Below are 72,089 nucleotides of genomic sequence, written 5' to 3'. Positions count from 1 at the left end.
GAGTATGGGGATAGATAGATAGATAGATAGATAGATAGATAGATAGATAGATAGATAGATAGATGTAATTACACATAGTATGGACAGATAGATAAATAGATGTTCATTTACGGGGACCATTAGATAATTCCACATAGAACAGACAGATGGATAGATTCACAGACACACAGCCAGAGAGCTAGAGAGGCAGATAATTGCACAGAGAACGGACGGATGGACAGATGGATATTAGCTGTCCCGTATCGGGCTGCCAGGTGCTGTGCTGGCTTTCTGCTCAGTCCTGGTGCTATGGGGAGGGGCACCATGCGGGGTGAGCGCTCAGTGCTGTTATTGCTAATAACCCCGGGGTGTACTGAGCCGCATCTCCTCCTTCCTCTGGGCTGTTGTTGTTTCAGACCCATCTGTAGCCCAAGGAACATTCTCCCCCTGGCCCCTTGGACAGGGGCGTCTGCAGAGCCACCGGGATCAGACACAGGGGGCCCAGTCCTGGCCCCACTGCAGGCAATGGCCAAACTCCCATGGACACCAATGGAGCAGGAGGACACGCGTGTATTCCCATGGGGGAAGGATCCCTAGCTCACAGACCCGTCAATGTTCGGGGTTATTCTGACAGGTTGTTCCTCCTGGACTATCCCTCTGCCCGTCCATGGGTCTGGGCCCCTCTGAGACTTGGGGACCCTTCTTATCTCCCCACCGCTAAGTGTCAGGGAAGATCGGGTTCCTTCAGCCATGTCGGTGCCCGAACCGAGACTGTGACGCACAGCTCTAAGTCTACCCCATGGGGGTAACTGCATCTGGTGGGATGGAGCCATCGGGCAGAAGGAAAGAGGGCTAGGGAAGGGGAGTTTGGAGAGACCTGCTCCTTGGTATCATGGCCGGAGCATGTGTGTGTGTGTGTGTGTCCTCATGCAGGAGCCCTCCTGCGCCTGGCGGTGGGTGGGGTGGGATGGAGCTGTGGGGCACAGAGAGTGGGGATCAAAGCTGCAGCTCAGTGTCGTGGGGAGTGAGGGGGTCAGCACAGAGCCCAGGGAGCTGTGAGTGGGACCCCCAGGAGGGGGGAGCCAGGATCTGAGCCCCAAGGGGTGCTGCCGGACCCTCTCTGTGTGGGACGGGGAAATAAATATGGTGAGAGCGAGGCACCAACAGGACAGGGAAGGGCAGCAGGTCACACAGAGAGATGGCAGTGCCCAGTGACTGCCACCTGGTCTAACCACTAGCCCCAACTCAGAGGGGTAGCCATGTTAGTCTGGATCTGTAAAAGCGGCAAAGAGTCCTGTGGCACCTTATAGACAAACAGTCTGTTAGTCTATAAGGTGCCACAGGACTCTTAGCCCCAACTCACCTCTCAGTGCTGGGGATGAACCCAGGAGTCCTGGATCCCAGATGCCCTGCTCTAACCACTAGTCCCTGATCCCCTCCCAGAGCTGGGAGTAGAACCCAGGAGTCCGGGCCCCCAGGCCCTCCCCGCTTTAACCCCTAAACCCCACTGCCCTCTCCAATAGCAATGGAACCCAGGAGTCTTGAATCCAAACCATGTAGAGAAATGACAACCCAGTTCCCTCCTCCCTTACTGCTCCCATCCAATTTAAAATCCAAATAATCAAAACTAGGAGAAAATCCTGCATTAAACACACTAGCATAGCTGGGGAAATTCCCCGCACCCCACAGTGATGGGTTCAGGCTCTGTGCACACTCAGGGACGTGCCAGATAAATCAGGCCACATCTTCAATCTTTCCTCCCCAGTCACAATGGCTGGAAACTGCTTTGTATATGAAAATGAGCTGAAATTCTGCTACAGTGATGTGTCCCTGTCGTCTGTAGTCCCCAGATCATGATCTAGGCCTGGCTGGATAGCAGGCCACGTCCCATGGGTTTTCATTGACACTATCACAGCCGACGGCAGATGTCATGGGGGAAGCAGGAATTCCCCACTCATTGCCTTACACGTGCCAGGGACCAATCTCATAGTATCTCAATTCCGAATGCTGCTCTGGTGCCTTGTGAAAACCCGCCGGGTGGCTCTGCCCCTTCCACTCAGTCCTCGGAGTCCAGTTCGCATGCTGGGCTTAGCAGATCCCATGCTCTGGCTGGGATGATTTAACTGGGAATTGGTCCTGCTTCGAGCAGGGGGTTGGACTAGATGACCTTCTGGAGTCCCTTCCAACCCTGATATTCTATGATTCTATGATTCTATGATTCTCTGATCGCTCCAGTGCCGGGCCCCAAACCGTGGGTGAGGATCAGAGTCAGTGGCTGGGAGTTCCAAGGAAGTCTCTGGGAGTTGGGACCCCAAAACCCATTGGAATTCAAAGGCATTTGGGCACCTCCATTCCTACAAATCCTAGGCCCATGGAGAACCCACAGAAAAAGGGGCAAAGGGCTCCCAAGTCCTGGGAAAGATAAGACGCACGGCCGCTTGGGCTAGATTTCCCAGGGTATCTGGAAACAAGGATCCCATGGAAATGTGATGCTGGCCCAGGCGTGCTGACAGCAAAGGGCCATGGCCCTGCCAAGCAAAGGAGACAAGCCCCGTGTCATAAATATAAAGGGAAGGATAAATACCTTTTAAATCCCTCCTGGACAGAGGAAAAACCCTTTTCACCTCTAAAGGGTTAAGAAGCTAGGATAACCTCCCTGACACCTGACCAAAATGATCAATGAGGAGACAAGATACTTTCAAAAGCTCGGGGGAGGGAGAAACAAAGGGTCTGGGTCTGTCTGTGTGATGTTTTTGCCGGGGACAGAACAGGAATGGAGTCTTAGAACTTAGTAAGTCATCTAGCTAGAGATGCCTTAGATTCTGATTTCTTCAAATAGCTGAGAAAATAAGCTGTGCTGGAGGGAATGGATATTCCTGTTTTTGTGTCTTTTTCTAACTTAAGGTTTTGCCTAGAGGGATTCTCTATGTTTTGAATCTAATTACCCTGTAAGGTATTTACCATCCTGATTTTACAGAGGTGATTCTTCTTACTTTTTTTCTTCTATTAAAATTCTTCTTTTAAGAAACTGAATGCTTTTTCATTGTTCTTAAGATCCAAGGGTTTGGGTCTGTGGTCACTTATGCCAATTGGTGAGGATTTTTATCAAACCTTCCCCAGGAAAAGGGGGTTAAGATTTGGGAGGATTTTGGGGGGAAAGACGTTTCCAAACAGACTTGTTCCCAGTAACCGGTTTTAGATGTTGGGTGGTGGCAGCGAAAGTCCAAGGGCAAAAGGTAAAATAGTTGTACCTTGGGGAAGTTTTAACCTAAGCTGGTAAAAGTAAGCTTAGGAGGTTTTCATGCAGGTCCCCACATCTGTACCCTAGAGTTCAGAGTGGGGAAAGGAACCTGCTGGAAACCCCGTCATGAGAGAGCAGCTGTCCACTGAGTATCGCCTGCAGTTGCTGTGGTATCTCGGGTGGTCCCAGTTCTGCCTTCTGGCCCTCTCCTGATTTCAGTTCCCGGAAGAAAACAGGGTCTAATTGTAGTGCTGGGGGGTCTCCTCGGCCCTGCTCCGGAGAAACAGGTGTCCGGCGGGAAGTCCCCGCGCATCATAACAACACCGAGAGGGGCAGAAAATAAGCTGAGGGCTGAATGAGGAGAGGAGAAAAACACACAGAAGACAAACACCAGGTGGGCCTTGGAGTGCTTGGTTGTTCAGCCAAGCGAACAGATCTCAGGGCTAACAAGTGCATTGCAGGGTGGGGCTGGCTGGGCCGGGCGGGTCAACACCATGTCTCTGCTCTTGCCCATGGCCTGTCAGGGACTGTCCTGCCTTGGGACTCACGGGCCTCGGATGGAAATCTACAGCCTGGTTTGCTTGGGACTGGGATTGGTTTGAAAATATGTAGCGGTATTTAGTCCTGGCCCTGCTGCCCGCAGTGCCCATTATACAGTACAGCCGCCCCTTACCCTCCCCCACCCTCTGCTGCCCCTGGTGCCCCTTATACAGTATAGCCGCCCCTTCCCCGCCCCCACCCTCTGCTGCCCCTGGTGCCCATTATACAGTATAGCCGCCCCTTCCCCGCCCCCATCCTCTGCTGCCCCCTAGTGCCCATTATACAGTACAGCCGCCCCTTCTCGCCCCCACCCTCTGCTGCCCTCTAGTGCCCATTATACAGTACAGCCGCCCCTTCCCACCCCCACCCTCTGCTGCCCTCTAGTGCCCATTATACAGTACAGCCGCCCCTTCCCCACCCCCCACTCTCTGCTGCCCCCTGGTGCCCATTATACTGTATAGCTGCCCCTTCCCCGCCCCCACCCTTTGCTGCCCCTAGTGCCCATTATACAGTATAGCCGCCCCTTCCCTGCCCCTACCCTCTGCTGCCCCTCGTGCTCATTATACAGTATAGCCGCCCCTTCCCCGCCCCCACCCTCTGCTGCCCCCTGGTGCCCATTATACAGTACAACCACCCCTTCCCCACCCCCACTCTCTGCTGCCCCTAGTGCCCATTGTTAAGTATATATATCTCTGAAGGAGATGTTTTGGCACCATCTAGCTGCACAAAATACACCAGAACATTTTACCCAGCATAGAGCAGTATATTGGTGGATTGACAGAAAGAGAAAGGGAGATATCACAGACGGATTGATAGAGAGATTTAGATGTGGAGATATCACAGATTGTAGGATCAGTAGATAACTAGAGATTTTGAATATAGAAAGGCTGAAGAAAATACATAGATAGATAGTCTGATAGTCTATCTGATGTATCTATCTGATACATAGATAGATAGATAGTCCACTCAGTCTGTTTATCAGGGCTGCCTATTCAAATCTGGCCACCGGTGGGAAAGGAGGAGGCTCCCTATTGGCTCAGCCACTTCCCTGGTGCAACAGCCAAACCAATGGGTATCAGGGCATGGGTGGGACATTTGCCATCGGGTGAATCTTGGGTGAAATTGCAACCAAGAGTCTGGGGAGCAATAATCACCTGGGGTATCCACCTCAGTTGAGGACTTGGGACTTAGGAGATCCTCGAGGTTCTGCACTGGGATCTGGTGCGTGGCATAGGAGGAATGGGCATCATAGATGACTTGTTGTGAAATTAGGTACTGGTTAGAGAAGGGGTGGCTTTGGGTGATTAAAGAATGGTAGGGGTCTAGAAGCAGAACTCCTGGGTTCTACTCCAATGCAGCCTTGAGCAAGTCTAGTAACTTCTTTTGTGTCTCTTTCCCCAATGGTAAAGTGTTTGTGTTCTTTGTGCAACAAATTGTATAAAACTCCTTTGACAAATTCTTGAGCTCCTGTGTCTCAACGGAGCTTTAGTTGACTCCAGCTGGGGATCTGCCTACTGACTCCAATGGAGCTACGACCAGTTGTCACCAGCCGACGATCTGGTGCTTTATGTATTACTATAAATGATCATTACCATAGCTATTATGAAGTCCTTTGAGACAATAAGACATCTTGGGATTCAGATTTCCCTGCTCACATAGATTCATCAGTCTAAGGGGAGACGGGATCATTAGATCATCCAGTTGGACCCGCTCTATAGCACGGGCTGGCAAATTTCACCCATTTCCCTGTGTACTGAGCCCGATAACAATAACTCACGCATGCTCCAGAAAGGCAGCCAGCCTGAATTCGGAGTCATTTGTGCTAGATACATTGAAGCAATAGCCTACAGTTTGAGCTCTCCACATTTTTCAGTCTCAAACAGGAGAGGGTTTCCTAGGCATTGTCCCCTGGGATAAGCCAGATTAATGTGAATGTCACTTCTACTAAGCGAGGGTAACATTCTATCCCCTTGGTAGCAGTAGCTGAATTTGGATCCCAGGTGCAACCTTTGTGGACTTGTGAGCTTTTGAGATTTTTGCCTCGGGAACTTTTCTGGCTCTGTGACACTGATAACCTTAGCCACCCCTATTCATACCAATAAATGAAAGTAAATCCTTGTCTATGAGTCTTATCATTCTAATATATACTTGTAAGATTATAATAAACAATGCTTAGCAACACACCACCCTTGAGAGCAGAAATCTCTCTTAATGACCAGTAAGTTTCAAAATTATTACTCACTAATAATTAACGACCGGCTGATAATTACTAACTGCACATTATAAATGATTAGGGTGGATAAGTTTCAGAGTAACAGCCATGTTAGTCTGTATTCACAAAAAGAAAAGGAGTACTTGTGGCACCTTAGAGACTAACCAATTTATTTCAGCATGAGCTTTCGTGAGCTACAGCTCACTTCATCGGATGCATACCGTGGAAAAGTTACTATAAAGGATACGCCCTGAATCTGGAATTAACTCTGCATCCTACACAAAAGATATGTTGCAATCATATTATTCAGCCTGAATACCAATTGTTCTGGATTAATGATTAATGACCATCCATCCGTTATCAAATAATGAACACATATCAGTTATCAATTGATTTGTTGCCATTTCTTATAATTTATTAATCAGGAGCTAGTAGTTAATGGTTAACATTCATAACTAGACATTATTAATAACAGATCATTAATAAAACAACATTAATAGAGATCTGTGACTCTGCGGGGAACAGTTGTCCCACTTGGTGGATGGGGAATATAAATGTTAAAAGTTCATTTTTTCTGAGCTTTTGCTCTATGTAAATTATCATAGTTGGTGACTGCTTTTTATTAATTTGGTAACAATTTTTCATCTGGAAAGCATTTGATTTTCCAAATAAATAGTACAATTTGGATGCTGTAAAAATAAAATCTCTATTCTCATATAATCCCAACTGGTATGAATGAAAATTAGACAGAGCTAGCTTTGAAATAATAACAATGGAGTCATTTTTGCTCTCACAAGAGAAGTTATTAATTATTATTATTAATTGCACAAATACTAATTTCTATATTCTTTGTCATCTGATGTTATAGTTTGTAAAGATCAAATAATAAGGATAAACATGCATTTATGCAGAAATCTAAGCAGTGATAGTGAGATCTAAATTGTACTAGTTTAAATTTGTTTTAATATGTTTATTTATTTAATAAAATGCTGTTATTAAGATATCTCAGCACCTATTAATTCAGATAATTCATGTTTATTGACATAGAGATTTACATTCAGTGAGATTGCTATGCCAACCTAATTCTTGATTTATATTTATGAAGAGATCCAGGTTTATTTCTAATGAGCTATAAAATGAGAATACTGTTAATCAATGGGTATAAACAGATGAAGGCAACATTAGATTGGTCTGTAAATATACTAGCATTACCAATATGTGTTTATAACAGAACACACAGGTTATTAGAACATAAGAATGGCCATACTGGGTCAGACCAAAGGGCCAGGTAGACCAGTATCCTGTCTTCTGACAGTGGCCAATGCCAGCTGTCCCAGAGGGAATGAACAGAACAGGTAATCATCAAGTGATCCATCCCCCATTGCCCATTCCCAGCTTCTGGCAAACAGAGGCTAGGGACACCTCTCTGTCCATCCTGACTAATAGCCATTGTTGGACCTATCTTCCATGAATTTATCTAGTTCTTTTTTGAACCCTGCTATTGTCTTGGCCTTCCCAACATCCTCTGGCAAGGAGTTCCACAGGTTAACTGTGCATTGTTGAAGAAATACTTCCTTTTGTTTGTTTTAAACCTGCTGCCTATTAATTTCATTTGGTGACCCTTAGTTCTTGTGTACAGAAAAGGAGTAAATAACACTTCCTTACTTAGTTTCTCCACACCAGTCATGATTGTATAAACCTCTATCATATCTCTTTAGTTGTCTCTTTTCCAAGCTGAAAAGAGCCAACCACATATAGCTGGGGCTAGGAAGAAGAAGGAGGAGGAGGAGGAGGAGGAGGTTACTGCTGGGATATGTAAGGGTTAACTAACAGATATGAAAAACCGCTGGTGTGCTGGCATGGTATCAGGGAGTAGGCAAAGGCATGCACTATTCTCCTTCGCTTAGTAGATAAAGCGTTACCCCTTTCCCCTCCCTTCTCCTTCTTAAGTATTGATAAGTGTTGCAGCTGCATAAGAAATGTGGGGATCTAAAGAAGTGTTATCTCCTCCTCCCTTCCTTTCCCAGCTACATAAGCGAGCCCTGGGTCATGATGGCTCCTTCCTCCCTCACCTGAAAACTGCAAATTAAGGGAATTTTTAGCAACAAATCACTGCAAAGAAATGTATTTTCAAGGGAAAGATGTGTGTATAATATGTGTAATGCTGTAATCAGTCAATAGGGGTGGGTATAATCATAGTATAGGAGTTTCTATTACTTAATAAGGGTTTTTGGTGTGTTGTAATGGATGTAGGCGTTTACATTCTGTGACAAAGTTCCTCCTCTACCTTGGTGGGTCTTGCGCTTATTGGCCGATTTGCTCGCCTTGGAGCGTCATGGCAGCCCTCAGTTTGGCCATTTTCGTGAACCCACAGTCCAGGTAAACTCCTCCTGTGCCTGGCCAGGAGTTGGGAGATTTGGGGGGAACCTGGGCCCGCCCTCTACTCTGGGTTCCAGCCCAGGGCCCTGTAGAATGCAGCTGTCTAGAGTGCCTCCTGGAACAGCTGTGCGACAGCTACAACTCCCTGGGCTACTTCCCCATGGCCTCCTCCCAACATCTTCTGTATCCCCGCAGGACCCTCCTCCTGGTGTCTGATAATGCTTGTACTCCTCAGTCCTCCAACAGTCCGCTTTCTCACCCTCAGCTCCTAGCGCCTCTTGCTCCCAGCTCATTACACATGCACCACAAACTGAAGTGAGCTCCTTTTTAAACCCAGTGCCCTGATTAGCCTGCCTTAATTTATTCTAGCAGCTCTTGATTGGCTGCAGGTGTTCTAATCAGCCTGTCTGTCTTAATTATCTCCAGAAGGTTCCTGATTGTTCTAGAACCTTCCCTGTTATCTTACCCAGGGAAAAGGGACCTACTTAACCTGGGGCTAATATATCTGCCTTCTATTACTCTCCTGTAACCATCTGGCCCGACCCTGTCACAATACTAACTTAAATAAAAAGAGTATGCTGTAACTAATCCAGTGCTTACTGGACAATTGGGTCCAGGGGAACAAGTATAGCAATAAAGAAGCCTGTACTCATATCCTCCTCTGGGTCAACCTGCTCCGTTTTTCTTCTAACAGTTACTAAAGATTTGTATTTAATCATTCCTCTTCTTATCAATAATAAATGCTTATAAAGATCTGCATCATTAGATTTCTTTTCAGCATTATGTTTGGTCTTAATTAATGTGTACAAGCAGTATAAAATCAGAATAGATTGCCTTAAACACCCTGATTGCTCTTAATAGGTGTTTGTGAACTGAATGAAATGCTCTTTGACTGATAACATGATTGCTTCTAATAAACACTTGGAAACTCATTGAAGTGTTGTCAGACTGCTTCATAAACACATTGATTGCTTTAAATAAATGTATATAAACAGTTTGAAATAACATTAGATTGAGGTCTAAACAATGCATTTGCTATTAATAAATATTATAAGGAATTGGAACAGTATTTGAATGATTTATAAATATTATTGTAATTGAAACATGATTGCAAAAGATTAACATTATTATATTGATTTTATAGTCATGATTGTTAATACATATTTTCAAATATATTGGTATTCAATTAGGTTACTTTATACATATGGTTATTATTCATGAATATTTATTTACAAGTTCTGTATATTTTTATTGCTGAGGTCCCTTTAAATATATGTAACTTTTTTATTATTTGGAGTTGAGTACACACATTTAAAAATTATTATACAGCTCTCTGCATCAAAATAAAGCTCTAAACGAAACCAACAGGAGTAGGGTCAAAACTAATAAAAAGCGACATGGGATTTCAATTAATTGTATTAGCACCAGGAACTTTCCAAGGTCAGTATTCCTTCAGATACTACAATATAAGAGTAAGATGATGGACAGGTAGATAAAGTATGTATGAGAGAGGGAGAGATATGTGTGAACTGGATAAATAATTAAGTTCAGATAGGAGAGAGAGAGAGATAACACCACATAGATCAATAGGTAGGTGGATGGATACAGCGGGAGAGAGAGAGAGCGACAGAAGGAGGGATACCTGCAATAGCGAAAGATAAATAAGTAGGTATGGGGCAGATAGAGAGACAGAGGGTTGTGTAAGGGAGGGATAGACAGATGGCTACAGGACAGACAGCGAGATAGAGAGATTGTAGTGTTGTTGTTCCAGTGTGGGCTCCAGGAGGGTAGAGAGACAAGCTGGGTGTGGTGATATCTTTTATTGGACCAACTTATGTGTCTCTCTCACCAACAGGTGTTGGTCCTAGAAAAGTTATCACCTCGCCAACCGCGTCACTCGGACAGATGCAGGGAGCTGTGGCCCAGGGAAGCTTATGCTCAAATAGATGTGGGAGTCTCTAAGGTGCCGCAAGTCCTCCTGGTCTCTTTGCGGACACAGACTAACACGGCTGCCCCTCTGGAGCTCAGACAGAGGGAATTGCACAAGCGGCAGATGGATGAGAGTTTGAAAGAAATCAATATGAGCCGCCTCTCTTCCTTCCTTTGGGCTGGAAATTGGAACCACAGGAAGAAAGACGCCCTCCCCTGCGGGGGGATGGCCCGATCTGTGGTTCCCAGCCCACAGGCCAGGCCGGTTTCGGGACCGGTTGCAAAGTGGACCGGTCACCCGTCGCTCTGTGTGGAAGCAGCTGAGGTCTTTTTCTCAGTACTTTATTGCCCTCTAGTGGCGGTTCGAGGAGCTGCCAATCACGGCTTTTTCCTTCTGGTCGAACAGAACCAGCTCCTTTCTTGGTTTGAAATGCTTGATTTATGCTAGACTCAGGGTACAAACTTCAGGACTAGGAGCGTTTAGAAGACCCAGGGGATATTTTGGAACCCATCTGAAAAAAATCAGCTCCCAGCTCTAATAATAATACAATGATTAATTGTACAATAATACAATTTATTTATGTACTGCAGAATTGAAATTAAAATAGCCAATAGGGAGAGAGCAATAGCAGTTCGAGTGGAGGCTGTGAGCCAGGACTCCTGGGTTCTGGGAGGGGAGTGGGGTCTAGTAGTTGAAGCATGATGGGGCTGGAAGCCGGGACTCCAGGATTCTAATCCGAGCTTTGTCACAGACCCTCTGTGTGATGTTTTGATAGCTCTGTCCCCTCTCTTTGCCTTAGTTTCCCCATTTATAAAGGAGCTAATGACACTTCCTTACCTCCTGGAGGGTTTTAAATGCTCAGTATATCAGTATCCATGAAGTGCTTTGTGATCTTTTGCTGATAAATCCCGTGGAAGCATTTTGTCATGATATCAAATTGGCCATATGCCTGCAATAAACAATCCATGCTGGCTACAGAAGCTGAATAGAAAAGGAGTATCATAGAATCATAGAATATCAGGGTTGGAAGGGACCCCAGAAGGTCATCTAGTCCAACCCCCCGCTCGAAGCAGGACCAATTCCCAGTTAAATCATCCCAGCCAGGGCTTTGTCAAGCCTGACCTTAAAAACCTCTAAGGAAGGAGATTCTACCACCTCCCTAGGTAACGCATTCCAGTGTTTCACCACCCTCATAGTGAAAAAGTTTTTCCTAATATCCAATCTAAACCTCCCCCACTGCAACTTGAGACCATTACTCCTCGTTCTGTCATCTGCTACCATTGAGAACAGTCTAGAGCTATCCTCTTTGGAACCCCCTTTCAGGTAGTTGAAAGCAGCTATCAAATCCCCCCTCATTCTTCTCTTCTGCAGACTAAACAATCCCAGTTCCCTCAGCCTCTCCTCATAAGTCATGTGTTCTAGACCCCTAATCATTTTTGTTGCCCTTCGCTGGACTCTCTCCAATTTATCCACATCCTTCTTGAAGTGTGGGGCCCAAAACTGGACACAGTACTCCAGATGAGGCCTCACCAATGTCGAATAGTACTTGTGGCACCTTAGAGACTAACCAATTTATTTGAGCATAAGCTTTCGTGAGCTACAGCTCACTTCATCGGATCCATACTAGCTCAAATAGCTCATGCTCAAATAAATTGGTTAGTCTCTAAGGTGCCACAAGTACTCCTTTTCTATTTGTGAATACAGACTAACACGGCTGTTACTCTGAAACCTGTACAGAAGCTGAGTTAGCCATACAGAATTTATTTGAGCTAAGCCAGAATTTGTTTGTATCCCATGAACCTGCCAGCCAAACTCTGTTTGGTCCTCAGCAAGCAGTGCCGCATTTAGACAAATCTTTTCCTCCTTCAGGTGACTATGGCTGAGTGGGTGGAGCAAATAGAAATATCCCCACAAATGGACTAAGAGCGAAACATGGTATTCAAGGGCACGGACGTTCTGAGGAGTCTACATGTGGTAGGAACTCCAGAAAAACATAGTTAGTCCTTGACATATGCCCTCTATGCCACATTACCTGCTGTGTGTTGCCATGAGTAGTCAAGGTAACATAAACCTTATTACTATTAACTGATATGTGCCAATAAATAACCATCCCAGAGCTGGCTTAGCTCTGGAATGACAGCAGAGGTATGCCATAAATCCTACAGGTCATCTCCATGGATACTATAGAGTTACTCTGTAAATACTACCCAATTATTTCATAGCAATGAGGAAAGTACAGGAGGGTTGCTCTTCAGATATGCTGTAACTGCTACAGTGCTATTACACAGATACTATGGAGTTACTCCATCTATAGTGTATAGTTACTCAGCAAATACTGAAGAGTTACACCAAAGTAAATGAGACCAGAACCTGAGTTTACTCATAGAAAACAATATTACAGACCGTACACTTACAAAATTAGTAAGGAATTACTTGGTAGATACTACAGAAATACTGCACTCTTAGGCACAGAGCTTCAAATAACTCTAGGCTCCTTACTGCTGTTGAAATCAATGGGAGCTGGGACCTAAATAGCTTTGAGGAGCTGGGCTACACTGTATATATCCTGCAAAATTAGTACAGAATTGCTCCAGAGGTTCTTCAGAATGACTCAATAGTTTGTACAAAATTATTATAAAGTTACTCCATAGATACTAGTTATTTACTCCACAGTAACTTTATCACTACTACAAATTTACTCCTTAGATAGTACAAATATGCAATGGTGTAACTGAGGTAAGACTCTGGCCATGCATGTAAAACATTCCCAAAGCCTGCAATTTTCTGTCATTACTTGGTCAGTTTCCTTCCCCAAGACCCACATCTGCTAACCATCTTCCTCATGCCCAACTTCACCTCCTTATTCCTGAAGGTGTAGATCATGGGTTTGGTGAGGGGTAAGACAACGGTGTGCAGCACAGCTAACACCTTCTCCAGAGGGATGGTGCTGAAGGGACGGCAGTAGATGTAGATGGCTGGCACGAACATGACGAAGACGACGATGATGTGGGTGACGCAGGTGGAGGCCACTTTGCTCTGGCCCCGGGGAGAGTGTGCCCAGAGCTTGAGGAGGGAGTAGGAGACCAGGAGGAGAAGGAAGCACAGGAGTATGACCAGCCCATTGTTGGAGAAGGTCAGGATCTCCACCAGGGCAGCATCGGGGGGGTGACAGAATAGTAGCAGATGTCCATGAAGGCCAGGTTGGCCAACAGGAAGTACATGGGGGAGCCCAGGTGGGGGTCACCCCAGACGTGAGGAAGATGAGGATGTTGCCCTGGAGGATGACAATGTAGAGAGCAGGAAGAGGAAGAAGAGGATGAGCTGGACTTTGTGGGCAGGGGACAAGGCCAGGAGGATGAATGTGGTCACCACCGTCCAGTTCTCTTGCCCCATTGCGCTGGACACACACATGCAAAAGGAGCAAAGATGCAGCTCCCCAGTGTAAGGGTAGCCCTGTAGTGAGACCACTAGCCTAGGTTGTGGGTTCAACTCCCTATTCTACCACAGACTTGCTGTGTCTTCTTGGGGCCGGAACACCAAAGGGGTTTAGGCACATAAGCAAGGTACGCCCAATGGGAATTAGGTGCCTGAACTGCTTCTGAAAAATCCCATTGCATCGAATGCCTCTAACTACCTTTGGAAATCTGGACCACAGAGTCTCAGCCATTGAACAGAGGCAGCTTGTCAGGAAGGGAAAGTATGAGCTGAGTTGGAGAGGGGAACCCGGGGTCACACCCGTGGGTATACGTGGGTGGAGGGGTGTGTGGGGCAGAGGGAATCAAGTGGCAGCTAGCCAGGGCCCCACTTCGGTGCTCCCATGCTTATCTCCTTCTCTGCCATCATGTCCCCTTGGCTGGTCCCATGTCCTGGCTGCACCTGATGCTCTGGCAGAGAGGAGCCGGAATAACATCAGGGCTCAGAGAGGGAGAACATCTCCATGCGACTGACAGGGCGCTGAGCTCTCCACGCAGCCCCTCTGCCCATGCGTGGTCCTGAGAGGACTCAGCAAAGCCACAGACAGGCCAGGTGTGCATCTAGGTGGGCAGAGGACTGCTGGTCAGGACTGAGGCATGAGCAGAGCTGTGGGTGGGGGAGCGCAGGGCTGGGCTAGGAAGGGGCTGCGGGTTGGGAGTGAGGGGCACCGGCAGAGCCAGGGGACACAGAGCAGCTGTGCTGTAATGGCCGGTGGGCAGGGGGCTGGCGCAGGAGGCTCTTACATTGGGATGTGGATGTATGGGAGTTTTGGGCGGAGGAAGGAGAAGCAGCTGGATTCCAGGCTGCGGTAGGGGCCATGCAGGGGGCACTGGCGAATTCGTGCCTAGCCATGCCCGGTCAGTGCATCTTTGCATCGGAACAACAGGCCCATTAGGATCCTGTGGGCTGGTACTACCCCCAACCCACGCTTGGCTGGCAGGAGACCGGGAGTAGGGAAGCTGCACCGCAGGTGGCAACAGAGGGAGGGCACTGTGCTTGGCAGCACACGGGGCAGGGACATGGAGAGAGAGCAAAGGAGGAATAAAAGAGAAAGGGGGTGAGTGGTGGAGACTCACCCTGAGCTGCCTTTAGTGAGTGAGAGGTGCTCAGCTGAGTGCCATCTCCATCCCCTGCTGTCACATGGCCCCCGGTATATCCCCACTGGCAGGGACGGGTGCCCCCAATCCCCACTGGGGGGGGGGAGCAGACCTCGGTAGTGGTGTGTGTGTGTGCAACTGCTGCTCGCTTAATTCAGCACTGAGCAAACTCACCAGCTCCAGGGGAAGCCGGGATCTCAGCTGCCAGGACGGGTAGGTGGGGGGCGGGGAGATTGGACAGGCCAGTGGGGCTCCAGCAAGACAGTGTCCCCACAGCAGGGGGTGCTGCAGGATGCCCTTCTGTGAGGGGGACTGGGAATGAAACATGGGGACAGGGGAGAAAAGGGAGATGAACCAAGTCACGCAATCAGTACTTAACAAAACTTGATGCCTGGCTTCCCACATCCCTGCTCTAACTGCTAGACTCTACTCCCTTCTCAGGGTTGGGGATGGAACCCAGGAGTCCTGGCTCCCAGCCAGAGGCAGATTAAGGTTTCTTGGGATCCTGGGCCAGAGCAAATGCACCTGCAGTCCCACCCCCATTTTGCCCCTTCCTCCTGTGTCCCCACCCACGGCCTCACATCTTTTTGCCCCTTCCCTTGGGCCCCAGCCTGTCCCTCTGTGGCTCTACAACCCGTTTGCTCCTTTCTGCCCCCCCCCACGGCGGCCTCAAGACCAGAGAAGTTCTGTCCTCCTGCCATGGCCCCAGGGCCGCAGCAGGGAGTGAGAGCTCCCCCGGCCCTGAGGCCGCGGTAGATAGCGAGAGCTCCTCCATTCCCGGGGCCGCAGCAGGGGTGCTGGGGTTGGGGCTTCCTCTGCCACCCCCAGAGCTTCAGCAAGGGACCAGGGTTGGGGCCCTAGGGTTTCTCCCGCCCCACCCGCTTGGTGCTTCTGCCGTGCGGGGACTTCCCCTGCCACGCTGTAGCCTCTGCCCGGGACGGGGCAGCGGGGGCTTCCCCTGCCACCCCTGGCTTCTGCTGGGGATGGGGTTGGGACACGCTAGGCTGGGGCTTCCACCGCTCCTCGGCTTGTGCTGGCAATGGGGTCGTGGCACTAGGGTTTCCCCCACTTCAACTGCTCCTCCCTGTGCTGCGGCTGGGGAGTGGGGTCAGGTGTGGGGGCTTCCCTTATCCCATGGCCAGAGCTCTGGGCTTTTGCAACCCGGCAGTGGATTTTTTTCTGAAGTCCCCATTTGGCCAGGGCCACTGGGGACGGGCCTAGTCGGCCCAGTGACTAATCTACCACTGCTCCCAGACCCCACTGCTCTGACCCACTAGATCCCAATGCCCCCCCAGAGCTGGGGATGGAACCCAGGAGTTCTGGACCTCAGCCCCAACCACTTTAACCCACTAGACATCCCTCGCCTCCCAGACTCAGGATAGAACCCAGGAGTCCTGGCTCCCAACCTGCCCTTTCTAACCCACTGCACCCCACTACTCTGTTCTAACCACTGGAACCCACCACCAGCTGAGCTGTGGACAGAACCCAGGAGACCTGAATTGAAGTCCTGGAGACACTACAGCCCCAAAATGCAGTTTCCAGTGATCTGAAGCTATCCATGGATTTGCCATATTTTGGTGGTGGGGAGCTTACGAAATGGCCAGAGGGAGAAGGGCTGATGTCTCCTTTTTATCTGTTAGCCCAAAGGTTAACACACATGGGTTGTGGGAGCCACAGTTCAAGTCCCCCACCTTGCTGATGGGAAGGTAGGATTTGAACTTGAGTCTCCGCTATTAAAAGCAGGCCCGTTAGCCTCCAGCCTATGGGATATTCTGGCATGGAAGCCCTTCATTGTTTCCTGTGGAAATTATCTGACTTGATATGAAACTCTTGGGCTAAAGGAAGAAAGCAGCAGCACCAGCCTCACTCCAGAGCCTGGTTTGTCAAGGCACGTGCCTTGAAGGTGGGAATTGGAAGGGCCAGTCCCCCCTGCTCCAATTATTAATCCATAATGCAATGGCTTCAACAGGAGACATTTCTACACCAGCTTATCCCATAGCCCAGTGGTGTAGCTGTGCTGCTATAAAGCAAGAGACCCAACTTCCTAGTCCTTCTTCACACCACAGAGATGGGGGACTTGAACCCGGGGATTTCACATTTCATTGTGGGTTGAACGAAATATTTCCATCTACCCTACCCACAATTTTCCAATTCCCTTAATTTTTTCTGGATTTTTTCAACTCTGTTCAGGTTGATGCAATTTCTTCCCTCCTCTGCTTTTTCCAAACTGTCAGAGATCTGAAAACTCAGCGAGTCACACAGATGTAGTAGCCACCAGGCAAGCTGATGCCATTCACTCTCCATGCACGCATAGTGCCCACCACAAAGAACAACCCAATATTGGTTTGAGTACAGGCAGCGCCCGGCACAATGGGGGCCCTGATCTCGGTTGGGGCCTGTGCAGCCCCCGATACAATGGGACCTGATCTCAACTGGAGTCTGTGCAGCGCCTGACACAATGGGGGCTCTGATCTTTGGTTGCTTGTTTAGCTGGTACTCTAATCGAAAGAATGATTTCTATGGAAACTGGGCAGCCACATTCCTAGGTGGCTTTGAAAATCTGACTCATGGGGGCAGAGTTAAGGCTGTGAGTGCAGCATTTTCCTGAATTGTGAGTCTTTAATTGCGCAGCCTTCATGTTCTCCTAATCTCCAATTGTGGGATGGAGTGTTTTATGTTTTTAAGCAGGGAGATTGGAGAAGAAAAAATAGAAAAAGAAGCAACTTTGCTCCTGGGGCTTTGAAACCTTGCTAGAAGTTGGCACATGGGACAGAAGAAAGGTTACATTTAAGGGGATTTTTTTATTTTCTTAAAAATAGGTACACATTGAGAGTTCTTTGGTAACCTGTAGTCTGACCTCCTGTATAATACAAGACAGAGAAATGCCCTGAAATAATTCCAAACCCTGCACTTCTTCACTCTGACTTTGTTCTATTTCCTTCTGCAGAGCCCATGTCTGCCCAGCAGCCTCTTCATGGCACTGATGATCTCCTTGTTCCTGAGCATGTAGATTATAGGGTTCATGAGGGGGGAGACCACTGTGTGGAACACGGCCACTACCTTGTCCAGGGGGAAGCTGCGGAAGGGCTGGCAGTAGATGTAGATGGCCAAGCTAAACATGATGAAGATGATGATGACGCGGCTGACACAGGTGGAAGCCACTTTGATCGTCCCCTTTGAAGGGTCACCTGCCTGAAGTCAGACCAGCAGCACTGCATAGGAGATGAGCAAGAGGAGGAAGCACATCACAGTGGAAAGGCCGCTGCTGAAGAACATGAGGAACTCCAGCATGTAGACATCGGTGCAGGCCAGCTTGATCACCTGGCTGATGTCACAGAAGAAATTGTCCAGCTCATTGGGGTCACAAAACAGGAGCTGGATGATCAACACCACCTGCAGGAAAGAGTGCATGAAGCTCCCGGCCCAAGCAGCCCCCACCAGGGCACAGCAGACCTCCCTGCTCATCATGCTGGCATAGCGCAGGCAATGGCAGATGGCCACATACCTGTCAAAGGCCATGCCCATGAGCAGGAAGACCTCAGCTGCCCCCAGGAAGTGGATGAAGAAGATCTGTGCTTTTCAGACCCCATAGGAGGTGATTTTATGGTGGGAGAAGAAGTCAGCCAGCATCTTTGGGGGGGAGGGGTGATGGAGCAGTAGCAGATGTCTAGGAAGGCCAGGTTGGCTAGGAAGAAATACATGGGGGAGCCCAGGTGAGTGTCGCCCCAGATGGTAAGGATGATGATGTTGGCAGGGAAGATCACAGAATAGAAGACAAAGAACAAGACGAAGAGGAAGAGCTGGATCTCCCGGGTCTGAGATAACCCCAGCAGCACAAACTCCGTCACCAGTTCAAGTAGCCACTGGGCAAGCTGATGCCAGTCGACCTCCATGCATGAAAAGTGCCCACCATAAAAAACAACATAATATTGGTTTGGTACGGGCAGCACCCAACAAAATGGCAGGCCTGATCTCGGTCAGGGTCTCTGCAGCACCTGGCACAATGGGGCCCTGATCTCGGTCAAGGTCTGTGCAGTGTCTAGCACAATGGGGGCCCTGATCTCAATCAGAGGTTATGCACCACCTGGCACAATGGCGGCACTGATCTTTAGTTGCTTCTTTAGTTGGTATTCTAAAAGAAAGAATGATTTTAATGGAACTTGTGCAGTTTACTCCAGCTGAGTATCTGATCCTGTATCTATTGCAATGGTTTGCAACCTTTTTTCATTTGTGGAAAATTATGGAGGTGCAGACCCCTTTGGAAATCTTAGACATAGGCTGCTGAACTAAAGTGGTCCGTGGACCACAGGTTGAAAACCAGTGATATATCATATCTGTGAATGGTAGAGTGAAAACCATGTAAAGGAGACGTATGGTCCGATCTCATTAAAATTATTGGAAACTGCGGAGCCACATTCATAGGTGGCTTTGAAAATCTGGCTCATGGGGGTAGAGTTAAGGCTGTGAGTGCAGCATTTTCCTGAATTGTGAGTCTTTAATTGCGCAGCCTTCATGTTCTCCTAATCTCCAATTGTGGGGTGGAGTGTTTTATGTTTTTAAGCAGGGAGATTGGAGAAGAAAAAGAATAAAAAGAAACAACTTTGCTCTCTGGGGCTTTGAAACCTTGCTAGAAATTGGCACATAAGGCAGAGAAAAGGTTACATTTGAAGGGATAAGTTTTATTTGCTTATAAATAGTTCCATATTGACAGTTCTTTGCTCACCTCTCTCAGCCCACACCACGCTCTTGATGAAATTCTCATGTACCAACTTTCGCAACTGATGTAAACTCTGTAATTACTTATAAGATACTCCAGAAATAATCTAAAGTATCTCACATATAATAAACAGTCAGTACACAGTTCCTTTATAGATATGCATGGTGGTGGTCAGGGACTCTCTCCTCAGGGGCACTGAGTCATCTATCTGCTGCCCCAACTGGGAAAACCGAGAAGTCTGTTGCTTGCCAGGAGCTAGGATTCACGATGTGACGGAGAGACTGCCGAGACTCATCAAGCCCTCAGATCACTACCCCTTCCTGCTTCTCCACGTGGGCACCAATGATACTGCCAAAAATGACCTTGAGCAGATCACTGCGGACTACGTGGCTCTGGGAAGAAGGATAAAGGAGTTTGAGGCGCAAGTGGTGTTCTTGTCCATCCTCCCCGTGAAAGGAAAAGGCCTGGGTAGGGACCGTTGAATTGTGGAAGTCAATGAATGGCTACGCAGGTGGTGTCGGAGAGAAGGCTTTGGATTCTTTGACCATGGGATGGTGTTCCAAGAAGGAGTGCTAGGCAGAGATGGGCTCCACCTAATGAAGAGAGGGAAGAGCATCTTCGCAAGCAGGCTGGCTAGCCTAGTGAGGAGGGCTTTAAACTAGGTTCACCGGGGGAAGGAGACCAAAGCCCTCAGGTAAGTGGGGAAGTGGGATACCGGGAGGAAGCACGAGCAGGAGCGCGAGCAGGAGTGCACAAGAGGGGAGGGTTCCTGCCTCATACTGAGAAAGAGGGACGATCAGCGAGTTATCTCAAGTGCCTATACACAAATGCAAGAACCCTGGGAAACAAGCTGGGAGAACTGGAAGTCCTGGCAAAGTCAAGGAATTATGATGTGATTGGAATAACAGAGACTTGGTGGGATAACTCACATGACTGGAGCACTGTCATGGATGGATATAAACTGTTCAAGAAGGACAGGCAGGGCAGATAACGTGGGGGAGTTGCATTGTATGTAAGAGAGCAGTATGATTGCTCAGAGCTCAGGTATGAAACTGCAGAAAAACCTGAGAGTCTCTGGATTAAGTTTAGAAGTGTGAGCAACAAGGGTGATGTTGTGGTGGGAGTCTGCTATAGACCTCCAGATCAGGGGGATGAGGTGGACGAGGCTTTCTTCCAGCAACTCACAGATGTTACTAGATCGCAGGCCCTGGTTCTCATGGGAGACTTCAATCACCCTGATATCTGCTGGGAGAGCAATACAGCGGTGCACAGACAATCCAGGAAGTTTTTGGAAAGGGTAGTGGACAATTTCCTGATGCAAGTGCTGGAGGAACCAACTAGGGGCAGAGCTCTTCTTGAACTGCTGCTCACAAACCGGGAAGAATTAGTAGGGGAAGCTAAAGTGGATGGGAACCTGGGAGGCAGTGACCATGTGATGGTCAAGTTCAGGATCCTGACACAGGGAAGAAAGGAAAGCAGCAGAATACAGACCCTGGACTTCAGAAAAGCAGACTTTGACTCCCTCAGGGAACTGATGGGCAGGATCCCCTGGGAGAATAACATGAGGGGGAAGGAGTCCAGGAGTGCTGGCTGTATTTTAAAAATCCTTATTTAGGTTACAGGGACAATCCATCCCGATGTGTAGAAAGAATAGTAAATATGGCAGGCAACCAGCATAGCTTAACAGTGAAATCCTTGCTGATCTTAAGCACAAAAAAGAAGCTTACAAGAAGTGGAAGACTGGACAAATGACCGGGGAAGAGTATAAAAATATTGCTCGGGCATGCAGGAGTGAAATCAGGAAGGCCAAATCACACCTGGAGTTGCAGTGAGCAAGAGATGTTAAGAGTAACAAGAAGGGTTTCTTCAGGGATGTTAGCAACAAGAAGAAAGTCAAGGAAAGTGTGGGCCCCTTACTGAATGAGGGAGGCAACCTAGTGACAGAGGATGTGGAAGAAGCTAATGTACTCAATGCTTTTTTTGCCTCTGTCTTCACGAACAAGGTCAGCTCCCAGACTACTGCAGTGGGCAGCACAGCATGGGTAGGAAGTGACCAGCCCTCCGTGGAGAAAGAAGTGGTTCGGGACAATTTAGAAAAGCTGGATGAGCACAAGTCCATGGGGCCGGATGCGCTGCATCTGAGAGTGCTAAAGGAGTTGGCGAATGTGATTGCAGAGCCATTGGCCATTATCTTTGAAAACTCATGGTGATCGGGAGACATCCTGGACGACTGGGAAAAGGCTAATGTAGTGCCCATCTTTAAAAAAGGGAAGAAGGAGGATCCTGGGAACTACAGGCCTGTCAGCCTCACCTCAGTCCCTGGAAAAATCATGGAGCAGGTCCTCAAGGAATCAATTCTGAAGCACTTAGAGGAGAGGAAAGTGATCAGGAACAGTCAGCATGGATTCACCAAGGGCAAGTCATACCTGACTAATCTAATTGCCTTCTATGATGAGATAACCGGCTCTGTGGATGAGGGGAAAGCAGTGGAGTTGTTGTTCCTTGACTTTAGCAAAGCTTTTGACACGGTCTCCCACAGTATTCTTGCCAGCAAGTAAAAGAAGTATGGGCTGGATGAATGGTCTATAATGTGGTTAAAAGGTTGGCTAGATTGTCAGGCTCAACGGGTAGTGATCAATGGCTCCATGTCTAGTTGGCAGCCGGTATCAAGTGGAGTGCCCCAAGGGTCGGTCCTGGGGCCGGTTTTGTTCAATATCTTCATAAATGATCTGGAGGATGGTGTGGATTGCACCCTCAGCAAGTTTGCAGATGACACTGAACTGGGAGGAGAGGTAGATAGGATATCCCTGGAGGATAGGGATAGGATCCAGAGGGCCCTAGCCAAATTAGAGGATTGGGCCAAAAGAAATCTGATGAGGTTCAACAAGAACAAGTGCAGAGTCCTGCACTTAGGACAGAAGAATCCCATGCTCCGCTACAGACTAGGGACCGAATGGCTTGGCAGCAGTTCTGCAGAAAAGGATCTAGGGGTTACGACGGAGGAGAAGCTGGATATGAGTCAACAGTGTGCCCTTGAGCTAACTTGTGCTGCTTGGAGACCTGCTACAGCTCCACCATCCTACCCAGGGTGCTGGGTCCTGAGTGGGCACAGAACCATTTCTTTCCTTGGCTGTGTCATGAAATATTATTTCTTTGGTTGCTTAGTAGCGACAGAATGTTACCTGCTAGGAGCAATGTCTTATGATTGCTATTTAGCAATATGGAAACCCCTGCACTGCACAACCATTATGAACACCAAGCAGTCCTTCCAGTTAGCAGCTGACTCTTGGATCTGTGGCTTACTGACTAATACAATAACAACATCTTTAATGTCACAATTATTCTTCTGAGGGCCTTGTGACATTGACCATTTCTTTTGCGATTTAACTCCCCTGTTAAATCTCTCCTTCAGGATGCCCACGTGGTGGAACTTGAAACTTTCATTCTGGCCTCCATCAGTACCATGCCACTATTTCTATTAACCCTGATGCCCTACGTTTATATTATTTCCACCATCCTGAAATACCCACCACCTTGGGGAGGCAAAAGGCATTTTCCACCTGCTCCTCTCACCTCATTGTGGTCACAGTTTTTTATGATCCCTGATCATTGTCTATATAGTACCACAAACCAATGCACTAAGAGAGCTGCATAAAGTGCTGTCTCTTTTCTACACAGTGTTGACTCCATGGTCAATCCCCTCATATACAGCCTAAGAAATAAAGAGGTAAGCAAGGCCATAGGTAAAGCTGTCAACAAATTTATTGTCTTCAGAGAAACTCAGGCAAAAACAAGCACATTTTGTTAGCTTTAACACAAGGCTGGAAATGGTTAGAGTCAGGAAATTTTCTTTTTCTTTATCCATGTGAAAAAAATTATGAAAACAAACAAATAAGAATTAATTGAAAAATTCCACACCAAATTTTTGGTTTTAAACAAAAAAATGCTAAGGTTTTTTTTTTTTTTTTGGTCTTTGTGACAGATTTGGCAACTTCCTGATATCTCCTTGGAAAACCTGATTGAATCAAGTTTAATATTCTCGGGGTCCATTGTATTAAAGGAATGGTTTATGGATTATTGTGGACTGGTCTTGTGTGGAACCTCTCGAGGCAGGAAATGTGACAGATATGAGACCTGGGGGCGGGGTTCAACGGCATATACTGAACATGACAAGAATGGACTTTTGGAGCAAAAAGAGTGAAGTGGTTTTCTTGGGGAACATCTAGGGGGAGGTGAATGCAAATCCATCCCTCTGGTTATGCAAAACCCCAGCCATTTGTAGCTTCACCTTGAGCCATGGCCATAGTCTGCAGATCATCTGTTACATGACACTAAGATCAAAGGCTCAAGCTGGCTAAGGAAAAGACTTGACCATTCATGGTGATTCTAATTCTCAATCTGAGACAATTGTGAACTTGTAACCACAGAGAAAACCCAGGTGTGGGTGTTGAAGGACTGACATCTACCAGAGCCCCAGGCTGAAGTTGGGGTGGATTCTGGTAAGCTTTTTTGCAGTCATGTATGTTCTTTTATTGTCTTATAATGTTTTCTCTGTAATGCTTTCACCTTAAGAAAAAATGTGCTTGCTTATAACGAGTAGGGTGGTTCCTTACAATTGATGGCAATTGCAGTTGTTTGTAGTTTCTGGAGAGAAAGCAAAGAGATGAAACTGGCCGACTTAGGCAGTCTACCTTGCTGGGAATGTCATAGTGTAGGCAGGAAACTTGAAGCCTGGAAAAAAAAGCTGGTCAGGAGGGAGAGACATGTGCCAAAATGTTTTTTTGTGGTTATGGGTTGTTTTAATAATATGTTTTTACAAAAATCAATTATTTGGAGTCAAAATACCCTGTATATATTTTCTCTGAGTCCTCATTTTTATGTGAAAAAAGTGGTCATGGAAAAGAGACCATCTCTAAAATGGATCTATTGTTCAGGGGCAGATGGAAGGAATCCCGCTGGGCTTTTTACAAACACTGGGTAAAGGAGAACACCCTCCAAGGTTCTCTAGCTGTTTTACTCACTTTGGAAAGTGTAATGACCTCATTGACCCAAGCAACACAGTGTCCCATTATCCTAGCATGGCTCCAATCAGGAATACTTTCACACCCTACAGCAGAGTCCACAGTGGAAAAGGTGGGCTGGACATATGTCCCACCAAGACTAAAATGACTCTACCAAAATGGCATCCTGAGACCTATCAAAAATGGTTCAATGCTGAAATGAATGACCATTTTAGGGTGTGATGAACACTGTAGTGGGAGACACAGTCCTGGGGTTGTCCATATGAACCACTCTGGATATTGAAAACCTATATTTAAAGATGAATAGCCTTATTAATGGAGTCACAAGAGCAGTAAAATCTGGAGGAAGTATTAGCAGGTTATTACTTAATCGACACACATTAACTATGGATACTATTTAGTATACTATAATTTAGTTGCTCAATATTTTCAGTATATTAACACCACTATTACATCTATTGTTAGTAATTTAGAACATAATGATATTTTGTTAGCCATTGACTGTGTATGTATATGTAAGGTTCTTAATTTGATCAATCCAGGCTTAGCTGAGATACAGGTGCAGCATTGGCCTCAGTTGTTAGACCAGCACAACTATCATGAGACAACGCTACAGCCAAAACATAAAACACATTACCTCAAACTTTTTGCAATTTGCCAAATTTCATACAATGCTAAATTTGGGAAAGATGGGAATAACCAAGTTTTAATGTTGGTGTGACATTGCACTCCATAATGTTTTATAGAATATGCTTATGAGTGTAAATATGATGTAACTGGAATACACTTTATGCAAAAGGTCTCTTGTAAGGTATCATTACAAAGGTTGTGATCTTCTGAGTGTGTTCATCCTACTGGTTTGCATGTATTATTTTTATGTCTGGAGTTAGGAGAATAAGATATAAACTTGTATTACTGATGTAAACACATTAAGTGGAAGCCAATAATGGAGCTTCAGAATCAATGAACTGTGAATGGGTTTGTTTACCTGAAAGCCTTCCTGTGTACGCGTGGGCCAGTTCCTAGGTATGAAGAAGGAGGTCTTACAATGACATGTAATCATGTCACCTGAACTGGAATCCATCTTAAACCTGGTGCTTTTCCATTTAGAAGGAGGGGTGGGCACCCAGAGAGACAAAAGATCCCCGCCTTGTGCCAAAGCTATAAAAGGGGGTGGAACAGAATAAAGGGGATCCCAGTTATGAGAAAGCCCCTGCTTTTCACCTAAGATGCCTGCTGGAACTGACAAGGACTGTACAGGGGGAAAAGATTGGGCCCAGACTAGGAAGGAGTCTAGTCTGTGAAAGAAGCTTATTGGAACATCTCTGAGGGTGAGATTTACCTGTACTCAGTTTCTTAATGTATTAGGCTTAGACTTATGTGTTTTGTTTTGTTTTATTTTGCTTGGTATCTTACTTTGTACTGTCTGTTATTACTTGGAACCACTTAAATCTCACTTTTTATAGTTAATAAAATCACTTTTGTTTATTATTGAACCCAGAGTAAGTGATTAATACCTGTGGGAGCAAACAGCTGTGCATATCTCTCTATCAGTGTTATAGAGGGTGGACAATTTATGAGTTTACCCTCTATAAGCTTTATACGGCGTAAAATGGATCTATTTGCGTTTTGGATCCCACTGGGAACTGGGTATCTGGGTGCTGTAGATAGGTGACCTGCTGAGCAGTTTTTGGATAAAGTCTGCAGCTTTTGGGGGTGTGGACCAGACCTGGGTCTGTGTTGCAGCAGGCTAGCGTGTCTGGCTCAACAAGAAAGGGTTCTGGAATCCCAAGCTGGCAGGGAAAATGGGCTCAGAGGTAATTCCAACATGTCAGGTGACAGTCGCAAGGGGGTCTCTGTAATCGAACCCATCACAACTGGTTCCTAGATGGACCAAGCCTTCTGTGAGAGTATTTTATGCTAACAGCAGGGTAACTTTTATAAATAATACATATTGTGTTGCAGGGCCAGAAAAGGTTACACATCTGGCAGGCTAATTAACCCAGATTCAACCGTCAGAGATGTATTAGTAGATAATAGAATCATAGAATCATAGAATATCAGGGTTGGAAGGGACCCCAGAAGGTCATCTAGTCCAACCCCCTGCTCGAAGCAGGACCAATTCCCAGTTAAATCATCCCAGCCAGGGCTTTGTCAAGCCTAACCTTAAAAACCTCTAAGGAAGGAGATTCTACCACCTCCCTAGGTAACGCATTCCAGTGTTTCACCACCCTCTTAGTGAAAAAGTTTTTCCTAATATCCAATCTAAACCTCCCCCACTGCAACTTGAGACCATTACTCCTCATTCTGTCATCTGCTACCATTGAGAACAGTCTAGAGCCATCCTCTTTGGAACCCCCTTTCAGGTAGTTGAAAGCAGCTATCAAATCCCCCCTCATTCTTCTCTTCTGCAGGCTAAACAATCCCAGCTCCCTCAGCCTCTCCTCATAACTCATGTGTTCCAGTCCCCTAATCATTTTTGTTGCCCTTCGCTGGACTCTCTCCAATTTATCCACATCCTTCTTGAAGTGTGGGGCCCAAAACTGGACACAGTACTCCAGATGAGGCCTCACCAATGTCGAATAGAGGGGAACGATCACGTCCCTCGATCTGCTTGCTATGCCCCTACTTATACATCCCAAAATGCCATTGGCCTTCTTGGCAACAAGGGCACACTGCTGACTCATATCCAGCTTCTCGTCCACTGTCACCCCTAGGTCCTTTTCCGCAGAACTGCTGCCTAGCCATTCGGTCCCTAGTCTGTAGCTGTGCATTGGGTTCTTCCGTCCTAAGTGCAGGACCCTGCACTTATCCTTATTGAACCTCATCAGATTTCTTTTGGCCCAATCCTCCAATTTGTCTAGGTCCTTCTGTATCCTATCCCTCCCCTCCAGCGTATCTACCACTCCTCCCAGTTTAGTATCATCCGCAAATTTGCTGAGAGTGCAATCCACACCATCCTCCAGATCATTTATGAAGATATTGAACAAAACCGGCCCCAGGATCGACCCCTGGGGCACTCCACTTGACACTGGCTGCCAACTAGACATGGAGCCATTGATCACTACCCGTTGAGCCCGACAATCTAGCCAGCTTTCTACCCACCTTATAGTACATTCATCCAGCCCATACTTCCTTAACTTGCTGACAAGAATACTGTGGGAGACCGTGTCTAAAGCTTTGCTAAAGTCAAGAAACAATACATCCACTGCTTTCCCTTCATCCACAGAACCAGTAATCTCATCATAAAAGGCGATTAGATTAGTCAGGCATGACCTTCCCTTGGTGAATCCATGCTGGCTGTTCCTGATCACTTTCCTCTCATGCAATGTTTGTGGTTTTGCGTGTTTGCATATATATGGTTAGAGGCTGACAATGTAAGAATATAAGAACATAAAAACGGCCATACTGGGTCAGACCAAAGGTCCATCAAGCCCAGTATCCTGTACTCTGACAGTGGCCAATGGCAGGTGCCCCAAAGAGAATGAACAGACAGGTTATCATCAAGTGATCCATGACCTGTCACCCAATCCCAGCTTCTGGCAAACAGAGGCTAGGGACACCATTTCTGTCCATCCTGGCTACTAGCCATTGACGGACCTATCCTCCATGAATCTATCTAGCTCCCTTTGGAACCCCATTATAGTATTGGCCTTCACAACACCCTCTGGCAAGGAATTCCAGAGGTTGACAGTGCATTGAGTGAAAAAACCAAATGATTCCTGTCTATCATTGTATTCCGTAATTCAAATATCAAAAGGAGCTGTTAACATTTAAATGAACTGTTAGTATAGTGATATCACTGTCTTAATTTCTCCTTGAAGTTTGTGGTAAATCACCTGCAAATGGTGGAGATAGGCAATTGCCTTATGTTAATCCATGTAGCTCAGGAGTTCTCAAAATTAGACTGTGACCCCCTTATGACAACAAAAATTGCTACACGACCCCAGAAGGGGAGACCAAAGCCTGAGCCCCAGTTCTCCAGGTGGGAGGGCCAAAGCTGAAGCCCAAGGGATTCAGCTCCAGATAGGGGGCGTGTAACCTGAGCCTCACCACCCAGGGTTGAAGCCCTCAAACTTTGGCTTCGGCCCTAGGCAGTGGGACTTGGGCTTCAGTCCCAGGCCCCAGCAAGTCTAAGCCAGCCATGTCCATTGGTCATGTCTGAAGACATAGGATACCCTAACAGTTTAGTTAATAAGAATTGGCTGTTCGCATGTATTTGGGTAAGATCTGAAATATTCAGTGACCTGGTGGGTGATGTGTCTGATTCTTTGGGATTGGTAGAACTTTTTATATGATAAACAAGAGTTTCAGTAACCCTCACCATATTTGCTTGGCTGTCTGGGAGGAAGCCCAAGGCTGGATTGCTATAGGGGAACTGTGTTTTTGGCTTCAGGGTAACAAGTAAGGCATTGTGGGTGCTGTTTTTATTGTTGACTTGGTAAATCCAAGTATTGGAATAACCACCAGTTTGGGGGATTGTCTGTCCCATTCTTTACAGTTTGCCTTAATCGAGCAATCCTAGAGTGGCCCTCCAGGACATATATATACAGAATATATATACAGCATTACCCTAGAGTTCGCCTCATAACTGAGATGGGCTTTGAAATCAATCAAAATGCTGTTCCCAAAGCCGTGGGTGGGGGCTCTGGGAATGCTATGTCACTGTCCCAGTCAGTAGGGGAGAAAAAAGCTGGGCTTGATTGGGGAAAACGGGACTCATGAAAGAGGTAACGCAGGTCAAGGACATTGCCTTGGGATATTCCAGTGTCACAGGTTCCAGGAAACTTTCAGAATTTCCAGGAAACTTAGCCGGAGTTTGTCTACATGTAACCAGTACAATCCAGATTGGAACTCATGCTTTCCAGTAGACATGTGATAGGGGCACACTCTCTGAGGTCATTACTCCTCCTGACAATCTAAGCACCCTATTAACTAGTCTGTTTCCACCCTTTATGAAATGACACCTACAAATACAGGATCGAGTGGCACTGTTCCCATAATCAGTCTTATTCACCAACATAAGCAGGGTACCCGAAAGGTTCAAGAGCAGGTGACCAGACCTTGATGAGCCATTCCAGAGGACATCACTTTCCGTCCTCTAGGCAGAATACGTGTGATTGTGCTGGCGGTAACAGTAATTGCATTGATTGAACTGGGCTGGTGTACGCGTTATCCAATAAAAAGGGGAAAACTACAACAGCAGATTTGGATGAGAAAAGGACTAGCTTTAGCCACTAATAAAGCTGTGCTGATGGATGGTAGTTAGGGAGTTATGTTGTACCAAGTCTTTATTACTTGTATAGTCTTTGGTATAGATGCATTTTAGCTATTTTTACTTTATCCTTATATTATGCAATATTTTGTTATCCTATTATTTAGCATAGTTAATTATTTAGCATAACTATATTTACATATTAAGGAGGGGATGATAGGATAATGGACCGGGATGTTTTGTTGCAACTAGCAGGTACAAGGAGAAGGGCGGTAACTAACAATTGTTTCATGTTCTCTGTGTGTATATAAAGTCTGCTGCAGTTTCCATGGTATGCATCCGATGAAGTGAGCTGTAGCTCACAAAAGCTCATGCTCAAATAAATTGGTTAGTCTCTAAGGTGCCACAAGTACTCCTTTTCTTTTTGCGAATACAGACTAACACGGCTGTTACTCTGAAAAATATCAGGAGTGTAATACATCACTTGTTTGTATCATTGTATAAAAGGAGAAGTCCTAGGGGCCAGCATCTTGGTGCGCTGACAGAGCTGGTACCCTCAGCGTGGGCATACCTGTGTTAGTGACCTGTAGCCCCTAGGGGGCACTAGGACCATGCTTTGTTGACAATAAGCCTGGTTGAGTGCCTTTGCCACTCAACCGAGCCTGTGGTCTTTCTTTCTGAGTGGCATTGAGGTCAGCTGGATGCGCACACTGCATTCTCTGCTCATGCAGCTAACACCGGAGCTCTGAGAACAGCAGCACTGACTGGCCATAACACCTTAGCATTGCAACGGCACCCCGCAGCACTGAACAACAGGGCTTAGTGGGAAGTGAAACACTCTAAGGATTGGATGCGCCCAGTTCAGGGTCACCCCAGAGGGGACCCAGATTCTCTTCTGCTGAAGCGCCATAAACCTGGCAAACCAGTGGCTTTCTTAGACTTATACATCTGAGACCAATACGTCTGTTAGTCTATAAGGTGCTACAGGACTCTTTGTCGCTTTTACAGATCCAGACTAACATGGCTACCCCTCTGATACTTTCCTAGACTAGATGTTGCTTATGGTCCCTTCTAGCCCCCAAGTTCTATGATTTTTGCACTGTGGGGTGAATTAGAATAACAAATAAGCAGAAGAGGTGACACAAAAGCAGGTTAACTTGTTACCTTGCAGACTGGAGCTCTTAGGAGCCCTCCTTGATCACAGTAGGACGTATTTTAGATAAGGGCCCAAGATAGGCCAATGAGGAACGCAAGGGTTTAAGCACCAGGGTTTATGAACTAGTTAAATTGAGTAAAAATTATCCCAATTATCTCTACCTTCCTAAACGCACCCAGGATAGAAAACAATGTTCAGATATAACAATGTGGTATTGTTTGTATATTCACCATGTCATATTTCCGTCTCTTATCTCCAGGACAATCAAGGAAGGTTTATATCTTAGGTTCAAAGGCTCCTATTTACCCAATTCCACACTGAAATTGTATCCTGTCCTCTGGACTTTAAACTTGAGATCCATTGAGTTTAAAAGTAGGAAGAGTGAAAAAATAAGTTCCACACCCAAGTTCTCCTTGTTGTTTTTTTATGGTTAAACAATCACATTTCCTGTTGCTTGTAAAGAAACGCTGTTCTTTCTCCCTGAGAGTAGATTCAGACAAAACCAGGAAACCGACTAACCATTCAGTCAGTGACACACTAACAAAAGCACGCAAAATAAGACATACCTTAAAAAAAGGTCCCCCCTTCCCCCCGCTTATCTCTGTCATTCTAGGAAGCTTTGATTTTACTTGCAACAACAGAATTTTAAGCACACAAACATATGCTACTTCAGCGAATGGCATCACAGATGTGATGCTAAGGGTGTCTTGCACACATAAGTTGTGTATAACTCTCCGGTACAGCCCAGCTAGCGTGGATGCAGGTATACCAGCATAGCTGGGCTTGGCAGTGTTCACTTTTCATTTTTTGTATAACATTGGCAGATAATATTGATTTTTTTTGTCAGCAAAGTTTCAATTTTTATCAGTTTACATTTTCACAATTGTGGCAACTTATGGCTTTTAAGCATTTTTAAACTTGTGATCTGTTTAAATCGCCATAGTGGCAGGAAATCACGGGGGAGGTCAGATGATGACTATTTATGGTGCTACAATTCAAAAAGCTAAAGATTTCGAAGGCAGTTCTTTTAGCGGCGCTGTAAATCCGTGCTGTGGGCAGCATTTCTCACAGCGGGTTTTATACATGCGAACGTGTCAGTCTAACACGTTCTCAAGCAGCACTCTTCTTTCCCTGTTTACCTGTAAGTTTTGATTATTATGGATGGAAATATGTTTTTCCGGGTTTGTGTGCGCAAGTGGTAAAATCAGCCTTCACCAACATTTACCAACGAAAATTGAATCTTTCCAGGCCTAAATACACCTGTTCCCATACTGGTAGGAGATTACGGCTCTTTATACCAGTAAAACTGACTTCACACTAAGGGTTTGTACTGGTATAACTATAGCAGGAAAAAAAATCACCCCCACAACTGGCATAGTTATATCAGGACACAAACACTGCATAGAAGAGGCCTCAGGTTGGAACAGAAGTAGCTGACCCCTGTAACTTTTCATTTCCTGGCTTGCATTGCCTTGCTTTCAGTGGGAGGATTAAACATGAAAATTTACCAGCCTTGGCAAAAATAAAATCATTCTGCTCAGCATTCAGGGGGTCGGGGTAGGCCTAAAGTATGTTGTGTTCACTTAAAATGACTTCCCAGTAGTGTGTGCAAAGAGGTTAGATGGTGCGGTTTAGTGGTAGAGAGCGACACATGGAGTCAGGTTCCATTCTAACCTGTTTGCTTTTCTGTACCTCATTTTCCTCAGCTGTAAAATGGAAGTTGAGTCTTCATTTAGATTGTAGAAGAGCTTTGATACTTTCTAATGAGAGGCCTGTCATGAGGGATTTTTTGCTGTGTTTGATTTATTTTTCCAGGCCTTTTATTATGATTTACTGTGTGTTCTGTGGTAGCATCTAGACATCCCTGTCCCGGGCTAGGAACTCATTGTGCTGGGTGTTGCACAAACACAGAGCACAGACATAGTCCCTCGTCAAAGGGCTGACAATCTCAGGAATGCCTTTTCTCTTTATCATTGTTTATAACATTTGCCAGCTGACCTTAGAACAAAGTAGGCCATTTGAACCTTTAAAGGGATGCTCTCAGGTGGAAACCAAGCCAGCGTAAAGTGCAGTGTTTGACTCCCAGCCCCGAGCAGCCCCCATCCTGTCATTGGATCAGCTTCCGATTGTTTTCCAACTGATTTTTCTTCTGCCGCTGCTGCCTGGAAGACCTGCGCAAAGCAGCCAAGTCAATGGTGGCATGCTGGGGCGGTGGCCTCTACATCTCTTCTCTTGTATCTGTTCCACTATAATAATTAACCAGCTGTCACGGCAGGGACTTGGCCATGGGGCTGTCACCTCACAGGGGACTGCCCTAATCGCTGGTCTGTACAGTCAGTTACTGCCTGGCTACCTATTTAATTATTTATACAAATGGAACAGCTGCTACTGGAACTACTGAAACTAGCTGAAACAACCGAAACCGTTCTACGGGAACAGCCCCAAACTAGCCCAATGGTTAGGGTATTTTCCTGGGAGGCAGGAGAGAAGATTTCACCCAGTTACCCTGTACTGAGCCCCATGATTTGTGTTTGGTTAAAGCATGTCCCAGAAAGGCAGTGTGGATTGGAAGCTGCATGAGATGCAAAGTTCACCATTTCCCTTAAGAGTTATCCAGTGGTTATCCACTGGAAATGGGTGCCTTATTTGAATTTGAATTGTTAGATCAAAGAGACCTATTTTCATAAAACAATTCTTCACTGCCACTAATTATATTCCAGTCATTTAATTCATAGAATCATAGAATCATAGAATATCAGGGTTGGAAGGGACCCCAGAAGGTCATCTAGTCCAACCCCCTGCTCAAAGCAGGACCAATTCCCAGTTAAATCATCCCAGCCAGGGCTTTGTCAAGCCTGACCTTAAAAACCTCTAAGGAAGGAGATTCTACCACCTCCCTAGGTAACGCATTCCAGTGTTTCACCACCCTCTTAGTGAAAAAGTTTTTCCTAATATCCAATCTAAACCTCCCCCACTGCAACTTGAGACCATTACTCCTCGTTCTGTCATCTGCTACCATTGAGAACAGTCTAGAGCCATCCTCTTTGGAACCCCCTTTCAGGTAGTTGAAAGCAGCTATCAAATCCCCCCTCTTTCTTCTCTTCTGCAGGCTAAACAATCCCAGCTCCCTCAGCCTCTCCTCATAACTCATGTGTTCCAGTCCCCTAATCATTTTTGTTGCCCTTCGCTGGACTCTCTCCAATTTATCCACATCCTTCTTGAAGTGTGGGGCCCAAAACTGGACACAGTACTCCAGATGAGGCCTCACCAATGTCGAATAGAGGGGAACGATCACGTCCCTCGATCTGCTCGCTATGCCCCTACTTATACATCCCAAAATGCCATTGGCCTTCTTGGCAACAAGGGCACACTGCTGACTCATATCCAGCTTCTCGTCCACTGTCACCCCTAGGTCCTTTTCTGCAGAACTGCTGCCTAGCCATTCGGTCCCTAGTCTGTAGCTGTGCATTGGGTTCTTCCGTCCTAAGTGCAGGACCCTGCACTTATCCTTATTGAACCTCATCAGATTCCTTTTGGCCCAATCTTCCAATTGGTCTAGGTCCTTCTGTATCCTATCCCTCCCCTCCAGCGTATCTACCACTCCTCCCAGTTTAGTATCATCCGCAAATTTGCTGAGAGTGCAATCCACACCATCCTCCAGATCATTTATGAAGATATTGAATAAAACCGGCCCCAGGACCGACCCTTGGGGCACTCCACTTGATACCGGCTGCCAACTAGACATGGAGCCATTGATCACTACCCGTTGAGCCCGACAATTTAGCCAGCTTTCTACCCACCTTATAGTGCATTCATCCAGCCCATACTTCCTTAACTTGCTGACAAGAATACTATGGGAGACCGTGTCAAAAGCTTTGCTAAAGTCAAGAAACAATACATCCACTGCTTTCCCTTCATCCACAGAACCAGTAATCTCATCATAAAAGGCGATTAGATTAGTCAGGCATGACCTTCCCTTGGTGAATCCATGCTGGCTGTTCCTGATCACTTTCCTCTCATGCAAGTGCTTCAGGATTGATTCTTTGAGGACCTGCTCCATGATTTTTCCAGGGACTGCGGTGAGGCTGACTGGCCTGTAGTTCCCAGGATCTTCCTTCTTCCCTTTTTTAAAGATTGGCACTACATTAGCCTTTTTCCAGTCATCCGGGACTTCCCCGGTTCGCCACGAGTTTTCAAAGATAATGGCCAGTGGCTCTGCAATCACAGCCGCCAATTCCTTCAGCACTCTCGGATGCAACTCGTCCGGCCCCATGGACTTGTGCACGTCCAGCTTTTCTAAATAGTCCCTAACCGCCTCTATCTCCACAGAGGGCTGGCCATCTCTTCCGCATTTTGTGATGCCCAGCGCAGCAGTCTGGGAGCTGACCTTGTTAGTGAAAACAGAGGCAAAAAAAGCATTGAGTACATTAGCTTTTTCCACATCCTCTGTCACTAGGTTGCCTCCCTCATTCAGTAAGGGGCCCACACATTCCTTGGCTTTCTTCTTGTTGCCAACATACCTGAAGAAACCCTTCTTGTTACTCTTGACATCTCTGGCTAGCTGCAGCTCCAGGTGCGATTTGGCCCTCCTGATAACATTCCTACATGCCCGAGCAATATTTTTATACTCTTCCCTGGTCATATGTCCAACCTTCCACTTCTTGTAAGCTTCTTTTTTATGTTTAAGATCTGCTAGGATTTCACCATTAAGCCAAGCTGGTCGCCTGCCATATTTACTATTCTTTCGACTCATTGGGATGGTTTGTCCCTGTAACCTCAACAAGGATTCCTTGAAATACAGCCAGCTCTCCTGGACTCCTTTCCCCTTCAAGTTAGTCCCCCAGGGGATCCTGGCCATCCGTTCCCTGAGGGAGTCGAAGTCTGCTTTCCTGAAGTCCAGGGTCCGTATCCTGCTGCTTACCTTTGTTCCCTGCGTCAGGATCCTGAACTCAACCAACTCATGGTCACTGCCTCCCAGATTCCCATCCACTTTTGCTTCCCCCACTAATTCTACCCGGTTTGTGAGCAGCAGGTCAAGAAAAGCGCCCCCCCTAGTTGGCTCCTCTAGCACTTGCATCAGGAAATTGTCCCCTACGCTTTCCAAAAACTTCCTGGATTGTCTATGCACCGCTGTATTGCTCTCCCAGCAGATATCAGGAAAATTAAAGTCACCCATGAGAATCAGGGCATGCGATCTAGTAGCTTCCGTGAGCTGCCGGAAGAAAGCCTCATCCACCTCATCCCCCTGGTCCGGTGGTCTATAGCAGACTCCCACCACTACATCACTCTTGTTGCACACACTTCTAAACTTAATCCAGAGACACTCAGGTTTTTCTGCAGTTTCGTACCGGAGCTCTGAGCAGTCATACTGCTCCCTTACATACAGTGCTACTCCCCCACCTTTTCTGCCCTGCCTGTCCTTCCTGAACAGTTTATAACCATCCATGACAGTACTCCAGTCATATGAGTTATCCCACCAAGTCTCTGTTATTCCGATCACGTCAATAATTCTTTATCAATTGCTGTATATCTTTTCCAGGGATCAATGTTAGGCTAACCAGTCTATTTAACTAGGTCATTTCACTTTCCATTTTTGAATATTGGCACAGTATTAGCAGTGTTCTAGTCTTCTGGAATTTCACTTGGATTCCAAGATTTATTAAAAATTAACATAATTGAGCCAGAGACCTCCTTAGCCAACTCTTTTAGGACTCTTGGGTGCAAGTTATCCAAGCCTGCTGATTTAAAAATGTTTATGACTATTAGATATTGTTTAGCATCACCCTTCATTTCTAAAGAACTGGAAAGTAGTTCAGCATCCTCACAAAAAACATTATCCTACTTCTTTCCAAATTCAGAACAGAAATATTTGCTAGGATTTTTTCTGTTCCTAATATATTTTAAAAAGTCCTTATTTTCTCTAGCCCTGCCATCTGTGTAGTTTTCCCTGATGTCTTTAGCTTTCCTTATCAGTGTTCTACACATCATAATTTTTAAATTATATTGATTCTCGTCCATCCTCCCTGTGGAAGGAAAAGGCCTGGGTAGAGACTGTCGAATCATGGAAGTCAATGAATGGCTATACAGGTGGTGTCAGAGAGAAGGCTTTGGGTTCTTTGACCATGGGATGGTGTTCCAAGAAGGAGGAGTGCTAGGCAGAGATGGGATCCACCTAATCAAGTGCCAATACACAAATGCAAGAAGCCTGGGAAACAAGCAGGGAGAACTGGAAGTCCTGGCACAGTCAAGGAATTATGATGTGATTGGAATAACAGAGACTTGGTGGGATAACTCACATGACTGAAGTACTGTCACGGATGGATATAAACTGTTCAGGAAGGACAGGCAGGGCAGATAACGTGGGGGAGTTGCATTGTATGTAAGAGAGCAGTATGACTGCTCAGAGCTCAAGCATGAAACTGCAGAAAAACCTGAGAGTCTCTGGATTAAGTTTAGAAGTGTGAGCAACAAGGGTGATGTCATGGTGGGAGTCTGCGATAGACCACTGGATCAGGGGGATGAGGCTTTCTTCCAGCAACTCACAGAAGTTAGAAGCCCTGGTTTTCATGGGAGACTTCAATCACCCTGATATCTGCTGGGAGAGCAATACAGCGGTGCACAGACAATACAGGAAGTTTTTGGAAAGTGTAGGGGACAATCATAGAATATCAGGGTTGGAAGGGACCTCAGGAGGTCATCTAGTCCAACCCCCTGCTCAAAGCAGGACCAATCCCCAATTTTTGCCCCAGATTCCTAAATGGCCCCTTCAAGGATTGAACTCACAACCCTGGGTTTAGCAGGCCAATGCTCAAATCACTGAGCTATCCCTCCCCCCCAAAATTTGCACAATTTCCTGGTGCAAGTGCTGGAGGAACCAACTAGGGGCAGAGCTCTTCTTGACCTGCTGCTCACAAACTGGGAAGAATTAGTAGGGGAAGCTAAAGTGGATGGGAACCTGGGAGGCAGTGACCATGAGATGGTCGAGTTCAGGATCCTGACACAGGGAAGAAAGGAGAGCAGCAGAATACGGACCCTGGACTTCAGAAAAGCAGACTTTGACTCCCTCAGGGAACTGATGGGCAGGATCCCCTGGGAGAATAACATGAGGGGGAAAGGAGTCCAGGAGTGCTGGCTGTATTTTAAAGGATCCTTATTTAGGTTACAGGGACAATCCATCCATGAGGCCAGATGCGCCGCATCCGAGAGTGCTAAAGGAGTTGGCGGATGTGATTGCAGAGCCATTGGCCATTATCTTTGAAAACTCATGGCATTCAGGGGAAGTCCCGGACGACTGGAAAAAGGCTAATGTAGTGCCAATCTTTAAAAAAGGGAAGAAGGAGGATCCTGGGAACTACAGGCCAGTCAGCCTCACTTCAGTCCCTGGAAAAATCATAGAATCATAGAATCATAGAATATCAGGGTTGGAAGGGACCCCAGAAGGTCATCTAGTCCAACCCCCTGCTCAAAGCAGGACCAATTCCCAGTTAAATCATCAAATCATGGAGCACGTCCTCAAGGAATGAATTCTGAAGCACTTAGAGGAGAGGAAAGTGATCAGGAACAGTCAGCATGGATTCACCAAGGGCAGGTCATGCCTGACTAATCTAATTGCCTTCTATGATGAGATAACTGGCCCTGTGGATCAGGGGAATGCAGTGGACGTGTTATTCCTTGACTTTAGCAAAGCTTTTGACACGGTCTCCCACAGTATTCTTGCCAGCAAGTTAAAGAAGTATGGGCTGGATAAATGGACTATAAGGTGGATAGAAAGTTGGCTAGATTGTCAGGCTCAGTGGGTAGTGATCAATGGCTCCATGTCTAGTTGGCAGCCGGTATCAAGTGGAGTGCCCCAAGGGTCGGTCCTTGGACCGGTTTTGTTCAATATCTTCATAAAGGATCTGGAGGATGGTGTGGATTGCACCCTCAGCAAGTTTGCAGATGACACTGAACTGGGAGGAGAGGTAGATACGCTGGAGGGTAGGGATGGGATCCAGAGGGACCTAGACAAATTGGAGGATTGGGCCAAAAGAAATCTGATGTGGTTCAACAAGGACAAGTTCAGGGTCCTGCACTTAGGACAGAAGAATCACATGCACCACTACAGACTAGGGACCGAATGGCTAGGCAGCAGTTCTGCAGAAAAGGACCTCGGGGTTACAGTGGGCGAGAAGCTGGATATGAGTCAACAGTGTGCCCTTGTTGCCACGAAGGCCAATGGCATTTTGGGCTGAATAAGTAGGGGCATTGCCAGCAGATCGAGGGATATGATCGTTCCCCTCTATTCAACATTGGTGAGGCCTCATGTGGAGTATTGTGTCCAGTTTTGGGCCCCACACTACAAGAAGGATGTGGAAAAATTGGAAAGAGTCCAGCGGAGGGCAACAAAAATGATTAGGGGACTGGAACACACGACTTATGTGGAGAGGCTGAGGGAACTGGGATTGTTTAGTCTGTGGAAGAGAAGAAAGAGGGGGGATTTGATAGCTGCTTTCAACTACCTGAAAAGGGGTTCCAAAGAGGATGGATCTAGACGTCTCTCAGTGGTAGCAGATGACAGAACAAGGTGTAATGGTCTCAAGGTGCAATGGGGGAGGTTTAGGTTGGATATTAGGAAAACCTTTTTCACTAGAAGAAAAGGAGTACTTGTGGCACCTTCGAGACTAACCAAATTATTTGAGCATAATAAATTGGTTAGTCTCTAAGGTGCCACAAGTACTCCTTTTCTTTTTGTGAATACAGACTAACACGGCTGCTACTCTGAAACCTTTTTCACTAGGAGGGTTGTGAAACACTGGAATGGGTTCCCTAGGGAGGTGGTGGACTCTCCTTCCTCAGAAGTTTTTAAGGTCAGGCTTGACAAAGCCCTGGCTGGGATGATTTAGTTGGGGATTGGTCCTGCTTTGAGCAGCGGTTTGGACTAGATGACCTCCTGAGGTCCTGTCCAATCCTGATATTCTATGGTTCTATGATTCTATGATTGTACTTACTTCTCTTTTTTACATTTGTTATATATTGCATTTTTTCTATTGCTGCATTCAATCCACCACTCAACCATAATGGGCTTTTAGCTAAGGTTATCTTCTTTCTTTAGAGACACAATGCTGTCCTGATTGATTTAATGTAAGTTTCAGAAACCTCATATTTTACACCTATAAAGGAATTATCTGTTTATTGCAGAAAAAATGATCTCCGCTGAGATGCTAGGAATAAACTGTCGTGAAGAACTGGAATTAGATTTCAGATCCCCTCGTTGAATTGTTTGTAATCTGAGTGCTTTGGAAATTGAAGCTATGATGTTCGTCAATACACAAACCAACAATTGTGTATCTAAGGCGATATCACAGTGGAACAGCTGAGCATGAGCTATTTTGAGAAAGCACTATTTTCACTTTCATTCTTACTCAAGGTTCGTAATCGTTCACATATCTGAATGTACTCACTCAGTCTTCAGACTTCACTATGTCCTTTGCGCTAGGGAAAATCTCATCAGAGGTGAAAATGGCAATTGGCAGTAAGTTCACTGAAATATGGAAAAAATATTTTACTCTTATATCAACATCGTTATATTCACTCATTTTGGTCGTGCTTGAAAAGATAATGGAATCTGAGTTTCAATGCCCAGAAGAGCTGACACTGAGATATTTTTACTGCATCTTCTATTTCATTCTGCCAGCTGTGACAGTTTTTATATTAGGCATAATTTTCCAGCCAGTGTGTCTACGTCCTTCTGACAGAAAAAACAAATTCTACTACTGTGTCAAAAAATGCAAAACTCAGTCTTCAGACAAGTACGAGTTTAATAGCTGCTGGGGCAGTTGTTTAAAGGCTGTTTTTCCTGCTCTGTTGTGGATAGTGATACTTCTTCTGGATGGAAGATATATTGGCTGCGCCACGGGCAATATCACAGGTCATCATGTTTCCCAGGTAATATTCACCTGCCTTGAGAGATGAAATGTTGCTTTCATTCAGCCGGTTTTCTTGAGTTGCTCTAGCATTTTGCCACTTGTGTTTTATATTGTGCAGGAAAGATAGTTTCTATTAAAAAATAGAGGAAGCCAGGTCTGCCACCAGTTGCTACACAATGTGAGCCGAGGTTTCATTATTTCTTCAGCTTTCTAAAGGGACGTCCATCCTTGATTGTAGAACTCAGGCAAAGAATAAACAATATACATAAGATTACTCATTACAAAAAACATGTCTAAGAGGTGGAAGCTAGACAACGAGTGCAATTATCTGAATTCGTTTCACTGGTGTCACAAAATGTACTGAATTCTTTTTCACTAGTTTCCTTTTCCTGTATGGATGGGAAATGTCTCAATAAATAAATGTTTTTCATTTCCTGGGGCAATCCCAGTTGTTTGAGTCCTTGAAGGAATGTAGGTCCAGATTCTCAAAGAGACAAGGTGGGAGAGGTAAAGTCTTTTATTTGATCAACATCTGTTGGTGAGAGAGACAAGCTTTCAAGTTTACACAGAGCTCTTCTTCGGATCTGTGTAGCTCGAAAGCTTGTCTCTTTCATTAGCAGATCTTGGTCCAATAAAAGATATTCCCCCACCCACCTTTTCTCTCTTATATCCTGGAACCAATTCAGCTACAACAACTCTGTAAAGAGATTGTTAAATGTATTCAGGCACCTTTTTGAGGAGCTAGGTGGGCCCTCTTTGTTAGCTCCTGTTTGCATATTCCAGGGGAGTTAAAATGCCTTATTTCCAGTCTGAATTTCTCTGTCTTCTATTTCCGGCCTTTGGATTTTGTTAGGTTTTTGCCTGCTAGATTGAAGAGCCCATTACGAAATATTTGTTCCCCAGGTAGGTACTTACAAATGTGATCAAGTCACTCCTTAATCTTCTCTTTGGTAAGCTAAATAGAGTGAGCTTCTTGGGTCTCTCACTATAAGGCATGTTTTCCAATCCCTTAATCATTTTTATGGCTCTTCTCTAAAACCTCTCCAATTTATCAAAATTTGTCTTGAATTGTGGGCACAAGAACTGGACATAAGATAACAGGAGTGGTCACACTAGTGCCACATACAGAGGTATAATAACCTCTCTACTCCTATTTGAGATTCCCCTGTTTATGCAGACAAGGAAGCCAAACCTAATGGTCCCTTCTGGCCTCAACTCCATGATGATCATTGTAGCTAAATATAAATAAAAGGATTTGTCCTCTAGACCCTTCTGGTGGGATATAAAAGAGTTATAAAAACGTCTAATGCAAATAACAGGTTTTAACATATTGATTTTTTTCAAAGATTGTTGGACTCGTTATCATGGTTGCTGTTGTCAGTATCGGTGTGGCATGCACGTGCTGCTGCAAGAAGGGCTACAGAGAAAACATAACAATAAAAGTGGATAAAGAAACCAAGAAACTACTAGAGCAAGAAGTTTATGACCATATTTTAAAACAGAAGAAAAAGGCTATCTGGCAACGCTTAAATGATGAATACTTAGCTGACCCGGAAACAATATTGGAATCTATTGACAAAAAAAAGATAACTGATATGATAGATAGGGTTTGTAACAATTCAAGAGAAGGCTCAGCTGACCAAGGAGAAATAGTAATGGTCAGTATTTCACCTCAAGGGACCTCCAGTCTGTTACCTCAAGGGACCTCCAGTCCTTCACATCAAGGGACATCCACTCCATCACCTCAAGAGATATGAGAAATCTCAAGTTGTCCAAGGGTGTGAGTTTTTCTGTATTTTAATATGACAGCACAGAAAGACTGGTAACTGATTAATATACCAGTAACAACGCCAAACCATGACTACACAGCAACTGCAATCTACTAATTGCACAAAAACCAAAGTGGAAAATAAGGAAGGACATGCATCCCCAGCAGTTCTGCTCCTCAGCCTCCCCGTGCAGTTCTTGGCTTCCTCTCCCAGGCTGGGGGGGCTGTAGTGGGTTCCCCTCCCCATTCCGGGCTGCGGAGGGTGGCTCTAGGGGCTCCTCACCTTCCTCTGCCAGGCTGATGCTCCAGGGAGGGCAAGATGGAAGAGCTGTCCTATCCTGTTGTTCACAGGAGGGGAGGAGGAAATGGCAGTGGAGCCGCCTTGAACAGTTGGGCTCTTTAGGTCCCTCTTCCCCTCCCATGAGAATGGTGTCTGGATGCCGAGGGGGTGGGGAGGGGGAGAGAGCTCTGAGTGCAAAGTGCCAGATCCGTAGCAGCACTACACCTCTGCTGGATGAGATTTCCTGAAGTATGTGTAAAAACATGACACAGGGTTCAAATGTGTAAGTCTTACAACTCAGATGTGAGAACTGCGAATACAGACTAACACGGCTGCTACTCTGAAACGTGAGAACTCCAGTCCTTCATTTCACAAGGTCTCCAGTTCTTCACCATAAGAGATCTCCAACCCTTCACCTCAAGGGTTCTCCAATTTTCCACTTCAAGAGGTCTCAATACCTTCGTCTAAGAGGATTGCCAACCTTTCACCTCAAGAGGTCTCAAAACTTTCATCTCAAGGAACTACAGATTTCTGATTTCTAATAGTCGTGTAATTTATAAGGGAAAAGCTGCAACATAACCTCATAACCTGCTTCTCTCAATTTCAGAACAGCAGAAATGGAAAACAAAGAGAAATTAAAATTAAGGATGATTAAAACTCTGTCCATATCTAGTTAAACAACGGCTATAGGGTGACCACTCATCATTAAAATGAAAAGGAGTACTTGTGGCACCTGTGCCACAAGTCCTCCTTTTCTTTTTGCGAATACAGACTGTTACTCTGAAACCATCATTAAAATATCTTCCAATGGCCAAGTAAGTTTTTGAAATGTAGATAGAAGTTTGAGGTACCCACAGTGATTTGTGTTCAGGAAGAAAATCTGAGAGACTGCCAATAATCTGCTCAAGACTGCTGCAGCTGTTAAATAGTTTAAATACAAGGCTTACCTAGCAAACATGGCTCAGCTGTTTTTCATATGCACTAGATTTGCTTTAGCATTTACTTTCATATTTTTATGTGCAAGTCATTTAAAAATAAAGGCACTCTGAAACTCAACACTTGTGTCGCTGGTTTGGTTTGGCTTGAATGATCTCACTCAAGGAACAACACACACAGTCAAATTCATGGAATAAACGAAAGCTGATTACAATGCCTTGAGCAGGTGGGTTGGACTACTCTGAGCCGAGCCCTCACATCAACTATACTGGCCAGGGGGAGTTAACTTACGCTGCTGGAGTGTGAGAGGCAGTGTGGCCTAATGGATAGCTGAATGACCTTGGGCAAGTTGCTGCATCGCTCTGTGCCTCAGTTTCCCCATATACACAATGGGGATAATTCTACTGACCTCCTTTGAGACCTATGGATGGAAAGCACTACACAAGAGCTAGGTAGTATCTTTATCATGGTCCCAAAAGGCAGAGTTAGGTAAGAATTGGTTTTCCCTGTGCCATGAATATCTTAGAGATTTCACCAAATTTTCCCATCCTGAATCAGATGAAATCTTGAAATTTTTCAGCAACCAAAAATCTGGGGGAAATTATTGTTTCTGGTCAATTGAAATATATCAATCATTTCAAAATGTCTTGTTTCAATTTTGACCCTTTTAATTTTTAAACCTTTTTTCTATTATAGTTAGCTTCCATTTAGAAATGAACCTGAGTTGCCCAAAATGTCAAATTCCTGTTTGTCTGTCATGTCCACTGGTCTATATTTGTATGCCACACCCACACAGTGTGGGGCTCTGTCACCCCCTGGTGGTGGCGTGACCACCTAGACATCAATGAGACAGCTACCACCTAGGTTAAGAGTCTTTTAGCTCAGGTTGTAATGGCCCCTGTGCTAGGATCCAGACAGATGGAAAGACTGTGTGTTACATATTAATAGATTTGTAGATTTCCCAGTTGCATAGGCCACTGGCCATCTGTTTCTCTTCTCTGATTGGATGAGTGTAGCTCCGAGAAGCAGTGTTCTGCCATGAATACTCAGTGACGAGATCAAAATTCACTTTCCCTACATGTTCCTCTCAATTTATTCCAGATACACCCTTCCTGGGAACACCAGGCCCATGGGAGTGGACTGTGACAGATATGACGAACACAGGCCTATTATTGTATTTATTGTTTTGAATGTTATCTGCAGGGGCGAACCAATCCATGAAAACTTCAAAGACTGTTCTATTATGGGACAACATAGGCCCACAAAATATTCATAGCCCTTTGTATCAATGTGTTGTATGTATTTGTGTGTGCCTAGTTGCTGCGGGGATACCCGTGGACTCTGGAATCATTCAGGTGCTGTGCAGACCCCAATCAAGATCAGGGCCCCCTTTTAGCTGGGCGCTGCACAGACCCTGACCGAGATCTGGGCCCCCATTGTGCTGGGCACTGCACAGACCCCCCAGCTGAGAACAGGGAACCCTTTCCTGTGAAAAGTTTCAGTTTCAACAAATCCACATTTTTTGTGTATGCGTTTAGATTGTTTTGAAATAGAGTCTGAAAAATCACTCTATGTTTTTTTGAAATAAAACAGTATGTGTTGCTTTTTTAAAATTTGTGTTTTATTGAAGGTATTGTACACATTTTTTCTTATACAGGCTTAAAAACTAGGTTAGTTTGCAGTATTTTTTACACTTTGGTTTTATTGTTTTATTTTATTTGGTTTTATTGTGTGACATTTCTGCAACTACTATCACGCCACGTACAGCCGCAAACATCAGCACGCCTGTAAAAACCACTGTTGTACGTGTAATAGCGCCGAGTGCCTTGAAGTGCCTGGGGGAAAAAAAGCTGCCCCAGCTGTAAGCTATTTTGCAGGTCCAAGGCCTGTTTAGGAAGACACAGAGTTCTGGAAGCAGATGGTAAAGTCGAATGTAAAACTAGAAGTCTTTGCAATAAGTGTGGCTTCTACGATGTTAAAAATCAATGGTGTAAAAGCAAAAAGTGTCCCCAGTGTTATCAGAAGACAGACAGCATAGATGGTCACGAGTGTTACACGTGTAATATCTGGACTCCAGAAGAGGGGAAGGATTATGTGTTTTATGATTTTGAATGCATACAAGAAATGGGGGTACATGTGCCAAATTATGTTTTTGCCTTGCATTTAGATAAAGAAACCAGCTGGGAATTTAAGGGGGAAAAATGCATGAGAGAGTTTATTTCAACCTTTGTAGACAAGCATTTTAAAGGATACACTTTTATCGCTCATAATGCTAAAGGTTACAGTTGTTATTTTATCTGTAGACAATTGATTAAAGAAAAAAATGTCTGTTAGCCCCGTAATGCAAGTCAGAAAACGAATGTGTGTAATGGTGGTGGACTTAGACATCAGATTTATAGATTCTTTAAATTTTCTTCCCATGAAATGCAGCAAGTTACTCAAAGCTATGGGGTGTGAGGGAGTGAAGGGGTATTTTCCACATTTTTTAACACAGCTGAAAATCAGAACTATGTGGGTCCTGTGCCCAGGGTAGAGTACTTTGGAGTAGAATACATGATGCCTGAAGAAAAAAAGGAATTTCTGAACTGTTACCAACACAACTGCCAAAACTAATTCAATCTCCAAAAAGGACTGTGCTGGTATTACCAGAACCAGAGGTGGTTCCAGAGAGGATGGTTCTAGACTATTCTCAGTGGTGGAAGAGGACAGGACAAGGAGTAATGGTCTCAAGTTGCAGTGGGGGAGGTTTAGGTTGGATATTAGGAAAAACTTTTTCACTAGGAGGGTGGTGAAACACTGGAATGCGTTGCCTAGGGAGGTGGTAGAATCTCCTTCCTTAGAAGTTTTTAAGGTCAGGCTTGACAAAGCCCTGGCTGGGATGATTTAATTGGGGATTGGTCCTGCTTTGAGCAGGGGGTTGGACTAGATGACCTCCTGAGGTCCCTTCCAACCCTGATATTCTATGATTCTATGATTCTATGAAAGATGTTGAAATTTTCCAAGAGGCTTGTGACCGGTTCAGAAAAGAAGTCATGAAAATTACAAAAAACCCAAAATGTTAAAAACCCAGGACAGGATAACAAGGAGGTGGTAACTAAGTGTACAGACCCCTTTCAGTACCTTATATTAGCCTCAATTTGCATGGTCATGTACAGATAATTATTTAAAATTGCGAACCATAGCCCTTCTGCCACTGGACAATTACCTAGGGTGACCAGATGTCCTGATTTTATAGGGACAGTCCTGATTTTTGGGTGTTTTTCTTATATAGGCTCTGTCATAAATATAAAGGGAAGGGTAACCACCTTTCTGTATACAGCACTATAAAATCCCTCCTGGCCAGAGGCAAAACCCTTTCACCTGTAAAGAATTAAGAAGCTAGGATAACCTCACTGGCACCTGACCAAAATGACCAATGAGGAGACAAGATACTTTCAAAGCTGGAGGGGGCGGGGGAGAACAAAGGGTTGGGCTGTCTGTGTGTTGCTTTTGCCAGTAACAGATCAGGAATGCTCTTCAGAACTGCTGTAAAAAGTTAGTAAGCAATCTAGCTAGAAATGCGTTAGATTTTCTTTTGTTTAATGGCTGGTAAAATAGCTGTGCTGAATGGAATGTAGATTCCTGTTTTTGTGTCTTTTTGTAACTTAAGGTTTTGCCTAGAGGGATTCTCTATGTTTTGAATCTGATTACCCTGTAAAGTTTTTACCATCCTGATTTTACAGAGGTGATTATTTCACCTTTCCTTTAATTAAAATTCGTCTTTGAAGATCCCGATTGCTTTTTCATTGTTCTTAAGATCCAAGGGTTTGGGTCTGTGTTCACCCATGCAAATTGGTGAGGATTTTTATCAAGCCTTCCCCAGGAAAGGGGGTGTAGGGCTTGGGGGGATATTTTGGGGGGAAGACGTCTCCAAGTGGGCTCTTTCCCTGTTCTTTGTTTAAGACGCTTGGTGGTGGCAGCATAGGGTTCAAGGACAGGGCAAAGTTTGTACCTTGAGGAAGTTTTTAACCTAAGCTGGTAAGAATAAGCATAGGGGGGTCTTTCATTCAGGTCCCCACATCTGTACCCTAGAGTTCAGAGTGGGGAAGGAACCTTGACAGGCTCCAATTACCCCGCAACCTCTGTCACGATTTTTCACATTTGCTGTCTGGTCGCCCTACAATTACCATAAGCAGCAGAAGAGATATTCCACACCGGCCATTCAATGGCTGTTGTACATAGCCCACACAGAGAACATTTCTATCCAACACACTTTGCTGGGTGGGGACTGTAAAGCGGGGTCCTATTTTTTGGATGGTTATGCCATCATAGACAGTAAACCTACGGTCTTTGAATTTAATGGTTGTTTTTTTCACAGCTGTCTTATTTGCTATTGTGATAACTATTACAATCTGTTGCATAAGGACCGTATGGGAATATGAATGGAAGACTGTGTTAGTTAACCATAACCGGTTGGGGGGTTTTTTATGAGAAAAAACCTGCCACAGCCTTTGGTTCCTAGCGATGCTCTTTATGGAGGTAGAACGAACGCCATCTGTTTGTATTACAAGTCACAGACTGGGGAGGAGATTTATTACTATTATTTCACCAGCCTTTACCCTTGTGTAAACAAGACTATACTCAGTGGGGCACCCCGTTATCGTGTATGAAGATTTTGGGGATATCAGAAGGTACTTTGCATTGCCAAAGTTAAAGTGTACCCTCCGACAGGCCTCTATTTCCCTGTTTTACCGTAGAGGGTTGGCGGTGTTAAGGAAAAGTTAGCACATGTGACTCCATTTTGGTTTGGGGCCCACCATTGTTTAAATGCCAGCACACCATACACCAGGAGGAGTAATCCTTAGATATCGAATCCCTGTGAAAATTCTCCTCCTTGTCTCCAGCCTGCCTTGACTCCCAGTATCTGGTTTTTGTCAGTCTCTAACTCCCTGTCTCTTGGCCTTGATGTGAGGCCTCCCATCCTGATAATAAAAGTTACTGATGCATAGCTTTAGGACCATGCTGTGTAATTAACATACTGGTATAGCACGAGGAATGCACCAAGCAGGGATAGGTGGTAGATAAGACAAGGGTTTGTTTATTGGCTAAGGTTTCCGATGCACGAGGGCAACATGCTTTGCTAAAAGATATATAACCTTTGTATAATTTGCATTCAGGGTCCCCTCCTGGCTAGCAGGGGGCACCACGCTCGAGCGTAATAAACTTAGTGTCTTTTGGGAACTCTGCAGTTGTGGACTTTGTTTCTGTGCCTCAGCCTAGATTCGAACTGTGCGTGACCTATCAGGTATAATTCGCAGCACTGGTGTGCGTGTCCTATCAGGTATAATTCGCAGCACTTGTGTGCGTGTCCTATCAGGTGTAATTCGTAGCACTTGTGTGCGTGTCCTACCAGGTGTAATTCGTAGCACTTGTGTGCGTGTCCTACCGGGTGTAATTCGTAGCACTTGTGTGCGTGTCCTACCGGGTGTAATTCGTAGCACTTGTGTGCGTGTCCTACCGGGTGTAATTCGCAACAGTTTTGGCGACCACGAAGGGACGCTAGGCTCACCCCAACAAGCGAGACTACACTCCTCCTCTCGGACAGCTCCAGCCGGCACAGGGTGAGTTCACCTTTGAGAACTCCGAGGAGGGGGGGGTGTGAGCCGTCGCTTAGGCGATAAGGTGGCACATTTTGTGTTCTTTTGGTAGCCCATTATGGGTTCTGGGAAGAGTGTAAGTAAGGGGACCCCTTTAGCTGAAATTCTTGAGAATTGGGGGAATATCTCTGGCACCCATGGGTTAGGCAGGAAGAAAGCTGTTATTTTATGTAAGGTTGAGTGGCCAGCACTAACAACTCAAACATCTGTTGAATGGCCACCAGATGGGTCCTTTGCTGGGGATACATTAACAGTGCTTAGAAGGAGGCTGGAGGACAAAACTCCAGCCCAGATGGATTATTGGTATGTATGGGACAACTGGGCTTATGCGCGTGCGAAAGGACGTCCTCTTTCCTCCTCCTTTTCCTATCTATCTCAGGGGTCTTCAGCCCCGCTCTGTGCTATGCCTGTTTCTTCTCCTCCCCGGCCTGTTTCTGCCCCTCCCCCGGCTTACCGTCGGCTTTCTGACTTATGCCTATCATCTCCTTGCTCGCCACCCCCCTGCCCGTGCGGGCCCACCATTGACCCACCGGTTACTCTGCAAGCTCCCCCATTCAGCAACCCCTTGTTACTCATAATACGGACGGAAGTGAACGGTTTGCTTTTCCCTATGTTCACCGCCCTTTTGGCCCAGGCGATTTAGTAACATGGCAACAGCAGATGCCTCGCCTGCGTGACGATCCAGAGAAGGTTCTGCAAACCATTCGGTCTGTATTTACCGCATTTAATCCTACATGGGGAGATGTCCAGGTAATCCTGGACACACTTTTTACCCCTGACAAAAAATATTCCATTCTGGATGCTAATAGGCGCTGGGCAGGGGAGGATAGTACCCGGGCTTCTTGGCCCCTGACTGATCCCAATTGGAATCCTAACGTGCCTACTCCGATGGGCCTTTTAAAGGCGGGTAGAAACGGCCTTTTAGAAGCTGTACGTAAAGCTGGTAGTAAAACGGCTAACTGGTCTAAAATCCGTGAATGTCGGCAAGAGCTTACTGAGCACCCCCCGCCTTTTTGGCCCGGTTGTCCAAGCAAGTTTGTGTATATGGGGGCGGTATAAACCCTGAGGCAGAGGAAAACCGTCCTATGATGGTCTCCTTTTATGTTGATCAGGCAGCATCAGATATAAAAAAATATTTTTCTAAGCATGTGCCCGATTGGCCAGGAAAACCCCTCCAGGAGGTTGTCCGCCTGGCCACCTTTGTGTTTAACGGCAGGGACGAGGAAAAAGCACGGGAAAAACGTAAACAGAAGAAGGAGGAAGTAAGTATGTTAGCTGCTGCCTTGCAGGCTCCTTCGGGAAACCAGCACTGGCGAGGGCGCGGAGAGATGAGGGGAAGGGGGCATGGACGGGGGACAGGAGGAGGGGGAGGTTGGGATAGAATGAGGGAGGGGAATTGTAATTATTGTAAACAACCAGGGCACTGGAGGAGGGAGTGTCCCCTGCTTCCCCGAGGGGCTCCTTGGAAGAGCCAGGTAGAGGCTAATCCTTCTTTTCCCCCTAACGCCCCCCAGAACCTTGTTAACCCCCAGTGACTAGAGGCGGAGGTTTTGGGGACTTTGGGAGAGTTGGAATGGGACTTGGGATTACAGTCACAAATTTATTTAAAGGTTGGGGAACACCTTGTGCCTTTTCTAGTAGATACTGGGGCCACTCTCTCCACTTTAACTTTTGTTCCGGGCTCTGTCCGATACCAAGGTTTGGGTGCAGGGTATAGAAGGTAATCCCTGCCCGGCCCCTTTATCCTACCCTGTCCCTATCGAGCTTGGTTCTTTAAAGCTATCACATAGATTTGTTGTAATGCCGGAGGGCCCCGCAAACCTCCTCGGGCGGGATGTGCTGGGCAAATTGGGGGCACATATATATTGCACCCCCGAGGGGCTCCGCATGTCCGTCCCGGACTCGGCGGTTGCTTCTCTTATGACATCGGTTACACCTATTCCTGGTGTCCCCTCTGAATTGTCCAGTGTTCCCCACGCTTTGTGGAGCACAAATCCTACTGATGTGGGTCTTCTTAAATCAGCAGTTCCAGTGAGTCTGAAAACAGGGGGCAGACCGCCTCCGTCCGTAAAACAATACCCCTTGCCGAGGGAGGCGGAAGAAGGCATCTCACTCCTTATTGACAGTTATTTAACTCAGGGGGTTTTAGTCCCTTGCAGTTCGCCGTGTAATACTCCCATTCTTCCAGTAAGGAAGCCTAAACCGGGACCAGACGGGCGTCCAGTCTATCGATTTGTTCAGGATCTTCGGGCTATAAATGGTTATGTTATAGCCCCCCATCCAGTTGTCCCTGATCCGAGCACTATTCTAACGCTAATTCCTCAGTCAGCCACTTGCTTTACTGTCATAGATTTGTGTGCAGCATTTTTCAGTATTCCTTTGCACCCTGATTCTCAATATTTATTCTCATTTACCTGGAAGGGTCAGCAGCTAACATGGACGCGTCTTCCCCAGGGGTTCTCAGGATCCCCTACTATTTTTTCCCGGATTCTCACCGAGGATTTAAAAGACATTGTTTTGCCTAGTTCGTCTGTCCTGGTTCAGTATGTGGATGATTTGCTAATCGCTGCCTCAGATTATAACGCATGTTTAATTGACTCTGTTGTTTTGCTTACTGCATTAGCTAATAAGGGTCATCGTGCTTCCCCATCCAAGTTGCAGCTGTGCCTAGATCAGGTAATTTATTTGGGTTTTGTAATTAGACCTGGGGAGCGCTTACTATCCCCTGATAGGGTGCGGGCAATCCAGGATGACCCACGTCCGACTACAAAAAAGCAGTTACGGGCTTTCCTGGGGGCTGCGGGGTCTGTCGACCCTGGGTTGTGGCTTTCGGAGAATTGGTAAAACCGTTAGTTCAAGCTACTACAGCACTGACCCTCGATCCTGTCTCCTGGACCCCGGAAATGGAAAATGCTTTTAAATCCGTCAAAAAGGCTCTGATCTCTGCGCCCGCCTTGGGATTCCCGGATTACGGTAAACCATTTTCTCTTTTCACTCATGAACGGCAGGGAGTGGCTAGCGGCGTCCTTTTGCAATACCTGGGGGGTCGCCCACGCCCCGTAGCCTATTATTCAGTACAACTGGACCCTGTGATTCAGGGCTCTGTCTCCTGTGTACGGTCTGTTGCTGCTGCTGCTGTCATGGTTGAACGGTCACGACCTATTGTTTTGGGGCACCCTCTGACTGTCTGGGTCCCTCATGAGGTTGAAATTCTTTTAAAACAGCATTCTACACAGGCATTGTCTCCACAGCGGGCTCATAAATATGAACTAATCCTGTTGGCCGCTGACAACGTTACTTTACGCCGCTGTAACATCCTCAATCCAGCCACAATGCTACCCCTCCCAGAGGACGGTACCCCTCACCATGTATGCATGGATGTCGTCGCGCAGAATGGTAAGCCCCGCCCGGATTTAGCGGACTCCCCTTTAGTAGAGCCCGATTTACTTCTTTTCACAGATGGGTCCTCGTACTATTTAAATGGCCACCGGGTCTCGGGCTATTCGGTTACCTCTCAGGCAGACGTTATCGAGGCTGCCCCCCTACCACCTTCCTTCAGCGCCCAGGGTGCAGAGTTACACGCGCTTACCAGGGCATGCTTATTGTCTTCAGGAAAAACTGTTACCATTTATACAGACTCTAAGTATGCTTTTGGAGTTTGTCATGCTACAGGCCAGCTCTGGAAGCAACGAGGATTTTTAACCTCCTCAGGCACAAAAATCGCTAATGGCCCTCTAATCTCTGCCCTTTTGGAAGCTATTCAGGCCCCTCGTCAGGTGGCGGTGGTTCATTGTTATGCGCACAGGCAGTCTAACAGTGTTGTATCTCAGGGCAATGCATTAGCTGATTCAGCTGCAAAGGCTGCAGCTCTACAGCCCCTTCTGGTTTCGGCTTCCCTCCCCCTGGATGTGTCCTTCCCACCTGCTGACTGGACACTGCTGTATGCTGATGTATCCTTGGAGGAGCTGCATGACTGGAAACGCTGGGAGGGATCTAAGGGCTCCGATAAGGTTTGGCGGATCGGGAACAAACCTATTCTCCCTCGTCGTTATCTACTCGCAGCTGCTCATTATTTTCATTCCCTGGGTCACGCTGGTATTCAGGGCACGGTGGCTGCCATACTAAAGTTCTGGGCAGCACCGCATGTTTATCCCGCGGTAAAGCGAGTTCTTGGCTCCTGCCCTACTTGCCTGGCCTTCTCTGCTAAGACTCGGCTCGATGCCAACTCAAAAGGGGGGAGACCCTGGGCAAACTTCCTGTTTCAGCGCTTGCAGATGGACTACGCAGAAATGCCTAAATGCTCAGGGTTTCACCACCTCCTTGTTATAGTGGAGCAACTTTCCGGATGGCCTGAAGCAATACCAACCAGAAAGGCAGATGCAAGATCTGTGGTCAAGTTCTTAATGAAAGACATTGTACCCAGGTTTGGTGTCCCTGAAGTCATTGATTCAGATCGGGGCTCACACTTTACTGCAAAGATTTTGGAGGAACTGTACCGGTGCTTGGGGATTATTCGACAATTACACACCCCGTATCACCCCCAGTCTGCAGGTCAGGTGGAGCGCATGAACCGAACAATAAAGACAATGGTAGCAAAGTTTTGTAAGGAAACTGGACTTAAGTGGCCAGAGGCCTTGCCTATAGTTTTATGGCATATAAGACGAACGCCACGCATGCCCCTAGGCCTGTCCCCGTTTGAGGTACTGTTTGGGAGACCAGCTTTGGTCCCGGGAACTTATGTTCCTGTACATGCTAGCCTCTTGGATGGAGATGAAACTTTGGCCAGATATGTTGCTAGACTGCAAAAGGAGCTGACTGACAACCAGTCTGAAGCTCAGTTGTTTCAAACCGCACCCTTAGGGTTACAAGTTCATTCCTTTAAGCCAGGGGATTGGGTAATGGTAAAAAAGATCCCCCGCACCGACCCCCTGAAACCCCGGTGGGAGGGGCCGTACCAGGTTCTGTTATGTACTTATTCTGCTTTAAAAGTTGCAGGTAAAGGTTCCTGGATTCACCATAGCTACGTCAAGTTGTCAACAGAACCCCCACCTGACCCTGGCGAGCCAGCAGACGAGCCACTTCACGAATGAACACTACAACCAACCCATGGACTGAGCTTTCCAGCTACTGGGACCTTCACAGCCCACCAGGACTTTTTGTGTTCCTGTTTATTGGACTTACATTGGGGGTAGTGTTTTTTGTATGGTACAGGGGAGGATGTCGACATTGGTATGGTTTGCCTGGGGGATCCTCTCCCTATTCCCAAGTCCAGTACAAGGATGGGAGGGCAATAGCTTTTTAAATTTAACCCGTGCTATCAAACAGGGTGTAAATCGAACGCAGTGTTGGATTTGTATTCATACCCCCACATATTTAGGTCAGGGGGTCCCGTTGGTAGGGGTACCTATCCCCCTTAATCGAACGCTCCAAACCAAGCTATGGGCAAACACTACATTTAATTGGAATGTTACAATCCAAATATGGTCTATTGATATGGTGGCCCAGGGTAATTATGCTTTATGTGTGTCACGACGTAAGGGCATAGAAAATACAGTTTTTGTAGGGAATTTTGTAGGGTGCAAGGACACCACCCAAATCAGCTCTGGTGCGGGAGGCCCCTCTACCTACTCCAGGACCCCGTGGCCGGTCCCTGAGGGGTCTGGCTGGTATTGGTTATGCAATCACACAGCCTATAAGGTTCTCCCAGCAGGATGGTGTGGTACATGTACCTTAGGGGCTATAATACCCGCCGTGACAGTACACCAGAACCTGACCCGGGGAGAGATCTGCAATCTAGTATGGAGGGACCGACAAAGTATTCCTTTAAACCCCCTTTCTTATCGGCCCAAAGGCTTTCACTCCTTTGTGCGTTGGTTTTTGCCATGGTTGGGAGTAAGCGAGCTGGAAAAAGCTATAGTTAACATTTCAGCTGCTTTGGAACTAATGGCAAATGCTACTGCAGATGCTCTCTCTGCCCTTCAAATTGAAGTCACCCAGCTATCCCAAACTACATTGCAAAACCGCCTAGCCCTGGATTATCTCCTTGCAAATCAGGGTGGGGTTTGTGCTCTGGTCAATTCAAGCTGTTGCGTATTTGTAAATCAGCATCATAGGGTGCAAACTGACATCCACATCCTCAAGCAACAGGCAGCCCTATTCCACCACCTCAGCCTCGACACTACCAAAGCCGGATTCCAGGAGGTCTGGGACTGGCTCACCTCATGACTACCGGATGTGGGGACTTGGGGACGGCGTATTTGATATTTACTTTTTTTGATTGTTATTGTTTTTGCGTTATTTTTTGTATGCCTACAATGCTGCAGTATGTGCTGTCGGCAGTTGCTAACCCTGCAGCGCGGTTACTCAGCCCCGATATAGCTTACTGACGTACAAAAAAAAAAGGGAGGACTGTTAAGGAAAAGTTAGCACATGTGACTCCATTTTGGTTTGGGGCCCACCATTGTTTAAATGCCAGCACATCATACACCAGGAGGAGTAATCCTTAGATATCGAATCCTTGTGAAAATCCTCCTCCTTGTCTCCAGCCTGCCTTGACTCCCAGTATCTGGTTTTTGTCAGTCTCTAACTCCCTGTCTCTTGGCCTTGATGTGAGGCCTCCCATCCTGATAATAAAAGTTACTGACGCATAGCTTTAGGACCATGCTGTGTAATTAACATACTGGTATAGCACGAGGAATGCACCAAGCAGGGATAGGTGGTAGATAAGACAAGGGTTTGTTTATTGGCTAAGGTTTCCGATGCACGAGGGCAACATGCTTTGCTAAAAGATATATAACCTTTGCATAATTTGCATTCAGGGTCCCCTCCCGGCTAGCAGGGGGGCACCACGCTCGAGCATAATAAACTTAGTGTCTTTTGGGAACTCTGCAGTTGTGGACTTTGTTTCTGTGCCTCAGCCTAGATTCGAACTGTGGGTGACCTATCAGGTATAATTCGCAGCACTGGTGTGCGTGTCCTATCAGGTATAATTCGCAGCATTTGTGTGCGTGTCCTACCAGGTGTAATTCGTAGCACTTGTGTGCGTGTCCTACCAGGTGTAATTCGTAGCACTTGTGTGCGTGTCCTACCGGGTGTAATTCGTAGCACTTGTGTGTGTGTCCTACCGGGTGTAATTCGTAACAGTGGTAAACAAATGTTTCCCTTTGTGTCCTTTGTGCAGAAACAAAAGGATCCCTGCACACACAGGAACCTGGTGCACGATACAGCTGGTGGAGGCTTTAGACAAAGGGTACAGGATTGCATAGATTTACGAAGTCTGGAACTTTAACTCCTCTTCAGATATCTTGTTTTCAAACTACATTAAAATGTACATGAGACAGAAACAAGAGGCCTTGGAGTTCCCTCACTGGTGTAAGGACAAGTTGAAAAAAAATAACCAGTACTTGAAAGAGTACCGTGAAAGAGAAGGCATGTGTCTGTATCTAAACAAGTTCAAGGAAAACCCTGCAAAAAGACAGATCTCAAAGTTGTTTTTAAATTCCTTGTGGGGAAAATTCGGTCAGTGAACAAATTTGACTAACACCAGTGTAGTGACAGACCCCAGCAAGCTCTTCAAGTAAGGCTTTGTACCTTATTACGACATGTCATTGTGCAAGTTTAGTGATGATGAGAGGCCATGGTGTCTTGGAAGTATGCAAAAGAATGCTGCATCCATTCCCGCAACACTAACATGTTTATAGCGTACTTTACCACCGCTTATGCCAGACTAGAGCTCTACCATCTGTTAGATCGTTTACAGGAGCAGTGTCTTTACCATGATACAGATTCTGTGATTTTTGTGAGGAAAGAAGGGGCGTGGAACCTGCCCCTAGGGGATTATTTAGGGTTTCTGACCAGTGAAATACCACCAGAGGAACACAGCGTGGAGTTTGTGTCTGCTGGACCTAAAACATACACGTTCAGCCTGTCGAGTGGTAAGACCTGTATGAAAGTGAAAGAGATCATGCTCAACTCAGGAAATAGAAAAAAAATAATTTTGAGAGTTTAAAAGACCTCGTCTGGGATTACCCCACGGGAGAGGGCCCAAAAGAGACTGTGGTACAGCATCTAGGGATTGTGAGGGTAAAAAAGCACTGGTTGATAGAGACATGAACTGTGAAAAAACCCAGAAAGTTGTTTATGAAAAAAGATCCCTTGAGGTGGACTTTAAAACCTTGAAGTACAGGTATTGATTATTATGCAAAGCCACGGTTCAGTTTGTTCATCCCTTTTCCTGTTTGCTTTGTGGTCCTTCAAATTCTGGAAAATCGTTTTTTATAAAGCAATTGTTAGAAAATGCCAATAAGCTGTTATTCTGCATGCCTGAAAATATTGTGTGGTGTTATAGCTGTTGGCAGCCATTGTATAAAGAATTGTTGCAAAAATTTCCATGCATTACGTTTTTGGAAGATTTACCTGATACTTTTAATGATGAATGTTTATTTCTGAGTAATAAAGTGAATATGGTTATTATAGATGTCCTGATGGAATCTGCTTCTGAAAGCAGTGAAATCGAGAAAGCCTTTACAAAATATGTACACTACAGGAACCTAAGTATTATGTACATTGTGCAAAACATGTTTTGTCAGGGGGAAAAAAGCTGAACGATTAATTTAAATACTAAGTATATGATTTTTTTTAAAAGTGATAAACTGCAAATCACCACTTTGGTCTGGCAAATGTACCTTGGTAAAACACAATTCTTTTTGGAGGCTTTTGAGGATGCTACCAAAAATCTCTATGGGTACCTGCTGGTGGATTTAAATGCTTCAGTGCCTGAAGCCTACAGGTTAAGAACAGGCCTTTCCTGCCCCCAGACTGGCCCTGTGTATATACCTTAAAAAATTCATAAAAATAGTTATTTTTACCAAACCACCATTTTAAAAAAGAGAATCCAGCTGACAAGCATGTCTAGTCGCATTCAGAGAAACTTGGCTTTTTTAAGACTCCTCATCAAAGCCAAACCACAGCAAAGAAAAGCTATTCTCTGCTCAGACTCTGATGACCTGGTAGCGGTTATCTCAGAAAAGCACTCAACACTTTAAAAGAAAACTTTCCTCTGAAACCCTGACAAATAAGCACACTAAAAAGAAAATGGGGTATTATTAAAATTATTAAAAAGTTACATGATAAAAGGCTGTCCCTCAAAAGAAAAAAGCTGTAAAATACTCTGGGGGCTTTATTGGTCCTTTGTTGAGGTTTGTTAAGCTTTGCACTCCCTCTACTGTCAGGCTTTTTAATTAATAGATAATGGAACACCCTAAAAATTGTACCTCGTTCCTGGCCATCAGTTAGAATAAAATGAAACACAACGCTAGTGGTGAAGAAAATATCTGAACCACAGCGACTCGCTGTGATGTTGCACTCCACATGCTTCATGGAAATATGCTAATGAGTGTGAATATAATGTAACTGAAATATGCTTTGTGCAAAAGGTCTCTTGTAAGGTATCATTACAAAGTTTATAATCTACTGAGTGTGGTCATCCTATTTGTATAAATGTACCATTCTTTTATCTGAAATTAGAAATATGAAATATAACTCTGAGGTCCTATTGTAAGTATGCAAAGTGTGGGCCATTAATGGTGGCTTGGAATCTTGATGGCTCCCATTAACCAGGAAAATTGGTTGTAAATGGCTCTGTTTACTTGTAAGACTTCCTGTATAGTAGGTAATAAAGTCTTACAGTGACATTTGATCATGTCACCTGAACTGGAATCCATGTTTAACCTGGTGCTTTTCCATTTAGAAGGAGGGATGGGAACCCAGAGAGAGACAAAGGATTCCCGCCTTGTGCCAAAGATATATGGGTGTGGAACAGAACAAAGGGGGCTGCCAGTCATGAGAAATTGCCTGAGTTACCACCTGAGCTGGAGCTAACAAGAACTATACCAGGGAAAGGATTGGGCCCAGACTAGGAAGTAGTCTAGTCTGTGAAAGAAGCTTATTGGAACAACTCTGAGGGTAAGATTTTACCTGTATGGAAGTATAACATTGTATAAATATAACGTTGTATAAGGGGACATGCTGGATACATTGTATATGAGAGGGCATGCCAAAACATGTTACAAAGTATCTGAGGGAGCACACGTAGGGACACTTAGCTTTTGAATGGAGAAGCAATTAAGATAGAGCCAGCACGTCTAAGAAGCAGGCATCAGAATGGAAGATGTGAAGGGCAATTAGTTAAGTTAACTGGAAGCTGTTAAAGGAGATTGTTAAGGGTGGCAGGTAATTGAAGATACGTGACTGGTCTCAGGGATCTCGAAGGGTGGTGACTAAAATCTTTTTCTTCTTTTGTTTGTAACTTCTCTGTAACTTGTTCTCCAAAAAACTGTATAAATTAAAAGACACAAGCCCCACTCTGGGGGCTCACTTCTAAATGTATTAGCAGAGCAGCTTTGCTAATAAAACAGAGTGGTCTGATAAATTGTGAGTCTGAGTCAAACTTTGACACCTGTAAACAGTTTCTTAATGTATTAGGCTTAGACTTGCATGTCTTGTTTTATTTTACTTGGTAACTTACTTTGTTCTGTCTGTTATTACTTGAAACCACTTAAATCCTACTTTTTCTACTTAATAAACCCAGAGTAAGAGATTAATACCTGGGGGAGAAAACAGCTGTGCATATCTCTCTTTCAGTGTTATAGAGGGCAGACAATTTATGAGTTTACCCTGTATAAACTTTTTACAGAGTAAAACAAATTTATTTGGGTTTGGATCCCATTGGGAGCTGGATGTCTGGGTGCTGGAGATAGGTGACCCACTGAGCAGTTTTTTGGTTAAAGTCTGCAGCTTTGGGGGACATGCTTCAGACCCTGGCATGTCTGGCTCAACAAGGCAGGGTTCTGGAGTCCCAAATTGGCAGGGGAAACAGGCTCAGAGGTAATCTCAGCACATCAGGTGATAGTCCCAAGGGTGTCTCTGTGACTGAACCCGTCACACTCACCAATTGGATTAAGAGATTAAAGAAATTCTTCAAAGATCTCGTTTATTCGACTATAAAAAGGCTAAACTTTATGAGAGGATCCTGCAAAGATACCTGGTATTGGCCAAGCTGCGTGAAGCAGAAAAGACTAAAACAAGTCTCTTTCTCCCCGAGCAAGAGCAAGAGCAAGAGGAAATTCAACCTTCTGAAGTCGAGCAGGGCTCATTGGACTTTGTCATTCAGGAGGTAATGGAGGGGGTAAATCCTTGCTATAAGAAAAAAGCTGAAACATTGTTAAATGAACTCAGACAGCGTAAAGATATTTCTTCTTGGTCCAATAATGGAAGTTTTGTGTGCCGGGGGTAGCAGTTGCAGGGTCTCATATGCTCAATTTAGTCAGGGGGTGACCGGCTCTTATTCTTTCGCTAACAAAAGGACTCCTAAAGGGTGGAATGTTTTTATGAAAGCCTTGGCAGAGCTGAATGTGCCTACGTCCACTGTCAGGCATGTTATCAATAAAGAGCTTTTAGAAAATCTAAAAACAGGTCTGGAGCCTGCCAAGACCATAAGTAGCAACACCCCTTTTAAAAATGTACCTGATAAAACCTGAAGGCTTGATTTGATAATGGTGTAAAATAAAAGACCTAAAGAAAAATCAATGTCTGAACGCGTTTAAACATGTTTGGGACAAATCTGGACGCACCTGACTTTTCCTTTTTTACAAACTGCAGCACCACGTGGTCAGTTTCTGGTAAATCATTGGTGTACAATTTTAAAATCTGATCAAAAGGTAAACCCCTCCTGCATTTCTTTAAAAAGATATAGAATGATAACTGCAGGTTACAGCTGGAGGGTCCTGCAGTTGTCTCTGGTGAAACACAACATTATTAGAATTACGGGTTTAAAAAGTCATATTAGGTTTAGGGGAAAAGTTGCTGTCTGTGGGAAATCCATAGGAGTCAAAGAACTCGTCCGGTCCCTGCTTTGGTAAGCAGAGGGCCAGTCAGTGTTCCCCGGGCAAGTCATGGGGGCGCATGTTAACAATAAGCCCCTAAGGTCTTCCGGACACAAAGCCCTTCAGGAGCAAGTCGCTAGGAAAAACATCTAAAAAAGAAGCATCCTTTGATAAAATATACTTTAACTGCACAAAAAGAAAAGGAGGACTTGTGGCACCTTAGAGACAAACCAATTTATCTGAGCATAAGCTTTTGTGAGCTACAGCTCACTTCATCGGATAACATTCATAAACCAGTCGGAGAACACTTCAGTCTCTCTGGTCACGCAATCACAGACATGAAGGTCGCTATCTTAAAACAAAAAAACTTCAAATCCAGACTCCAGCGAGAAACTGCTGAATTGGAATTCATTTGCAAATTGGATACTATTAATTTAGGCTTAAATAGAGACTGGGAGTGGCTAAGTCATTATGCAAGGTAGCCTGTTTCCTCTTGTTTTTTCCTACCCCCCCCCCCAGATGTTCTGGTTTAACTTGGATTTAAACTTGAAGAGTGGTCAGTTTGGATGAGCTATTACCAGCAGGAGAGTGAGTTTGTGTGTGTATGGGGGTGGGGGGGATGTGAGAAAACCTGGATTTGTGCAGGAAATAGCCCAACTTGATTGTCATGCATATTGTGTAAAGAGTTGTCACTTTGGATGGGCTATCACCAGCAGGAGAGTGCATTTGTGTGGGGGGTGGAGGGTGAGAAAACCTGGATTTGTGCTGGAAATGGCCCACCTGATGATCACTTTAGATAAGCTATTACCAGCAGGACAGTGGGGTGGGAGGAGGTATTGTTTCATATTCTCTGTGTATATATAAAGTCTGCTGCAGTTTCCACGATATGCATCTGAGGAAGTGAGCTGTAGCTCACGAAAGCTTATGCTCTAATAAATTGGTTAGTCTCTAAGGTGCCACAAGTCCTCCTTTTCTTTTTGCGAATACAGACTAACACGGCTGTTACTCTGAAATTCTCACAAAAGTTTATGCTCAGATAAATTTGTTAGTCTCTAAGGTGCTACAAGTTCTCCCTTTCTTTTTGCAAATGACAGATTAACACGGTTGCTACTCTTGAACTGCACAGTGTTAATAATCACATATAGTCAAACAGGATGTTCCTTCTATGGTTCACTTCGAGCACGTTATCAAAAACCCCATACACGATCATGTTGACTACAGAGGGCAGAGCTGTTACAAACCGAATCTCTGCTCTCATGTTTCCAGTTTTAATCAGAGAATAATGATTGGCGCACTCCTGGTCTGAGGTCAGATCGAAGGCATGCATCATGTAACCCTAGGCAAATTTACCACAGTCAACCAAGAGTGCTCAGTCTTTTACACCTTTCTCAGTCTCCTGCATGAGCTGCATGTGCTCCCTCACTCAGTTTTCAGTCTCAAAATCGGGTTGTAGAGCTTTAGCCGGCCTCTGTTCGCCATCCACAGATAAGGCCACAAAATTAATGTTATAATGGTCAACTTTCCTGGGGCGCAAATGCAGTTTAACCATCACCCTTCCTGAAACTAAATGAAATGTGTTCATTGTGGTCTGTCTTTATTTCAGTAGTGATGGTACCAATGTGCTGCTTACTCACAGGGACGTAATGCGGTTTGTCATACGTGATGGTAATAAATTCATTGTTGCTGCCCGGGATGGGAACACAGCACAACAGTGGCATGTAGTAACCCCCCACTAACTGATGTTCCACGATGTCCATGTACATGTATAAAGCGTTATCTTTGCCCCCTGTGATGTCTGCAGGGTGTGGTCCTATCTTACACAGTTGATTCAGAACCGTTCCCAATATTGCTGCCAATTCTCCCTGTGTGGAAAAAAAGTACTTTTCGTTGTTTTCTTTTAACCAAACGCTTCTGGTCACTGAATCGTAAATAACGCTGACCTTCGGTTTCTTGGAATCTTTGTCAATTGTCAAACTGATTTCTAATAGTTGTGTAATCTATAAGGGAAATACTAAAACACAACTTCATAGTAACTTGCTTCTCTCAATCTCATAAGAGCAGATATTGAAAACAAAAAGAAATTAAAATTAAGGATGATTAAAACTCTGATGATGTTACATTCTGTCCATATCTAGTTAAACAATGGCCATATGGTGACCACTCATCATTAAAATGTCTTCCAATGGCTGAGTAAGTTTTTAAAAGGTAGCTAGAAGTTTGAGTTAACCCCAGTGATTTGTGTTCAGGAAGACTGCTAATAATCCACTCAAGATGGCTGCAACTGCTAAATAGTTTAAATACAAGGCTTACCCCGCAAATGTGTCTCAGCTGTTTTTCACGTGCACTAGATTTGCTTTAGAATTTACTTTCATATTTTTAAGTGCAAGGCATTTAAAATAAAGGTACTCTGAAACTCAACACTTTCTCGCTGGTTTACTTTGACCTAGATGATCTCACTCAAGGAACAACATGAGTGTTCAAATTCATGGAATTAGCAGAAGCTGATTACAATGCCTTGAGCAGGTGGGTTGGACTACTCTGAGCCCAGCCCCGGTCTCAGTTATACTGGCCAGGGAGAGTTAACTTAACTGCTGGAGTGTGGGAGGCAGTGTGGCATAATGGGTAGAACACTCGGCTGCAAGACACCTGGGTTCTAATCCCAGCTCTGCTACTGGCCTGCTGGGTGACCTTGGACAAGATCTGTGCCTCTGGTTCTTCATGTGCACAATGGGGATAATGCTACTGACCTCCTTTGTAAAGTGCTTTGAGATCTATGGATGGAAAGCACTACACAAGAGCTAGGCAGTACTCTTATGGCCCCAAAGGGCAGAGATAGGTAAGAATTGGTTTTCCCTGTGCCATGAATATCTTAGAGATTTCATCAAATTTTCCCATCCTGAATCAGATGAAATCTTGAAATATTTTAGCAACCAAAAATCTGGGGGAAATTATTGTTTCTGGTCAATTAAAATGTATCAATCATTTCAAAATGTCTTGTTTCAATTTTGACCATTTTAATTTTTTAACCTTTTTTCTATGACAGTTAGCTTCCATTTCAAAATGAACCTGAGTTGTTGGAAAATGTCAAATTCTCCAGGTTTCAGAGTAACAGCCGTGTTAGTCTGTATTCACAAAAAGAAAAGGAGTGCCACAAGTTCTCCTTTTCTTTTTTCAAATTCTCCAGTTTCTCTTTCATGTACACTGGCCTATACTTGTATGCCACACCCACCCAGTCTGGAGCTCTGTCACCCCCCGGTGGTGACGTGATCATCTAGACATCGATGAGACAGCTACAGCCTAGATTAAGAGTCTTTTAGCTCAGGTTGTAATGGCCCCTGTGCTAGGATCCATACAAATGGAAAAACTGTGTGTTACATATTAATAGATTTGTAGATTTCCCAGTCACAAAGGCCACTGGCCACCTGTTTCTCTTCTCTGTTTGTCTGAGTGATTGCCTGACCAAGAAGTGGGACTGAGTGGTCTTGTAGACTCTAAAGTTTTACACTGTTTTATTTTTGAATACAGGTTTTTCGTACATAATTCTACAATTGTAAGTTCAACTTTCATGATAAAGAGATTGCACTACAGTGCTTGTATGAGGTGAATTGAAAAATAATTTTGTTTTTGTTTTTTACAGTGCAAATATTTATAATAAAAAATATAAAGTGAGCACTGTTGTAATTGAAATTAATATATTTGAAAATGTAGTAAGCATCCAAAATATTTAAAATAAATGGTATTCTATTGTTGTTTAACAACACAATTAATTGTGATTAATTTTTTAATTGCTTGATAGCCCTAGTTATATGTCTTTGTGTTTGCTGGGAGGAGACCTGTGGACTGTGGAATCATTTGGGTGCTGCGGAGACCCCAATCTAGCTCAGGGCCCCCATTTTGCTGGGTACTGCACAGACCCCCAAGTGAAATCAGGGAACCCTTTTCCTGTGAAAAGTTTCAGTTTAAACAAATCCACATTTTTTGAGGGAAATATTACTAATAGAATATGTATTTTGAGACAAAAAATGTTTAGATTATTTTGAAATTGAGTCTAAAAAATCACTGTGTGTTTTTTGAAATAAAGGCACAAAATATTAGTAGCAGAACATACGTTTTTAGAGACAACAAAGTGTGGGGGGGGTTAAATAAGACTCAAAGGGAAGCGGCTGTAAAACAGCCAAGAAAAGCAAGAACTATTCATCCTATTACAGAAAGAGAAAATAAGGCCAGAGGGGCTGCAGTGGGCTTTTGAAAACAACAGGAAAGGAAGGAAGGTGTCACTGCCCGAGCAGCAGAAAGAAGTGAAAAATCGCCTTACCCCTTCGGCTGCTACTAGTCAATCGATGTGGACAGGGTGGCAAAATGAAGACAGAGCCATGGATGTTCTCTTATGCCAGGTATTGAACTGGTTCCAGTGGAAGGATTACTAGGTTTCTTCCCATCAAACCCATAAAGCTGGGTGGGGTCTCCACAGTCTACTGCTCAGGATTCACCTCTCTCTGAATCCTAGCATGAGGGGGACAGAGGGTGCAGAAGGTTGTGGACCTCGGCTTGCAAAGCCTATAAAATCTCTCCCCCTATTCCATGAGCTCAAGACCCAAAATCCCAGGTCTGTTACCTCTGGGAACCGTTCATTTTATTCTCTGAACCGTGCTGGAACCCGGTGGCAAGTTGCAATGAAGAAACAACTCTCCCCAGGTAACTCGGGTGGGCACTAAGCACATTCCCACTTAACCCACTGTGGTTTGAAGGGGCTCTGAGTAGGGTGACCAGATGTCCTACTTTTATATGGACAGTCCTGATATTCGGGGCTTTGTCGTATATAGGTCCCTATTACCCCCCACCCCCTTTCCCTATTTTTCACACTTGCCATCTTGTCACCCTAGCTGCGAGGAAGGCAGAAAACTCCCTGGTCCTCCACCAAATGGAAGAAAAAATACCTTTCTGACCTCCAAATGGGCAATGGACTAGACCCACAGCATCTGCCCAGCCAGGTTCCCATTCCTAGTTCAGGATGGATAGGGTGAGGCTGCTGGAACAACACTAAGAGGGTCCAGGTGGCCCACACACTGGGTTAAATCCTTGGAGCTGGGGAATGCTGGCCAATCTGCACCCTTGTCCCTAGCTGGACAATGAGTGCCAGAGACTGCCAGGGGGAGGAGCTACCTTGTATCCATTAGCGTGTCCCCCTTCACTGCTGGCCCTATCAAGTTCCCCAACCTGTTAAGGCAGGTGCCGGTAATTCCAGCACAGTCAGCCTTGGACAAACCACACCTCTTGCCTGGGCCAATCAGAAGCTATTGTTTAGACATGTGGTAGAATTGCACCTCCCTGAACCAGTCATAGTGTGCTATGAGGCGTGGCTATAGACTGCTGGCCTATTTCATAATTGCCTCTCTGGAAACAAAGGAATGAAAGCCAAACATGGTACCTAACAAAAGTTTAAGTAGAAATTTGCCAGACTTTAAAAAGTTAGTGTTAGCTTGATTTTTAAAGTTTTGCCTAAAGGAAAACAGCTCTAAAAATGTATTCACTGTAAACACTAAAGAAAGCTTTAGAATTACACACTTCATGCAAAACACACACAGGTTAATTTAAAAGAGAAACCAGCTTCCATAAAACAGTTGATAACATTTTTACAAGACATGTGCAGGCTACTTTCCCCCCACTTTTCCCCCCCTAACTTTAAAAAAACCTAAATGCTGTTAAACCAAATCAAGTTTTAACAAACAAACTTTTAAAAGTTGAACATGAATTAAAAAAACAGTATTGGTCTTTTTTGACTGAGATGAAAAATCCTGTAACATAACAAAAAGACTAGTCTTTACAATCGAAACAATATTTTGTAAAGATTTAGCTAAAAAAATGTTTAATATCCATTACCCTATTCTTTCAAATAATAGCATTAGCTTAATTTTAAAGTGACACCTACAAAAAAAAAACACAACGCAATCAAACAAACATTTTTCTGCTTGTGAACTGTAAAGGAAGTTTTAGATGGCAGGGTAGAATATAAAAATCCTCAACTGAGGGGGTTTACAGTGACATTTTATTTAAAGCACAGAGGGAAATCTTACTATAGAGAACCCATATTTACATATGTGCTTCAATTAAAAAATAAAGTTGAAAAAGACAAAAGCCATGCATCAGCATGATGGAACGCTAGTAAGAAGAGAGAAATGAGCATGTGGTACAACTGAAGGAGCATGATTTCCCATGCTCCCTCCTGCTTTTTAAAAAATTAAAAACCAAAATGTCACCATCTGGAAGCGATCAGTTCAGGCTCTCTGCAAACTCAGGCAGAGGCCACTATATTGTTTACACCTTTTCAAGACTTTCTTCCCAACGATGATACACTGAACTGCTATCTGAATAATCACAAAGTAGAAATAACATAAGCCCCAAAGATTCAAAGCAACCTGAACTCTGGGTTTTCATTCTTTAATATATTTAGTAAGACCTAAAAAAAATCTGACCATTTCTAACATCTCCGTTCTGTGCTCAGGTATTCTACCGGTGATTTGAGTGAACACAGACCATCAGGAGAAGAAGAGGAAGAGAGAGAGGAAGAAGAAGAAGAAGATCTGAATGTTTTAATGTAATCTTCTCACTTTGCTTTTCAGTAGAGATGGACCCAGGAGGCAAAATCCAGATCCCAGTTTCCCCAGAATTCAGATTGGAGATTTTAATTCAGCCCCTTAACATGGAGGGACAGCAGTGTCTCCAAGGTTGCACTGAGACATGGAGTTGAGTGGGGATTGTTGAGACAAACTAGCTGCCATGTTTCAATATTAAACTTGTTCTGTCCTCCCCAAAGAGACACAGATCTGAGGTTTTCACGCAGCCCATCACGGAGAGAGGGGCTGCAAGGGTGTTTCAATCTGGAATTGGGGAGTTTCAAAACCAAGCAAATATTTTGACACGTTCCAGAAATCAGGATGTTGGGTTCTGGCTGATCTGCTGACATAAAGTAGCCAGAAAACACTTAAATCAATTCAAACACTTAATTTCCATTACTAGAGTGGAGCAGTCAGAATATACCAGTGAGACTGGCCCATGGTCCTAGAAACCAAACTGGGCTAAGATATTCATGAGGGACTAGTGATTTGGGGATCCCAACTTCAAATACCTTAAAAGTGCTTGATTTCCAGAGGTGAGGTCCCCAGAACTTTCAGAAAATCCAGTATCTATCTATCTATCTATCTATCTATCTATCTATCTATCTATCTATCCAACAGCAATGGTACATTATTATTATACCAGATGATGGAACCTGACCTGGTCATTCCTGTGGAAATATCCACTCTTTTAAAATTAAGGAAAAAATCTAAATATTAACTCATCATCTTACAGACATTCTCATTGTATGTCTTTGGAAGGTTCTGGCTGAGGGAATGTCAGCCATGGCTGGGAAGAAGAATGATTGGTGAGAGAAACCATATTGAACACAGTCTGTACCTTGCTAGATTAAGTTTTAGACTTTTGGATGCATGTTTTCACTTTTATTTCCTGGTAACCCTTTCTAACTTTACCTTTTCTTCTTGAATTCACTTAAAATCCCATCTTTTTTTTTAATGAACTTGTTTCACTGTTTCTATAAGCCAATTCCGTGCTATGCTTAAATAGAAGGGTGCATTTACCCCAGTTATGTTAATAAGCTGTGATGTGCTTTTGTGTCTTTAGTGAAACAAATACACCTTATTATTTCTCCAAATGGCCCAGGAGAGGGCTGGGAACTTCAGGGCACATGGTTTTGGGAAAATTCAGGCCTGGGGTCACCTTGCTGGGTGTAACCATGGCTGGTGGAAGCCGGAGTGGGGCTGTAGACAGGCTGCAGGATCAGAGCTGCTGAACCAGGGCTGTCTAAGCACAGACACTCATGTTGTGACCTGCATACTGGTCGGCTGGTTGTGAGCATCCCAGGCTGGGAGCTACAGCAGCAAAGCATTGTGAGGCACCTAGGTGGCAGGGTAAGTAGTGACACAACCCCTCATTGGTCCATATTGCTCCCCCCCATACCTCACAACTGGAAGTAAATTACATTATCCCATTTTTTTAGATTGAGGAGAAACTGCGTCACAGAGATTTCAAAGTCTCACAGTGTCCGGGGCCCATATTCCAGCCCCTCTCCCCATGTGTATTATCTCAAAGTTTAGTCCAGCTGATGTTGATGGCTCTCTCTCCCTTCTTTCCTGGAAGACAACAAGGTATGATGCTGGCCAACCAGAGCTCCGTGAGAGAATTTGTCCTGCTGGGGTTCCCTCACCAGCATCACCTGGGCTTCCTGCTCTTCCTGGTGCACCTGATGATTTACCCCCTGGTGCCTGCTGGGAATGTGGTGATCATCGCCATCACCTGGGCTGACCACCGCCTCCGCACCCCCATGAACTTCTTCCCCAGGAGCTTCTCCTTCCTTGAGATCTGCTTCACCAGCATCATCGTCCCCAAGATGCTAGTCAATTTTCTCTCAGAGGACAAGACCATCTCCTTTGCCGGCTGCATCACCCAGGCCTTCTTCTACCTCTCCCTGGGAGTCTCTGAGTTCCTCCTCTTGGCAGCCATGTCTGTGGACTGCTACGTGGCCATCTACTACCCGCTGCACTACATGGCCATCATGAGCGGCAGGGTCTGCACCCTCATGGTACTTTCTTCCTGGTTTGGTGGCTTCTTCTTCATCATTGGCCTCATCGTGATGATCTCCTGGCTCTCCTTCTGTGGCTCCAAAATCCTCAACCATTTCTTCTGTGACCTGGGGCCCCTTGTCAGCCTCTCCTGTACCAACACACACCTGGTGGAGTCGATGGACTTTCTGGTAGCACCTGTTGTCCTGCTGGGGTCTCTTGCCATCACCGCGGTCCCCTATTCCTACATTGTCGCTACCATCATCTGTATCCCCTCAGCCAAAGAGTGATGTAAGGCCTTCTCCACCTGCTCCTCACACATTATCGTCCTGAGCGTCTTCTAAGGCAGCTGCATCTTCATGTATGTCCGTCCGAAGCAGCTTGATGGACTGGACATCACCAAAGGGGTGGCCATCCTCAACACGGTCATCACTCCCGTGCTCAACCCCTTCATCTACTCGCTGATGAACAAGCAGGTCATACAGGTCTTGAAGGACAGTCTGTGCTGGAAAAAATAGAGACTGCTCCATATGGGGAAAATAATGATTCTGGAGGGTTGGAAGGGGGTTTAATTAATACATTAAAATGTACTCAAAGTCTTTGGGATTCATGGGAGATTAGGGAGGTGCTTAATTAATAAACTGAAATGTGCTCCAGACTTTGGTATGCACTGGATTACAGGGAGCACTTAATTAATACACAGAAGTTCACCCGGAACTTCTGGATGTGCCTGAGAGTAGTTGTGGCTTCCAATTCCCAGCCAAGTTAGAAAATATTGGAGGAACAGTTCTACAGGAGGTGCCCACTAACACATCTTGAATTCTTCTGAAGGATTAGCAGTGCTTCCCTTTTCTATAATGTAGCCTGCTCTCTGGTCCTTGCCTTGCACCTGGTCAGCTCTGCTCCACTGGTCACTGGTGCAGAATTAGATAGACCCCACCAAGAAGTCCTCAACACCTGCACCCCAACCCTGCATCTTCATTTGAGATGGCCTAGGTGACCACCAGGGATAGCATAGCTCTGGTCCTGGTGGACAACCACCACATCATTGAATTGGCACTAATGGGTGAAGGAAAAACAACTCACTACTGTAATGGAATATGTGTAATCTTTAACCTTGCTTTTTATCCTGATTTTGCTAATATAGACCAGGTGTCCAGATCATAAGAACAGCCATACTGGGTTAGACCACAGGTCCATCTAGCCCAATATCCTGTCTTCCGATAGTGGCCAATGCCAGGTGCTTCATAGGGAATGAACAGAACAGGTAATCATCAAGTGAAAAGATCTCTAAACTAATGCAAGTGTTTACAAAAGTATGTTATAAAGAAAACTGGGTGATTGATGAGGGATATTTATTATTGCAGGTGGGTTCTGTCATGGAGGAAATAATGATCCACTGAAAGATGTTTTAACTCATTGAAAACCGTGGGTTGTCACAGCTGTTTGTAATTATGACCGGGTTAGCGATTCCTTTTCACTCACTGGTCAGCTAAACTGAGAACCATAAAAGAAATTCCATCAGCAATTAGAAAAACAGAACACAGGGTAAAATTAAACATGGGAAAAGGTTTTTCCCTCCAAAAAGGAGTTTCTTCATCTCATGCTGTATAAAAGACAGAGGGCCTGAAAATTGGGCTGGGTAGTGCGAAATGATGGCATCCCACTAGTTACAGAGGCGAGAGAGACACCAACAGGCCCAACGCTCTTTTCTGTATAGCACTGTGCTAATCTCTGATTGATAATCTTTGATTAAATACTTTCATTTGAGCCTATTTGACAATAACGAATCATTATTAAATTGAAACATGCAAAATGTGGCCATCCTAGAAAGGCTCCCTTATGCTATTATAAATGATGAGAAGTATAATTTTCATGTTATGAATGGCTCATTGTTTTCAAATTGTCAAAGTCATACTCTATTGTGTTTCTTTGCCTGTTGACCTTACATTTGGGCCATTAGCATTTAGAGAGTACCGTATTATTTGTGTGGAATAAATACACATAGAAGTGTTAAAGAAAGCCTTCAGAGAAGTGTCACACAATTTCATGTAACATATCTTCCATTAAGTGTTTTTTTTTGGTCTATTCATTAAAATTAGT

At 45.1% G+C, this 72,089-nt stretch overlaps 2 pseudogenes; one reads left to right on the top strand and one right to left on the bottom strand.

The window, feature by feature from the left end:
• Positions 1-13,071: 13,071 nt before the first annotated feature.
• Positions 13,072-18,745, bottom strand: LOC140896764 (olfactory receptor 4M1-like; annotated as a pseudogene).
• A 50,832-nt stretch (positions 18,746-69,577) lies between these two features.
• On the top strand, positions 69,578-70,755 carry LOC140896763 (olfactory receptor 6E1-like; annotated as a pseudogene).
• The last annotated feature ends 1,334 nt before the right edge of the window (positions 70,756-72,089 follow it).

Source organism: Lepidochelys kempii, chromosome 13 (genome assembly GCF_965140285.1).
Source record: "Lepidochelys kempii isolate rLepKem1 chromosome 13, rLepKem1.hap1, whole genome shotgun sequence".
Taxonomy (NCBI): Eukaryota; Metazoa; Chordata; order Testudines; family Cheloniidae; genus Lepidochelys; species Lepidochelys kempii.
Note: the sequence above shows the minus strand (reverse complement) of the source record. Positions and strands in the feature narration are given on the sequence as shown.